This window comes from Sceloporus occidentalis, unplaced genomic scaffold (assembly GCF_023333645.1).
Source record: "Sceloporus occidentalis isolate IW3139 unplaced genomic scaffold, rSceOcc1.0.p SCAF_143, whole genome shotgun sequence".
NCBI lineage: Eukaryota > Metazoa > Chordata > Lepidosauria > Squamata > Phrynosomatidae > Sceloporus > Sceloporus occidentalis.
The window spans coordinates 1,889,685-1,961,773 of NW_028317123.1; the positions used below are offsets into that span (position 1 = coordinate 1,889,685).

A 72,089-nucleotide genomic window follows, 5' to 3' on the forward strand; every position below is an offset into this window, starting at 1 on the left:
ACGCTTGATCAACGTGTGGATCTTTTCTGCTCTTGATTTCTATTTATTTAAACGTAAGACCTATTGATTGTCGAACTAGCGGACCATCGTCCTGTAACCCAGTCTCAAGTCTCAACACCTCTATTGATTGTTGAACTAATGGACTTCCCACCTGTAATCCAGTCTCAACACCTCTGTTGGTCGAACTAATGGATTTCCCACCTATAATCCAGTCTCAACACATCTGTTGGTCGAACTAATGGATTTCCCACCTGTAATCCAGTCTCAACACCTCTGTTGGTCGAACTAATGGATTTCCCACCTATAATCCAGTCTCAACACATCTGTTGGTCGAACTAATGGATTTCCCACCTGTAATCCAGTCTCAACACATCTGTTGATTGTCGAACCAATGCACTTCCCACCTGTAATCCAGTCTCAACACTTCTGTTGACTGTCAAACCAGTGGACCTTCTACCTGTAATCCAGTCTCAACACCTCTGCTTCCCACCTGTAATCCGGTTCCAACACTTCATCAATTTTACAGACCGGCATTTTTATTCCTTGTAGCCAAATGTCCCTAATAAAGCCGAAAATATAAATATTCTCCCTCTTCTGTACCAGTTTGTTATTGCGTGTGATTTTAAATGATTGTCTTTTACAAAAAAAAAAATCATTCTTTAAGTGTCATGATCTTCCTTTACAGATCCGGAATGGAAAAAGTCCTTATCTTACTTTCTACCGACTTGGAATTTCCTATTCACTATGTAACCAAGAAAAATACTTCTCTACACTGCTGTGTTATTAAAAAAAAAAAGGATAAAACTAACATATATATAAATATATATGAGGAAAAGCAGGGCCGGGCCGAGGGGAGTTACGGGGTCACAATAAATGAAATAGACAGTTTGTTTAAACAGAACATTTAAAGTGACTACACTTTCCAAAGCAGTCGGAATATTTTTTTTAACCTTCGTGTCCCTTGCTATAGCACCCCTAATTATATCTATGAAACAAATAGGATAAATCAGACACATTGGAAGGTGAAGATTTTTAATTTTTGCATGAAAATGCATTTTAAAGAGCAATAATACTTAACAAGAAAGTTTTTCACTTTTTGGGGAATTTGCAGAAATGCGATGGAAACCTAGAATTTCCCAGCAGATCAGGCCCTGTCTAGTCACCCATTTCTCCTGCTGTAAAGACCCAAACCTTAATCAGTCGTTGGTCTTGTCTTAGATTTAGGAGCCATATCTCCATTCCATGCATGTTTAATCCCCTCACTGTATTACCCTCTACATTGAATGTATTGGATGTCAGATGTGGGGCTCAGGTCCCAAATCCAAAGACATCCGTTCTTCAGTCTGGAAGGGCTGACTTTCTAGACTAACAATGTGATGAGTTTCAGAGGCAACTAAGTAAGAACTGGGATTGAAAGACATCGAAGTTCTCCACTAGATGTTGGAAAGTCTTGGTTTTTATTGGATTCTGGGACATCGGTGGCAAAGTGGGGACTAAGTCTATAAAAACGAGTAAAAAAACAAACATTGGGTAATCTAGTACCTCCTGGTTTTGAAAGCACCACAGGTCTAGAAGACCACTCCAACTTTACCAACCAGTAGTAATGATTACTATTTGGAGTAAACGATTGTAGACCACTGTCTAGAATGACTTCTCTCCCTCTCTTACTATTAGTACTGCTATGGAATATTATTTATGTGATGTTCACAAAAACATGAGTAAGACAATACTGATGTTCTCGCGAAACCAGTTCACTCCCTTTAAATACACAATGCGGGTGGGTTTTTTGTTTTTTTGTGTGGTTAATCTGTATCGTAAAAAAAATAAATATTATTTCATCTCAAGAAGAGATCTCTGAGGCTCCGAAAGCTTTCAGATCTTTTTTTCTATTTTGGCCCAATTGATGATGTTAACTTCAACTGAAGAACTGAAAAACATCCAACTTGTGCGTTCCTCTGTTTCCAGCAGACAGCATTCCGTTTCGTTTCTGAATTCTTGCAGGCACTTGCCACTCTTCCTTCCAAACGTTTATGAGAAGTGTTTTATGGTTCTCTCTTTGGACCTACTGAACGGCATCCAAGATAAACGTTCAGAAAACCGCCGTAAACCTTAGTCTGTCGGTAAAGTCAAAGATAAAACATTGTGTATCATTTGTTATTAATTTATTTACAGGGCAAAGCAACTGTAACCAAGATGAACACACACGTGTGCCACAACCTTAAGTTAAAGGGACACTCCAGCTATCGCAGGCACTTTAAATCATATGATAGCTGAGAGGTCCCTTCAAATGTTCGTGGTGCCCCCCATTGGAAATGCATTTTGCAGAATCCCCCATAAGCATTTGCCCCTTACTCCACCCCCCCAACTATACCTGTGCGTTAGGCAGGTGCACGTCATCAGTGGTGTCTAAATAGTAAATATACCCCCCATGCATATGCCAGCTAAGTTCTCCTGTTATTTATAGAGCCTCTGATTGGCTGCTTCAATTGTCACGCCATGGATTCTGAAGCTGCAGCTTCTCCCTAACTGCTTTTTGTCACCTTTTAAAATACTTTAATAAGCAATCTTCTTTCATGAGACTGCCAGGGACATTAAACTATGCCTTTCAACTGTCGTAGGTTCTTTAGGATTTTTTTCATTCATTAAAAATAAAATTAGTTACAAAAAATAACATCCTCTTGGTAAAAAGACGAAGACATTATTTCCACAATTTATTTTGTTTAAAATTAACAAAAAAAAAATAATGTAGTACCGTATTTGCTCGATTATAAGACGACCCTGATTATAAGACGACCCCCCAAAATCTGAATATTAACTTAGGAAAAAAGAAAAAGCCTGAATATAAGACGACCCTAAAGGAAAAAAGTTTTACCAGTAAATGTTAATTCATGTAAACTATTTTTTTTAATAAAAGCTATGATTGAGAAAAATATTTTTTTTGTTTTTATTTCTTGTATTTTCCAGCCTGTCCCCCAGTTACGCACATCTGCCCCCAGGCTTGCCACACCAATATGGCACTGTGGCCCATGATATGCCTTTTAACCCTCTATATGCCACTGTGCCCCATGGTATGCCTTTTGACCCCCTATATGCCACTCTGCCTCCAGAAATGCCTTATACCCCTATATCCCATTCTGGCATTTAGGGGGTTAAAATGCATATTATGGGGCAGAGTGGCATATAGGGAGGTATAAGGCATTTCAGGAGGCAGAGTGGCATTAAGGGAGTTAAAAGGCATTGTATAGAGCACTCTGCCTCCAGAAATGCCTTATACCCCTATATGCCACTCTGGCATTTAGGGGGTTAAAAGGCATATTATGGGGCAGAGTGGCATATAGGGAGGTATAAGGCATTTCAGGAGGCAGAGTGCTCTATTAAATGCCCCCTTAACGCCACTCCAGAAATGCCCTATGCCCCCATTTAACTAACACACACACACACACTCTCTCCCCCCCCTCCCCTCTCCCCTCTCCCCTCTCCCCTCTCCTCTCTCCTCTCTCCCCTCTCAGCCCTCTCTTACCGGTGCTTCCAGCCGGGGCAGCGGGTTGACGTCGCCTTCTGCTGCAGCCGGAAGGAGGTGGAGTTGGCAGCGGGGGTTTGTATGCGTCCGTCGCGTATACTTTCCCCGGCTGTCAGAGATCTCTGACAGTCGGGGAAGGTCTACGCGACGGACGCAGACAACCCCCGCTGCTAGCCACACCTCCTTCCGGCTGCAGCGGACGTTGTCTACGCGGATCGCATAGACGTCAACCCGCTGCCCCGGCAATACAGCAGGAAGCACCGGTAAGTGTGTATGATGGGGGGGGGTGAGACAGGAGGATCCAGGTCCCCTGCAGCGGTGCGGGGGATCTGGATCTTAGTCTCCTAATCAGACTCTGTTTGAGGTCTGATTAGAAGACGACCCCGATTAGAAGACGAGGGGTATTTTTCAGAGCATTTGCTCTGAAAAAAACCTCGTCTTATAATCGAGCAAATACGGTAATTTTTTTTTAAAGTACCAGGGGAACCACATTAATGAGAACATAAATACTTTTGATGATTTACCTTTGTCATTATTATTGACAATGAATGAGCCGGCAAAGCTCCCAGCGTCCCTGGATTCCGGCGGTGGCTGGGAGTTTTTGTTATGGGCTCATTGATTGGGGTCTAGCATTTTATGGAAGACTTGGGGCATAAGTATCCTTATGACGGACAACCTTTTGCCATGACGTTTCAGGCCATCAAGATGAAACTTTTGGAGATATCACCCTTTGACGTCAAAGGCCAGGTCATGCCATAAGAGTCTTTCATGGATGATGGAGGCAGATACGTCTCTTGAATGTAGTTTTTGTGAGCTTTAAAAGGAAAATTTGCCTCTACCCGCACTTGCTTTCTGTGCATTCTCTTCCATCTTCATTTTGTCACCATATGGAGCAGCAAAGGTTGTTTTGAAACGTACTGTCTGGGTGCAACTTAACACATTTATTTGCTACGGCCTGTTAAGGTAAATCTAATCCTAATGTGAGGATAGAATAGGTGGACCTAAAGGAATCCTCTGTTATTTGGAGTTGGTGGACCGGTGTAGGTTCAGGTTTGGGATCAGGAGAGGTGTAGAATTTAGAACCGGATGTAACCTTGTCCTCGCCAAAAGTTTTATATACCGTTTTTGTAGGGTTTCTTTTATAAGCCGTGACATTGGAACGTATTCCCAGTCACTAGGCCCGTCTTGCTTATCCTTTTGCCTATTTAGTGAAATTGCTGGGTTCTAGTCATTCAGATTTTAACATCTCCAGGAGACCATGCACGCCGTGTAGGTAAGGTTGTTACAGAGGAGAAGCATACCATGGCTTAAGATCACTGCTTTGTTTCTTCACCCCAACTACTTGGCCCCTGGCAACCTCTAGGTTCTCGTTACTCCAGAACTTCTTGATGACCCATGAGGACACTGGGTTCACCTAGGGTGAAGGTAGCTACTCTTCAATACAGCAGTGAGGAACCACAGTAGGTTTAAGTCTGGTTTCTAGCCTAGCTCAGACACTGGAAACATAAGGGATACTCTATACTACTAGCCCAGGAACGGGGCAGATTAACAACCAAGAAATAAGTACAAACTAAAGACATCGAAGACCACACAAAGGCAACTAAGCCTGACTGAGGCACATTTACTGTATATAGGCCTGGTACCGGTTTTAGTAATATACCGCTAGGGTGGACGCAGGGGAAGAACATGAGCAATCTGGCTTCAAGAAGGATCATAACATAAACCTGAGGACACAACAAATTCTTTAGTGTCAGGGGTAATAACCCAACCAGACCTGAAGACATTAAGTCTTGGGTTTAAAACCTGTGACTTAACACTGGTGGGCTTGGCTGGGACTTCTTGAGCTTGCCCACCTTTTGTATTATATTATAAACACTAAAATACTTGGTTATGTCCCACCTGACTTGCTAAATTAAGAACCATTGCCTTGAGATATAGAATAAGAAAAGTAAAGAAAAATGTATCAGGAAGTCAAAATTCTTATTGAGTTTTGTGCATAGGTCTAATTTTATAATTTATAAATCAGCTGTGGGACCTAAAGTCATCTAGATGTACCGCATGCAACCCAATCCCCTCTTGTCTGGTGGCCTACAGGTAGAGCAGGGGCATTTATACCTTGGTTGACACAGGCACGGGGCATTAACATTGGAGGCATAAGTGAAAATGCTACCTAGATTTATAGGAAGGGTGTAGGACACAGTTCATGTCAACATTAAGTCCAAAAGTCTCAAAAAATTCAAATAAAAAGTTTGTAGGAGGGACAAGGGTCAAAAAAGGATAAGTACTGTTTTCAGCAAGAGAACGTCCATGTTGGCAGAGGCAAAGATCTCCCTACCTCCAAACAAGACCACCATAGATACACTGCTTTTGTACCCCTCCTACAGAGAGGTAACGAGATGGACCCCCAAAATATTTGAAACACAGGACACCAACCTGATAATGAAGCCACTTCTTTTAATTTCCTTTAAAAATAATTAATTCTATAATATTATAAATGGATGATAAAAGTGGAACCGGTGACACAAGGAAATATACAGACATATATTCCGAAACACACATACCTATATATTATATATATTCACAACAAGCATTCTTCCTATTCGTTTTGGTATAAAATCATACTATATTTTACACAGTCATATATACCAAATAGCCGTTATGTACAGAGACACATTTAAATAGCAAAAAAAAACAAAACAATTATAACGACAAACAAAATCTGATGTCTTCAGGTGATCCTGCACCTTCAAGTCACAGCCCACGGGGCGCCCATTACAGGATCAGCTGGTATTAAATATTTGCTGATATTGGATGAGAAGGTATTCTACTATTTGGTTCTGAAAAACCATGTACATTGCAATGTTGGTTCCTTCCGTCTCCGGCCGCAGCAGAGTGGGTCCGAATACAATCGCGACGCTCTGCACTGACATACGATTCGATTCTTTGTGTTCGATAACACTGCAAAAAAAGTAAAGAAAGAAGAAACTTCATAAAAATAACATCGTAGGGCGCACTTTAGGACAGACGTTAACCCTTTGGTGTAGCTAAAGACACATAGGCTTTGGTGTAAGATCCCTTTGATAAAATGTAACACAAAAAGGAATTGTCTTAAAGGTTATGTGACCTTACTCCATAAAAGCAGATCTGCTGAAAGATCAAGACGAACAAACCACCATTGTATCAGAGCCATGCTTTCTTGATGGAGTGGAAGAAGAAGACAACTTGGTGGTATGTGGCAAGGGTGGGTTGGTTGGTTGGTTACTGGTGCTGTCTTACTTTAAGGATACAATGAAGGCTTTTAAAATAGAGGACTTGTTGCTGAACTTGAACTAAGACAGATTGAATACTGTGCAAAGGAATTATACACTGTAAATCTGAGATGACCTTTCCACCTCGGAGTCCAGAGTAGAGTACTGATACGGCATGATTGCTCCGCATTTACCACTTTATAATAGATTCACGGAGACGTGATGCGAGAGTGCCAGCAAGGGAAGCTTATATAATGTTATATTAAAATATCCGTCCTATCGGGAATAAGGAGAGCGACGTATGGCTGAGACACAGGCTCCCCCTACTGGTGCTCTGTAAATATGCAGATAAGGCTAAAAGCATTTTTTTGTTTAGTGCTATATGCGTCATGGGCATGCATACGTTACATGCATACGTTACATGACCGCTCGTGACGTTGGTGAGGAGAAGAAGCCTCTGACTTTTGCGTTCATAATGCATACCGTGTTACCATGGGAGGATGGATCAGAGCCGGGTATTGCTACGACTCCCGCAAATGGGATTTTCAATTCTCTGACCCATTTGGGTGTTTTTTGGAGTCATTGATTTCTTTTTTTTTTTCTATGGACTAGAATGTTACCCTGAACGTTACAGAATCTTTTATTCCTTTCATCCCAGTGACCCCCTACCTGCAGAGATGTCTGAACAGAACTGTCATGGTCTCCAGGTTGGGAGGAGGTAACGTCTGCACGAGTTCTTTCATTCGTTTCATTTTCTGAGTTTGGTCCCCTATTTCTATAATAGATCAGAAAAGAATTTCGCTTAATGTCACACCGAAACAAGAATTAGATACATACTGTGTATATATAATATATAATTCTGAAGAAGACCCAGAGACCCTCAAGGGGTGATTCTACCTTGCCCTACACCACCACCAATGGATTCTGCACACTTTTTTTGGGGTGATAAAAAGGACAGGGTCTTGGGTATCCCTTTTAATACTTATGATCATGAAACATTAGTATCTTAAAGTTCCCAAAACGTCTGCAAAACAAACTATGGAACATGTATGATACAAGACATTTTTAAAACGGGGAATAACCGATGATTCAAAGCATTGAGGTGTTTTCTTTCAGATATTTGATGTTAAGATACAAGCTGTAAATTTATAGAAAGAAACAAATAAGTGAACAAGGAAGACTTTTCATACTTATGGCCTCGATGAACTTGTCAAAGTGACTGTATGGAAACAGAGGTTCTGGAAGCTCCCGGAAAAACAGTTTCAGCGCTCCGGTGATGACATGGACATCTTCCCACCGACCGTCATCCAAACTGAAGTTTTCATCTACATGATGAATGGGTCATTAAAACTCCCCCAGGAAGTAGAAAACCATAATAATAATAATTCTTGGAACCGCTAATTGATCCCTGACCCCAATCATCTCCATTCGTTGCTCGCACATTTTCTCCAAACTCAGACCCTGCTTAGAGACCTCCTAGATGTATGGGTGGCACTTGGTTATTGTCATCAACTTGGCATAGAGATATGGTGGACTTCCAATAAATAAAGACCACCATGTAGGTTTATTAATCAAGCTGAGCACCACCTATGGAAGTAGTAATTTGACTGATTCTAAAAGTATTGGAAGTATCGTTATGATCCTCAAATATTTTTTAAATAGAAACAATGAATCAACTTATTGTGCTAAAACCAAAAAAACATTGAGGTGTCCTCAAGGTCAAATGTGAAATAAAGGTTTTTTTGAGGATTTTCTTTCTCATCTCGGTCAATAAATGAAGATAATTTGGAATGGCAACCTAATTAACTATGTTTCTATATTTTAAGAACTTTAGTTTTTGATGTATAATACTAGTTGTAAGAAGATCATATCTCATTGTGAAGCATAGAGAAGGGCCTTTACATTGAGAGTTCAGCTTAATACAATGTGAATAGTAAGAATAAAAGAAAACTTTACTCACCATGGTCTACTTTGTAGCGTAGCTTCTGTATGACGGCTAAGTTTCCACTTACTCTGTATAACCCGTCAATATCCAGACCTATTTCAGACAAATGGGTTTTACAAAGGAATAGTAGACGGCATCATCCTGAAAAAGATATACTAGCCTATGCTTCCCAGCCCATAGACTCCTGCTTAAACGTGGGGGTCTGCACTACGTATGGCAAGGATTTGTTCCCAGCCCCAAGATTTCACTTTGCTCAACCGTTACCAATGTGATCTATATCGAAATATACATTGCTATGGCTAGTTATCATACTGATTTAGTAGTAAGCCGAATTAATTTCATGTTGGGTTCTTGTGCGATAAGTTGTATCTTCTGGAATGTAGAGTCTCAGACTCCCCAACTGGCTGGAACATTCATTCATCGCATGTCAATGGTTCTCCATGCTGGGTTCCATCTACACCTCGCCTTGGATACAGCATAGAAAATTACCTCTTTTTTCCACTGCTTGGATGGACTTGCTTACAAAATCCGGCACGTTTTTCTTTTCCCTGTCGCAGAGAACATATAGATGGCATCCGAATACTTGATCTAAAGACAAAAACAAAAGGCAAGTATTGCTTTCCGCGTAGGGAGAATGTCAGAGCGCTTGGAGTGCAACCCAAAAAAAAAACTGCTGGCTCCACCTTGGATGGCGGCAGAGGCTACCACTGTCCAGCTGTTACCGACCTTTAATGTAACCTTTGTCCCGTAGCGATTGTAGCGTTGGCCGCCTCTGTAAGAACTTCTTGAGTTTGGCTCGGACGTTGCGGTCACTGTCGGAGCTGGTGCTGCTGCTTGTCTGACCCACTGATTCAAAAAAAGGGAAATACACAAAAATAATGTCATGTTGTAATAGCACAGCGACGTATTCTGAGGACCTATTGCCGCGTATCTTTCGTACCTTGAGATTTCTTGTCCTTCTCATCTTTCATACCCAGCTTCTCATTAGAACCAAATAACCGAGGAGATTCTGCCTCACTGTCCGGGGCATTGTCTGTAGACTAAAGGGGACCATTTGATAAATCAGATGACGCAGCATTTGCTATGAAATGTACAACAATTAAAGTATCGATATACGATCTAAATGCTTTAGACCTATCAGAATTCCAGCAGCAGGAAATTGATGCTCCATGAAAGATACGCACCATGGGTACTTTCTAGGCGTCAATGGAATATCACGTAACCTCTGGGGAACATACATTGTTCGAAGGGGTGATAGAATGTAGAATAGCGCTTACCCGACGAGTATTTTTCCCGATACTGTTACTTATAGACTTGTACCAATCGCTCGTTATGGTTTCTGAATCGTGGTGGATCAAATACTCGCTGCCATCGAGGGTTTTCAGCTAAAGAGAATGGCAAAAAAAGAAAAAAAATCAATAGACTTTCAAAATGAGAATAATGAAAGGTCTATGTCAAATAGATTGGGGGGGGGGGAAACATTATAACAAGGTCAAATAATTCCACCCTAGCAACAAATCGCTTGCTACGGTGATAAAGACCACTTTTAGCTTGTTTTGCCAGGATCATGTTTAATATTTAATGTTCTGAACCAGACAAGAATGGTTAAACCAGCAGCCAATAATTACAGGTAGGGTGGGAGGTGCTGCCGGCCACTTGGCCACCGGGCAATAACCTGGTGGCCACCGGGGAATATATACTGTATAAAACAGCATCATCATTCATATTGTATCGTGTGAACTGTTCAAAAGCATTTAATTATGTGTATAAAACAACCTGCACACACACTCGCATGTACAATATGATGATATCACAATAAGGAACGCTTACTTCCAAGACATGCTTCTTACTGGACTTGTCCTTTGCTGCCCATGAAATTGTTGCTCCGTGTAACTGGACTGTATGTTCTGGAATGGTTAAGACCTGCTTCTTTAAAGAAGAACATTACACCCATTAGGTTATAGAGAACAAATACTTTAGTATTTATGTTAGACCGCTAAGGATACGACCATCAATCATGCGCTTTAACCCCTTAAGGACAATGGGCAGTGCCTAAACCCATTGAAAACAATGCGTTTTGAGCCCGTACATGTACGGGCTTGGTCGTTAAGGAGTTAAAAAGAAATTCAAGTACGCAACCTGTGATTATGTAGCTGCTTTACATTAGATACACTCTTTCTCTGAGTAGTTGCCTAGTTCTGCCTATTTATTAAACGGCCTATAGAGGGCGGTATAATCCCTTTCGCAATTAATCCGATATTTACAAAGACAAACCTAGAACGGTTCTAGTAGAAGGTTCTGGACTGGACACAGGCTGCGTAAGGATTTGTCTAAAACTATATGGATTCCAACTTAGGATCTACTAAGAATTTGACCCAAAGACGCATTTATGTCTTACCTGGATACATAAGACCAATTGTAACACTCATAACACAACCCCCTTTCCCAACCCCCCCTCTCGTCTTCTGTACATGAAAGGCAATGAGCTGCCGTTCTTAGGTGACTTTGAACGCTTGTTCTATAGGTGTACAGTATATGAAGCCTGACCTCCCAAAACATACGTCATCACCACATCCACTGACATATCTACTTAAACCGGTTACACTAGAATGAAGACCAACCCCCCCCCTTTTTATTTGTAACTAGTTGAAAGGTATTTTTAGCCGGTAGTCAGTGGCGTGTCTGTCCATTGAATCACTCATGACTGTTGGGAACTATTCTTTCGTCTTACGTGGCTGAAACAAATTATTCTGTCTGAATAACCTCCAAGGTACCAAGGATTTTTCTAAAAATTTGCTTTAAATTTGGTTGTTGGATGAACCCACGCATAATTAAAGGAAGGAAGACCGCATTCTAGAACAATTTTGTATATTATAAGACTATTCACACACCAATAAATCTTACCAGGCTGTTAGATGACAGATTTTTTGTATCTTTGTAAAATGTTAAAATCCCTCCCTCTAAGACGGTCCACGACGAACTCCAGTTTTTCCGTCTGGAAAATATAAAATAAAATCAATATAGGAGTCACAAGGGGTTAAAAATCTTTTGGATGGGAGTTAGCCCGGCCAAAAAGTTCTACTTATATGCCGACCAAACACACGACTGGTACAGATACACTGTTAAAAAAAATAAATATATAATATATATATATATATATATATTTTTTTTTTTTATTCTTTTTTTTTGTATATATAAACTGGTACAGAAATGAAGAAATAATTCCAGACTTTCCTGGAACGTTGAACCTCTTCCAAAATCTGTGACTTCCAGTGAGTGACACACATATATAAATGGGAGACGATTGCATTTGTGAATTGCAAGAATTAATTGATGATGGGAAAGGTTTTCATTCCAACTTGAATTTGGACAGCCAAATCCACAACACCAAGGGAAAAGGGGGTATCATTAACCCTCTAACACTCAGGGGAGAAAGTTTTCTCCTATACATTCTATAATGATATTCTTCTTACAGTGACTAGTCCAAGAGAGTAGCTTAATAGGTTATTATTTGCTTAAATTTAACCCCTTAAGGACAATGGGCGGTCCCTAAAACCATTGAAAACAATGCATTTTGAGCCCGTACATGTATGGGCTTTGTCATTAAGGGGTTAATAAAGCCATACAGACATAATAGATAGAAAGAACTCGGTTTCATTACTGTATTGTACTTACCGAAACTTTTTCCCGTTCTCAGCTATTTTTGCTTTCTGGAGGACTCCAGCTTTTTCTAGACTTTTGGTCTGCAACAGAAAAGTTGTGATGCTTTGCTATAGTTTACAACCACCCATGATTCATAAAACACTAGAGAAACAACCCTTACATCAGATAAATAATATTCAGGCTAAGTATTTCTAAAGGGGTTATCCATACGAACTATTCTCTTAGTTATCACACTAAGCATGGGCTAAGTTTGACTCTAGATATAGAGCCTCGTGTAGTCAGGGTTGGGATTGTGTATGAATCTTGGAATGGGTGAGGGTTTCGATGTAGAGCTAGGACTGTCTTTTGGTCTTTGGTTCCTTGAACAAGTCCAGAAGGAGGTTCATAAGTATTCGTGTATCTAAAGGGCTATTCAGATGAGATAAGGCTGGATGTTGAAGACCATCAAGTGGTGGAGTCATGACTGGTGGCAATCAGTAGACCATACAAGAACATTCGCGCCCGAGATATCAGAGCATAGCTTCAAGTATATCGTATTCTGAAGCGTTTCATACCCAACTTAAATGAGCCTAACCTGGTCATTCCCAGCATGAAGTAGAAAATTGTTGTCTGAATCACTCCTCTTGTGTTTTGGCACGAAGACCTTTAAACAAAAAAGGAAAACATGTTGAATTATCTGTATAAACAGATCTTTGTTTTAACTTTTGCACCCTAATACACCTTTGCTCCATCGACAGTCTCTGTTCCTTTTATGAAATCCATTATATCATTTTTATTTTTATATAATGCATTTGGAATGTTGAAAAACAACAACAACTGGCCATTTCAGAGGACCTTATCAATATTTGATCAGTTATTTTGGTTAATGTGACCTTAGATATGTCAAATAATTTAAAAATCTCATTTTTAATCACACTTTAATTGTACCTCTGTGTCTTGTGGGAAACTATATGTTGAGAAGTTTGAGGCAAGTCTTGAAAGTGTATTGTTGTCCTGGTCAGGTTCACTTTGACTCCTCTGCAAGCCCGATGGCCCCAACTATGAACAGAAACCGTGGGAAATTTGTTTGAATTTGTGGGTGGAGCACAGATGAGACCTGGGCGGTGCGTGATAAGAATGGGAGGGGTGTGGGTGGAGCTATCATTCTGGAGCCATTCATGTGAGAATTTACCTGAGGTAACTGCCATTGTGAACTGGAGCCATCTGGGGTATAGAAATAGGTTTTTCCATGTTGGTCTTGTGATTGCAACCACTAAAATGACAGACCCGTATATAAATCAGATACGATAAATGAACAACTGTGACAAGCCATTAAAATCGGGTGATCTTAACCCAAATTCAGAATAAAGCATTTTATGGGCAAGGACCAAGCCAACGTCAACCTAATAAGTATTTTGCTATCCAAACCATATTGTAACCTTTATACCTCCGCATATTTTGTACTTTGTCTTCCTTCCCACAACCTGCAGTAATATAGTAACTTTATCTAGTTACTCACAGTGTCATTATTATAGTTATTTGTGTAGACCTTCTTTCCGTCTTTGTTGGTTCGGCAGGACCAGCCTGAGATTTGATCACCAGAAGAAGCTATGTCTGGTGGGATGGAGTCATACAAACTGGGGTAGCCCTGACTGTAGTCCGCTTCTGGGAAGTTATCTATATCTTCTTGGAGGTAGTCAGGGTAGTCAGCTTCTGGAGTTGGCGGCTAAAAGAAAAATAAAACAAATTGTACTTATAGGCAAAAAATGCACATGAGTTGGAGTTTAAAGACTTGTTAAAGGTTCATCTAGTATGTAAGAAACCAAAAGGCATGGCTATGGTCAAGAGTCCCTCATAATGTCAGCGACCCAACCCAGGGTAGCGGAAAGTTTTATAGGACCATGGATACTCACCATGGCTGTCCCTATGCTGGTATTTAAGTGTAACATTGAGGAACTGGGCTCTGAGTTTGTGTCTTGCCTACAACCCTAGTAATCTTAAAGGCACGCTTTGCCTTTATTTTCTTTTTTTGTGTTCAAAGTCTTAAAAACTTCCAGAACCGAACGTTCCTCAAAGGAATACAGGCTCTTACAGGAAAATGCACCATGCGTTGTTTCATGGTTTTTGTCGTGTTGTGGAAACATTATAGTGCTTGTTACATTTTCAATAGACAAATGCCTCTTATCACAAATGGCGTCCATTCAGGAACACACACAACCAAGAGGCAGACATGGTACAGAATGGGTGAACCTCTACACCTCTATCCCCGCGTAGCCATAAATAACCATAACCATACATTTAAGCATATAGCGTACACTTGGAAATAACTGAAGAACCAGGTGAACATACCCTCCTGTCCATTGATCCGTATGAATATGAGAAGACAGATTGCATCCCTTGTATATTTAGTTCTTCCTCAGGAGGGTCCCAGGAAGTTTCTCCAGTCACTGAATTATAGAAGTAGAATTGTTTGCTGGTCTCATCAAAATGTTTCTCCCACTCGTCTGTTGGCAGTGGACTCAGGGACGTCGGAGAGATGGGAGAGTGGATCTGATATTCTGCTTGGTCAAATGGCGGATCCCAAGTAGTCTCACCCGTAACGCTGTTATAATAGAAGGGCTGTCCAGTCCCTTTGTCTGTGTGAGTCTCCCAGTCGTCTAGTGTACTGGTGGAACTGTGCTGCTGAGAAGACAATCTCTCCCTTGCATTATCTTTCTGTAATTCCTCTAGATTTACGTAGACGGGCACAGACTGTTCTTCTGCATTCACGGTCTGCAAAAAAGCAAAAATAAGAATATATTACCAAATATGAGACCGCATACACAATTTTAACAACCACAGGGTACTTTTTTGGTTTTATTAACCATCAAGTGTGGAGAGTACTAAATATCTAGAGCTCTTGAGCAAGACAGTGGCTATACTATGCTTGGCCTCCATACCAGTTAGAGGCATCCACTTTGGAAAGTCCTGTATATAGAATGATTCTGGTCCAAAGTAACAATAAACTGTTCACCATTGCAATCAACAGAATGCTCATACTAATTCGATCATTGTTTCCACTATGAACCAGAACAAATGTCCATATAAAACTCCTATTTAGGTTTAGACATTGAATATATAGAGGACCTCTATAACCCAATGGGGATCCCGTGCTTTGCATCCAATTTACAAATCCAAGTTCTGTCCTTGTGTCCAATTTTTTGGTGTCTTGACGTGATTGAGCATTTGCTACAAAGGAACTTCGGAAGAATGGAAATTCTCCTATGGGGTGATTTCTACCTAAGTAACCTCTGCATGCATTAAAACAAGGCTGCCGAGATGAGACGGCTATAATTGTAGTGGTTGCCAGGGCATCTCTGGCACTTTAAGGCCAGTGACCATCCGATGATGTAAGTGCTGGCTGGATATGCACGAACGCCAGAAGCCGCACACGGAACCACCTGATCAGCCGGGCCACTGGGCCAGATGGCCAGTCCAGGCCTGGTGGTTGCTAGTTATTTTAACCTCTCCAGACAGTACAGAACAGTGTTCTACATTTCAAAACTGTTTTCATTTGCCCTTTTATTGCTAGTTAAACAAGGTTTTGTCTTCCTGGCCTGTGTCCCTACTTTAAGTAATGCTGTCGACTAGTGAACGTTACGGTGAATGCCGGCATATGGTGGAGGGGATAGAACATGATGGGCCCTGGGTGAGGTTGGTAGGTAACATAGTGGGGTTGTATGTAGAGCTGTTTCTCTGAATCATAGGTACACAGAAACGTGTAGATCTACGAACAAGCTGATGCCCTGCAGGTATGTTGAATCATCTGTCGTTCGGTTCACTTTTTGTCATGGTTCACGTGAAAAAGCAGCACGTAATGTTTCTAGTCGACACATTCATCAGCCGCATTCCACCTGCCTGTCAGTAGAAACCGGATGTCTAATAACGGAACTGCAACGTTAACCACGGAAGTATTGCCTGTAAAGAATACATGCAGTCAGGTAGGTGGCAGACTGCTCACTTTTAGGCACCGGCCCCCCAGTACCCAGAGGTGGCCGTACCATACAAGCAGAGAAGCAGCTCCTTAGGGCTCCCAACAGTCAAAAGGGCCCCTTACAATTCAATGGGAAGACAATGATAGAAAAGGGGTTATCGACTCCTAAAAATATGTTTCTATATAGAATTTTTTGTTTAAAAAAAAAAATAAAAGTATGGAGTCCCTTAATTTTAGTTAATTTCATCTACTAATTTGTCTATCTTTGTGGGGCTTTTAAACAGCTTTCTACAGCCTATTCAATATAAATATGTCTTCTTTTACTTATTTATGACTTCAAATTGTTCAATTGATTAAAGCCAAAGTGTGCAAAGAAGCGCATAGTATGCAGATCTCTATAAGAACCCCAAATGACTTTGTCTTTATTTCAGGTGTTGCGTGGCTTTCGGAATAGTTGACGTGGTCAAACTTCCTCAAACTCAGCTTAAAGTAAAAACGTTTGCATACAGATGTTGGGAAAGAGATCTGTTTCAATCCGGTATTGCAGGACTCTTACAACATTGCCAATTTAAAGAAGCTTACGGCGGAGATTAAAATAGACAGGGAAAATAAAGATGGCAGGGGCTCATGGTAGTGGGATTGCTTTACTCAAGTATGGAAGCCCACCTTCGAAGAAGTCTCCATTCTAGGTCCGTGTCCATGGCATGTGGAGCAGGCATACACCTAGGATATCAGTGACCGAGGCACCTTGTGTGCTTTCTTTGGTGTCATATCTTGACACTATTTTTAGAGAGGAAAGGTAATGACCTGGGTCTTATTCTTGAGGTCAACCTGCAATGATTAGTTAGTTTTGGCAGCATTACCCAAACCACTAGACCGGTCAACACCTACTAGATGGGATGTTACCACATCATGGTTCTGTAGGTCTACAAACTTTGTAGAAGGACAGTTTGCCACATACACCTACCAGCCCAGCATCAGATGGTCAACAGAAGACCCCGGCGGGCTTCCAATATCAGAATAAACAATCATTCTGATTATGCAGACTCATGCATCAAAATTTAAGAAGTTCTCAGGTGTGGCTTTTTTAAAAAAAAAATCTGGTTTCTTAAAGAAAACCCATGCAATATTTTCAATGGGGGTTTAATCAATAGAAACTAGACACTCCATGCACAGTTCTGTTCAGTGCCCACTTACCCAGCGCCCTCCATGCTTGTACCTTCACTCATGTAGTGGGGCCATAGAGTGTATGCATGGCTTGTAATGTAAGTTGTTGTCTATCGGTACTCCTACTTCCATTGCTAAAAATACTTTATGTTTAATACTTCTGTGGATTAAGTGTAAGCTCTTAAAAGTTTACATCCTGCTGCGTCGACTTTGCCGAGCCTATCAATGAGCGTATCTCATATGCAAACGCTTGGCGTTATTAGTCTAAGGTTTCGTATCGCTTCTCCATCTGTTTGACACACAAATGAGTAATTAATAAACCCCTACCTTTTCTTTTCTTTTTACACTGGCCTCTCTTCTCCTGAATATGCTAGCCCTTTTTGTAAGGAAATCCACCATTATGCTGGTTTTACAAAAAGCTCAACAAAAATAAGTAATGAAGAACATAGGCGCAAAACTCTCCGACTGTTAGGCATCCGAGGGTTTCACAGCCTTTTCACAAAACACCAGTGAGAAAGTGAGGCAAAAGACCAGAAACGAGAACTTAAAACAGGACGTTTCTGAGCGTTTCATAAATTTCCTGTTGTGGCGTGAAGAGGGAAATGTTACTACAGTGCCGTTAATCACTATTTTCCACTGCCGCCAAGAACCAAAGTTTTTATCTAGAAACAACAGAAAAGTAAAGAAAAACACAAAAAAATATGTCAGTGATAGAGATTAGAGCTCAATAAAAAATAAAAATGAAATAGCTTTTAATATTCATTATGAAAATCTAAATTTGTATCCCTCCCAGTGATGGCGTCAACACCAGTAAGGTATTGATTTTTTTCCCATCCATCATCTATGAAAAGTAACAAGAGGTCAAATTTAGAGACCTTGGTAGACTTCTTCTTCCCTGTTGTAATTTTCTTTCCATTGAGAATGTTCTCAAAACCAGCCTTGAAGAACCCCTGTTGAGACACTATGTAACAAGGTCATTGGCACAGTTACCAAAGTTCTAGCAAGGTCATTGGCACAGTTACCAAAGTTCTAGCAAGGTCATTGGCACAGTTACCAAAGTTCTAGCAAGGTCATTGACACAGTTCCCAAAGTTCTAGCAAGGTCATTGGCACAGTTACCAAAGTTCTTAAAAAATTTCATGTTATAGATAAATGCTCTTTACCCATCATACTCAAGTATTATGGATGGAGCCCAAAAGACTTTGATGGAATAAGGTCGACAATGAGCATAAGATTGAGTGATCAAGGCTGTTGTCTTTCCATAACTCTGTAAAAGAAGAAGCGCCCTAGGGGCATGCCTAGTTGGACTAGCATGAGGAATCTGACCCTGTGTCAACAGCATGATACTGAAACTCTGCCCAGTTCCACATGTGTAGACAAGAGACACAACCAAAGGAGCCTCTAGGCTTAACCTCTAGCATGTCTCATAAGTTCAAGGGTAAACCACTGAGGTTTTGGTGGCACGTGGCTGAAAGTACAAAAAAAAATCTTTCGGAATGTTCACATTAGGTTGCCCAGGAGCATGGAGGAAACTCAACAAAGCCTTCTGCTTAATCTTGTCCTATCATACGGTAAAATGTGGAGAACAAAACAGAGAGAGAGCAAAGAAAGGATCGACTTCAGTGGAAATGCTGCTTAATGGTCTTGATAGCCTACATCCTGAATAACCTACACATCTTTAACATCCACCAAAACCCTGTATCATTTTAGGTTTTTGTCTACCTTATACCCTTACATGAAAAAAATCATAGCTAAATGTCACTATTCTATTCTACATTCCTAGGAAATAATCTCCAGATCTCCCAAGTTAAGACCTTTTTAGTTTGTTGTCCATATAGGCGAAAATAAAAGTGAAAAAAAATGAAGTGTTTATTGTGCTGCCCATGGTCGGGTTTAATTAGCAGAAGTTACATTTGAAACAGACCCCATGAGGGTAGTAAAAATAGCAAATTCTAACTACTAGCCAGACACTAAAAGAGGAAGAACATAGAGGGGTGAAAGAAGGAAGGATGATAAAGCAGATAGAGATGTTACTATTGGTGACCACCATTCTAGATTTCAAACTATCCCCCACCAAGCACTGGACTGTCAAGGTCACCTCTCTCCAGAACCTACATTGCGTTTGGACCACTGCCATCCCTGTATTTTCTGTTCTCCATGGTTTTTCGTTCCTAGATCTTATCCCATGACCCGCTCCATAACCCTACTTTCTCCCTAACGATTCTTCCACCACCTTGACTGACGTTTATCTTTTTTTAATCCAAAATTATTGGGAGAGAGGATTATAGGTCATATAAAGGAAGAGTTCCTTTACTAAAAGGGAGGTATATAATTGGAACAGCGTCCTAGCAGAAGAGGCAGAGCTCGATGCAGTGAATTAATGGGATATGCATCTAGCTCTTAAATCTAAGATGAGACCAAACTAATGTTTGGGCCAAAAAATAGTCTGAATGGGTCTAATCGGCTGCCAAATTCCATGTTTCAATATCTCTTTTTTATTTTTTTAAACAACCTTCCTGCCCTATCTTATCTCCTCCACCCCCGCACCGACACCTGTTCTCCTTACCCACCCATCTCACGTTGCAATTCAACCGAAAAAGCCAGTCTAACTGGTATATCATTCTTTAAAATTAAATACAATACTTTCTAGACTAGCAATGTCAGAAGGGAAACCTAACCGTTCTGAGAAATCATTTAACTAGCACTCCCCTCGAATATTATTATCATCGAGATACACGCAGTCATGTAACAGTTCGGCTGCTTGGGAGATATTCGCTAAGTAGTGGTAAGCGGAAAGGGATACCATTAAAGAGAAGCACATTTTCTCTTTCGTTCCTGTGTATTTCTAAAGGGTATTGCCTAATGTTATCAAATACTCTTCGAATGTAAATGAAGCTCCTTAGAATAACAAAGAGGGGGGGGGGTCGTATAATGTTTTTTTTTCTTTTTGATTGCTGCGTTGGTTTTGGACTTGGTGTCATGTCTCTGTGACAATGTGGAAGCCACGTTGCCTGTATGCGGAACACACAAGTATTTTCATTGATATGTACTAATGAGGTTTATTCAATCAACTATGAGTTTCATCTCACCCTGGAGAAGGACCAACTCTTGGATGTTTCTCCTGCAAGAAAGGTTGACTTTTTGGTTCAATCTTAATGAAATTCTGCATTATGCAGGGTCAGCACGATCAAATTGGGCTTGACCCTTCGTAATGTATTAAAAAAAAAGTTTGTGAGAAACAATGTTTTCCGCTCAGACAACATGCAACTTATGGTTTAGGGATGTGGCACCAGGATCATCGCTTTGACAGTTGCCCACAGTGGTTGCATAGGGTAGAGCTACTTTGTGTCATAAGGAGCCAGTAGCGGTACATGTTCCCTGGCTGGTGGTCTATCAGGATGAAGTTGATTTGCTCCTCCAAGAAAAGAGAGTTAGAGTCATACTCCGACATACTATGTCTTGAAATACCCACTCTAATAACTGAAACTTTAGAGCTATGTTAGGAACCGGAGGAAAGGCTGCTGTCAGGGTTTGTTTGTTCTTCTTTGTTCCCTTTATTAGTAAGGGGCAAGCAGGTGGTCCTACTTTCCGTTATGCTTGTGGAGACCAAGAGTGTGGGGGTGAATGTGAAGGTACGTAGGAGCTCTGTGGGCTCCGGTGTGAGCCTTGCTTGGCCGGGGTCTTAGGGTGGCCCTAAGATATACTGACCAGATGAATAGACAATTGAAACTAGAACCTAACAATGAACGCGTGAAGGATCGGAGATACAGGAAACAAGGTGATGTACAAAGGACCATGAAGAAAAGTGTAGGGGCATAAAAAACACATCGTAAAGGATTATCAAGAACATTCACACTCGCTGTTCCGTCTACTCTGCTGAATATATATCACTTCTACAACTTTTAGTACTTATATCGCAATATGTAATTGTAATATATTGCGATATGCGGCATGCTTAATGGGAAGCCTTTACAAGTATCAAGTCATTTTAAAATGGTTCTAATTTTTAGTATGTGATCTAGCTTCCTATGGTAATTAATAGAATGGCTCAGTCTTAATTACCAAGTTGGACACCCTCGGTAATGAAAGTCTAGGGAGGAACGGACTTCATTAGCATTGCCATAAAGCATCAGCTCAGTGTCACCTCAGAACAGGAAAAGTCACCCAAAATAGTGACAACAATGGTGGCCTCTAGATCTGCGTGTTGGAACTTTTAATGTCATGGCTCTCAAGCTTTAATACAAATCTTTGTATCTTGGCCCCGTATATATCTTCACCTTTATACATAAAGATATTGGGGCGGAAAGACAGCTGAAAAAGTTGTGGGTTCATAATAAGAGCCCTTTAAATAACATGGTTAAACTGTTTGAATTATGCAAACAAAATGAAAACAAATCAATGTAACTGGAGCTGATTGGGTTCTGAACAACCAAATGCGTTCCTATCGTTTCATGGGGTCGGGCACCGCGCCAAGCCTAACAAAGGAATAAATACACCATGGAGGTAACCAAAGGACACGCACCCAATATAAATTAATAGACCCTAGATAAGCAAACAAATGAGGAAGCCACCGGGTTCACACTGGAAGCTCTAGTATAGTGTAATCCCGTGTTAATTGGGGAAATGCTAAGGCTCTGGACGGATTATTGGCCTCGTAGTCCAAATCTGACATATCCGCAGAAGCCCCATGGGAAAGGGCTATTAAAACGTTAACATAATGGTGCCATTCAGGGAAAATCAGTGCTGTATCTTATATCGGGATATAAAGGGTGGTATTGAGTGGTGTGTCAACATTTGATTGTGTATACAGCAATGTTCTCAGTATGGACCTACTTTATGCACCCCATAATGTACTCTGCATTGACCCACATCATGTACCCAACAATGTACTCGGCATGGACCCACTTTATGCACCCCATAATGTACTCTACATTGACCCACATCATGTACCCAACAATGTACTCAGCATGGACCAACTTTATGCACCCCATAATGTACTCAACATTGACTTACATCGTAAACCCAACAATGTACTCCATGGATCCACACCATACATGCCACAATGTGCTCATCATGGAGCCACACCATGTACCCAGCACTGACCCACATCATGTACCCACATAATGTAGTCAGCATGGAACCCATACCATGTACCCAACCCATTTATCTACTAATCCAGCCTGGTCACACTTTTATTTTTGGTGTGCTGAGCCAAGCCTATGTTCTAGCTGATCAACCAAATCTTCCTTCTAATTGATGGCACATAGAAGATGAAAGTACTTTCCTCTCTGCAGATACATAGATTACGTAGACCTCATTCCGGGTTGAAATCTCCTTATAACGTAAGGAACAATGTTTTTGAGTCCTAGGGCCATCTTTGAAACACTCTTTAAACAGATACAGATACACCGTGTCTGTAACATACGCAAGGAGTTGGATCTGGAACATGTAGGTCTAGAGTCGCATTAAACTGACACCTACTCTAAAGATTTCCTGATTTCAGTAATGTAGAGTCGCAGAGACAGAAACCAAGCTCTCCATGCAACGCTCAGTGGTTGAAAACGGGGCATGCAGTCCACCAGTGATCGTGGCATCATCAGAGGAACTGAAATTAGGGTTACTGCATTTAACGGAACTGAAATAATAGTTACTGACGGTGCTGAACACCAAAAAATGGAGATGGAAAAATAACTCAGATTTTATATCAAGATTTAAAAGGTGGTCTTTAATTGCGTACCAAAATATAATTGAATTTATTGAAGTTCTCTTCCCCCCCCCCCGAGCTTTACCAAGGCCATCTGGATCAGAAAATTAACAGGGATGGGGGGGGGATAACTTTCTGGGGAGGAAAGGAATTATCATGAAGATCCTGAGAAAAGGAACTTTAAGATGACTGCTTATTTGGTAGAAAAATATTACTAATTTCAGTGAAGAACATTACATGGGTTTAAATACTGCGCAAAAGAGGAATACCTACTTAAAATAGGGATATAATACTAATTTCAGACATTTTGCTACGTTTACTTCATTCTTTAGCACCTGTTAACAGCATTTATTCCAGCCCGTAGGATACATTGTAACCCAGCTGATTTCAGGTCATCTCCGATAATCTATGAAACTAAGGTTCATTCGTCTGCCATGTTATGGCGCCATTACAACCTCTGATGGGGTAAAGTGTGAAGGCACATATAAATGTCTGATAGGTAGAGGTAGCCAAAATGGGGGGGTCTCCTTGGTGGTTATGGCTGTGATGGATGGGTCCAACAACCCGTGGGATTTTCCTAACTAAGCTGCCATCGTGTGGAACAGTATACACCCCAAATGGTTACTCGCTTACTTTGGCCATGACAAGAAAGGTACGGGCCTTGACTGGCCACCTGGCAAGTGTCCAGTGGGCCTGTGCCAGATGGTGCAGGTTCCTTAACTTGGTTGTCTTTCACGTGGAAGATCTGGTTTGTTAAATTGTGGCCACACTCTTCACGATTGTCAAAGCAACCCTGGCCCTTTAAGGCCAACGGCCGGTATATAACATTAGAGGCTGCCAGCTAGATGTGATTAATTTCTCCCTGCTCGGCCGGTATGTGGTCAGTGTCCCCCGCCTATTAAACATGGCTAATAGTTAATCATTACAGCTAAGACAGACAGACCGTAACAGAACTGGCATGCCGAAAAATAAAAAACATAGAACCTGCCGGCAGATCGGCCCCATTCGGCCCCCGTCATTCTGCCTGTTTCTCCTGCTGTAAAGACTCAAACCTTAATCAGCTGTTGGTCTCGTCTTAGATTCAGGAGCCATATATCTATCCCATGCATGTTTAAATCCCCTCACTGTATTACCCTCTACCACTTCTGCTGGGAAGCTGTTCCATTATCCCTCTCAGTAAAGTAAAACCCTGTTTCTCCTCCTTTGAAATAAACTCCCTTCTTGTACTTTTGTTAAATCCCTTTAGGTATTTATATTTCCATTAGCATTATTCCTATCACAGTTTGCTGGAAAAAGCAATTAGCAGTGGTAGTCGGGTGGCACGAAAACAATGGCAAAACCTCAGTTTGAACAACCTGATCCATCCACGCGTGAAAAAGTATCTACGCCTTCTTCAAGAACCCTGCGCACATACCTGCAACCCCCGCAGAGGAACATTCGATCCGCACCTACACCTTCGCACGGGCGCTTGTATATACCAGGCAGCGTCGTGAGCTTTAGCCTGGAAGGCAGTGAAGGTTTTTGTTGCGTCTCGATCAGATTGTCTCCTCTTAAAGGTTGGTGTAGAGAAGGACAGGTCCCTTGAGTAAAGCCCAGCAGCCTGCTGATCCCCTGTTAAATAATGGAGCCTTGTGCGGTTAAAGGTCTCCGAGCACTTTGGAAATCCCTTGATCCGTGCAGTCAGAAAAGCCCTTGGTAGCAAAAACAACAATTACTCGTGTGTTTGGACGTTCCTTAATGCGTTCTTCATCGGGCTTTGGTGGAGCCAACACACCCACAAGCCAACCCTAGCTCGATAGCTACAGCATTTTACTAGTTAAACAGCAGCTTAACTCCATGCCAAACCATCTTACGAAGCTGGCTGGGTATTTAATTTGTTTATAGCCGAGCCATGAAGTAATGCTGGCATGATTAGAAAACTAGCTCCGAATAACAGGTGCAAAAGAGGCGTGGGTGAACTGCCGGAGGTAGGTAGATATGCCATTGCCTGGGGCAACTTCAAGAATGAGGATCTGCTATTGAGGGATAATGTGCGACCGGCTGCTCGGTGTATCCACGGTGATTTTCCAATCTCTTGTAACAAATCTCCGCTGGAAAACACCAGTGTTAAAGCAGCCCGGTGTTCTACAGATGACCTATCTCTTCCGTGTAGGAAAAATTGTTCCAGCAGATGTATAGATCAAGCACGTGTAAGCTGGCTCAATAGGCACTTAACGTCATTTGCCGACAGGTGCAAAAAAAGTCGTATATTTTGATCTATACTTTCACTAGAAATTAGTCTGGTTATGATTTTAGAATAATAATTCTCAATGCTCTGAAAAGGTGCTATATGGGCTCGAGAATATATAATATGAAGAGTATGCAGCAATACATATAGATATATAACGGGTTATAAGGACGGGATTAGTTATAGGGAGAGTATATAATATATAATATGAGGAATATAACGGGTTATAAGGAAAGGATTAGTTATACGGCCGGAGAGTATATAATATATAATATGAGGAATATACAGGGATATAACGGGTTATAAGGAAAGGATTCGTTATACGGGCCGGAGAGTATGTAATATATAATATGAGGAATATACAGGATATAACGGGTTATAAGGACGGGATTAGTTATACGGCCGGAGAGTATATAATATATAATATGAGGAATATACAGGATATAATGGGTTATAAGGACGTGATTAATGATACGGCCGGAGAGTATATAATATATAATATGAGGAATATAGAGGATATAACGGGTTATAAGGACGGGATTAGTTATACGGCCGGAGAGTATATAATATATAATATGAGGAATATACAGGATATAACGGGTTATAAGGACGGGATTAGTTATACGGCCGGAGAGTATATAATATATAATATGAGGAATATACAGGGATATGCATATTTTATTTGTTGTTCAAATATTTATCTGCATTTAATAATTTTAATATATCGCCCTGCTGAATTAGTAAGGACACATTAGTAAGAGTACAGAACTAGGCAATAATGTATGAAATACAAAAATATGAAGCAAAACATGGATTACAGCTCATCTCTCGCATGTGAAAATTAAAACAGAAACTCAGCTCATTATTTAGGAAGGGTTGTAGATAAGTGGAAAAGCTTCCCAGGAGAAGTGGTAGATGCTATTACAATGAGTTTTTGAAATGTAATTTCTAGTCCTGTTTCCGAGACGGCAATGGAAAATGTATTTTGTACAATAACGCATGATTGAATTACTTCTAATGCGCCTTCGTACCCCTCAAGAGTTAAACACTACACACACCAGATTTTTAACACACCTTGGAAAAAAAAGTCTAATTGGCTTCTCCAGTAACAGTAAAGCTGAATTTATGATACTTAATGTAAAGCGAACGGAGCTGTCATTCTGTACCCGTCATAAACGACACCTATAAAAAACACATAATCCAGCTCTTCGCTGGTTACTAAAACACAGCCCCGCGGGGTGGCTTTTTATATAAGGGAACAGATCACGCAAAATGAACATACCTGGAAACACTCCGAATTCAAACCAAGTCTCAGGACCAAGGGGCAAATCCTCAGCGTAACGGGGTAAAAGAACCGCTTATCGGGGTAAAAGGACATCCGGTTTGGCTGAATGGGCAGATTGTTAGGGGCATATAATCTAGAGATGACCTTCCATTATATATCCCGATTTGGAAAGATTTCTAACCCGTCCTGACGTATCTAACATTAGTAGATATGACATGAGCATCTAAGACGAGACCAACGACTGATCAAGGTTTGAGTCTTTACAGCAGGAGAAACGGGAAGACTAGATGGACAGATGGGTCCAAACCACTGGAACGGCCAAGCTGAGATATTAAAGATTTCCCAGGTATGAACAAGATGTCTTCCAAGACAGTAACAGGCAGGACGTTCAAACGCCAGTTCTTTCATTAACAATGTAAGGCTCTCTCCGAGCAACCAGCACAGACCCAAGGTGCCACCAACTGGAGATACCCTCCCAGAACATGGTGTAACACACCAAAACCCACCGAAAATGTCACGGGGCGCCCCTACCTTATTCCCTTCCAGAGAGATCCCGGACGAGGTGCCCCTTCTTGTTACTTTAAGTGTTCCGTGGAGACGGGAAATCTGAGCGGTGAAGGTGATCAGACCTTCCTTGGGATAGGATCTCAGTGTCTCCGCTTTACACTCATAATACGGTATCAGGTGACGAGGGACTCTATTTGCGTAGGGAGGGGTCAGGTGGTGTTGTTTGCCTTTAACACTTTCTTTTCTAAGAAAATGCCTTATGGGCACGACACCTTGCCTTTGTCTCTGTGTCTTATTCCCACACAGGAAAGAAACTACAAAAAGAGAGAAGGGGTTAACGCTTGGCCATTGTTTTGGATTCCGTCGGATAATTGTATCTGTTGGATGATGTTCGATTCTAAGATATATATTAAGGGTTTGATTAGTAAGCTATTCTCGTGTATAAGCCAAGGTGGTGGTGGGGGGGATATGATGTCATACTTGGCATTTGGCACATTAATAAATAGAACAACCTGATGCAACAGTGGGGAGAGCGGTTTGACTAGCAGGGTCTAAGGTCGTTGGGCAGGTGGTGATCTTCAAAGTACAAGAGACCGTAACCTAAAACTAGAGGGTCAGAGGCTTAGGTGGAATGTTGGGAAGATTTAGTTTACTGAGATGGGGGGTAGATAAGTGGAACAGCCTCCCAGCAGAAGTGAGTGCATTTAAGACAAGACCTTGGACTGATTAAGGTTTGAGTCTTTACAGCAGGAAAAACTGGCCAAATGGGTCCAATCTGGTGTCAAATTCTATGTTTCTAGGAGACGGATTATGTACCATATAATGTCATATATAAGGAGGCAGTTTATATATATCATATGGTATATAATCCTGAGAGGAGACAGCCTCCCTTTATGTACCACACGAAAGAGACAGTCCAAGGACAATATTGTGTCTAAGAAAGAGCCCAGCTATCTGATGACCTCTGTGTCCAATGCAGGGTCAACCAAGATAGACCTGCAGAAGAGAGAGAGGTGCGATGGAATGTTCGCTCCCAAAAGTTTAGGATCCATTGTAATTTGCCAAATTTCTGGGACTTGACTGGATGGACCCGGTTGATCTGACTGGATGGACACAGTTGATCTGACTGACGTGTCACAATGGGGTTTATTCACTAAAGAGAGAGTTTACAGGAGACTTATAGTTTCAACTTCACTACTCATTATGAAGGGTCAACACTGGCAGGTACCTCCAGCGAGAACGGGCCCGGTATAATGTATAATTCCATGTGAAGAAATTTCTCCGATTGTGCTATACATTAAACGGGGCCGACTGAGATATTTCCACAGCAGAAGCTCACTGGAGTTGGATCTTCATAACATAATAAATAAACCCCTCTTTGCTTGACGCGTTGTGGACGTTTAACGATTCAGGATCGGAAATGAAAAGGCCAATAGCTGTGATATTTTGCAGGCATTTAATGATTAGTGAACGTTAAGAACCAGAACTGATTGTATGTTCTGGAAGCAGGTGGTCTGTATCTACTGCTACTTCCCGGTTTCCGTGACGACCACACTTTGCGAAAGAAAGATTTAATTTTCGGACGGAACACGGTGTCTGAAATCTGCGTTCAGCAGACAATGGGTTTTATAGAATTCCTCACATGCTGACTTTGGGCTGGGACGCCGTACACTTTCCGTACGTTTAAAGTATTTTCTAGCATAACAAATGAAAACCACACCTGTACATGGCTGGAGCGTGAATCACTGCGCTCGGCACACAGAGGTATCCTGGCCGCCTACCGAACCCGAAGCGACAGAGAGATAATCTGCAGCCGGGAACGCACCGGAGCATAGAAAACACGGCCTATTGTTTCTTAGGTTAGGAGCCGGGGCAAAGACCGCGCATGCACGGATAATGCTGGGAATCACGGAGCGGGCATGAAATCCACACCCGGGAACTCAGTGCTTGACACAAAGTCTCAGGGTGAAGGGGCAGATTCTGCAGGTTACACAGTCTGACTCCTTCCTATTCTCCCCCCCCCCGCTGCGATCATGTATAAGACTCCCAGTTGGTACTTTTGCCCCCCCCCCAGTCTGTTGTGGCTGATATCCCTGCTTGAATGCAGGTGACTCAATTAAGTGTATCTTTAAATAATGACAAGTCAAGGTTTCCATGGCAACCGTTGTTATTAGAGTCCCCTTTTGAGGGTCGCTGCATAGAATCTTTACGATAGGCTACTAAAGGGTTAATACTTTGAGTCTCCGGGGCAAATCCCAGCTAAGATGATGTCTTAAGTATTCTGTGACCTTAAAGTTAGGAAGTGTTTCCACCAAGGAACAGATTCCCGCGCTGCTCGGGTTTAGCCCCCCGACTCCACTTTGGTTTAGGAAGCCGTTCCGAGCCGGGCAAACTGGTTTTAAGAAGCCATTCCCAGTCAGACAATTTGGTTTAAAAAGTGCATTTAATCTGTTAATAACTTGGCTTTAGGAGGCATTTCTCATTTAGAGAATACGCAGATATTGTGTAAAGCCCGTTCATGATAATTAAAAAAGCTAAGGTGGGTGGAACAGCCTCCCAGCAGAAGTGGTAGAGGGTAATACAGCGAGGGGATTTAAACATTCATAGGATAGACATACGGCTCCTGAATCTAAGACGAGATCAACAAATGAATAAGGTCTAAGTCTGCATCAGGAGGCATATAAACTTTTGCCTCATTCATACTTTTGACGGGAAACCTTAATTGTCATGTGACACAAATGCACAAACTGATAGGCTGTTGCCATAGAAACCAGAAAAAAAGCCTGTTAAGAGTTTCTGTTGTTTCTATATGATTAGTAAGAATGAAATGCCGTATCTGCTAAGGTTGATTTCTGTAAGATCCCCGCAAAAAGTGAAATTCATGTTTTTGTCGATCAGGGCTGAACACCGTGGCCCCGTATTCTAGCCCTATTTTAGTACTGCTTTCGATAAATTAAAAGGTAAATTCAAAGGGGGCAAAATAGTAGAACAAGAGGCCATAATCTAACACTAGAGGGTCAGAGGCCTAGATGTAATGTATGGAGGTTTTACTTTACTGGGAGAGTGGTAGATAAGTGGAACAGTCTCTCAGCAGAAGTGGTAGAGGGTAATACAGTGAGGGGATTTAAACATGCATGGGATAGATATATGGCTCCTGAATCTACGACGAGACCAACGACTGATTTGAGTCTTTACAGCAAGAGAAACGAGCCAATAGCGGGTCGCATCAGTCTGATCCGCCGGCAGATTCTGTATTTCTATGAATAGATTGTGGTGAAAGGGCGCCACCTCATGGAAGCTGTGGAAACTGCAAATGTGCCATTTTTTTTAAAATGAAAAGATTTATAAATAATAAAAAGCTACTAAGAGATTTTTCAAAACAAAAGCCGTTTATTGTTACCCCCCAGATCAGGTGATAAACATTAAAGGTGCTTTTATACTTTAATGTTATTCTTTCCTAAGAAGGTTTAATCACTCAAAACAGTACTGGAACTCCAATGAGCTTTTCCGTTTCTACGGCAACAACCTATAAGTGCCTGCTTTTGTATCACGTGATAATTAAGTGTTCCCAGCCTAAAATATAAGTGAGAAGGGTTTGGGCATCCAGCAGGGCTTTGGATGCTGCTTATAATGCTGTATTTAGTTATGAGTAAGTGGAACGAAGCCTTTAAACGTCTCATGGCGCCATTTGCACCGTATCCTGTATTTGTTGGAGAATTTCAGGAACCGTCTCCACGTCGCTTTTTTTTTTCTTCTTCAGGAAAATGACAGACGTTGACAGCTGCTGGAAGCGAGACAATAAGTCCCAAAGAGGAAGGAAACACCGGGTTTTCTCTGCAAAAACAGCTGTATGGCCTCTGAATCCCTGATTTTTCCTTCCCAGCGACCCCAGCGTGTATTTATATAAGAAACAAAAATCCCTTTTTTAACATAACATAGAGTGGCCTCTGGGAAAATCAAAACCCCCGGGGCACATGAGAGTATCATAAATCTTACTTTAGGAAGACAAGTCCCTATTTGGGCTCCAAATCCTTGTGCCTCTTTTTACTCCCCTGATGCCCCTCTTTTTTAGTAGCTCAGAATGTTTGCTGGGCATACCGGGGAACTCTCCGGGTCTCCAGGTCACCACAGACAAAGTCCGGGTCGCGGGAGTGCTCACCCACTTTCCCTCAACCGTTTCTCTTCATTAGAGGCTAGTCCCACGTGCCGCATCAGCGGGGCGCCCACCGATGTTAGCGGGATTGCCCACCGACGTTAGCAGGGCCACCTACTTTTAAAAAGGGGTAGCTGGAGCCTGAATGTTCCCGGGTATGGGTAGGAAGGCATCACAGGGTTCTACACGCCTAAAGGAAATGCCTTTATAAATGAAACTGTATAAATAAAACACATCGTTCTCATTTTAAATGCCTACCAAGAAGTCACAAAGTGACATAAAAAGTCCTCCTGAAACTCATCCACCGGACATGCTCCTGGCCCTCTTTAGCCGCTTAAAATGTTTAGAGGTACGCTGTAGACGTGTGCAAATGGACCAGAAATGATTGAGATGTTTTTTCCCTTTCGGTTCGGGCGGAAATCTCAGGGCATTTTACATTTGGAAACAAAACACTCTCTCATGCTCTCTTACACTCATTCTCTCACACTCTCATTCTCTCACAGTCTCATTCATGTTCTTTTACACTCTAACTCTCTCACACTTTTTCATCTGGGCCACTTTCGTGTCCCTGCAAGAGAAGAAGCAGCTTCTGAAAGCTTTACATGAATATATATTGTATAGTCGCATAAAAAGTACTGCCAATTGTCCTGATCTGGTGGAGACAGTCCTGACGGTGGAAATGTGGATAGCTAAAACGTAACTCCTTACGTCCTTAGACAAAAGGCACTCCTGTAGTATGTCGTCCACACCAAGTGCTGTAATCGCCAATTAGACAATAAATTTGTCATAATGGGAAGATAATATATAGTTTCATTAGGCCGCATTCCGCACTCCTGATAAGTGCCATAAGAATTCTCCATGTGCACGGATCTGTTATCCGGAAGCCGAGTTTCATGATGTAATTTATTCCTGGTATTTACAAGGTCGGTAAACTGGTCTTTACGCAACTTTGTAACGTCATAAATATCATTATGGATTGGGGTTAATAAATAGTGAAATGAGTAAGCGTGTTGATATGTTTGGTGCGATGGAGGAAGGAAGAGAGTTGGACTAGCGGCCTAGAAATGATATATTCACTTTTTCTCCGTAATAGTACCTCGGAACCAAAATCTTATTTTTCGAAACAAAAACCATATAATGAGATGGAAAAATCCAGAGGCACCACAAGAACATGCTACTATAGATGTATCAGTAAACAGTTCCCTGACAGGAAGTCATGTAAGGTTTGGCAGGAAGTGAAGAGCCCAAGTCAGTAATTCTATGAAGTATCTGAAAATCTGTTCCCTGGATGCTGAAGAAAGTAATTGTAGCTTTTGACTTGGATTCTTAACTTTTTGCCAAATCTAATATTGACTTTCCATTGGTGGTTTCACTTTACTGTACTGAACATGTGGCTCTCTTTGAGCAGGAAGTTGTGTAAGGTTTGGCAGGAAGTAAAGAGTCCGAGTAAAAATCTGTTCCCCTGTTTGAAATAGAATTAATGTCTTTTAACAATATTTAAAAAAGCTACAACATGTTGTGCAGGGACAATAGGACGATGACTTTGTGGGTTAATTTGTAAACATTTATCTTTATAAAAAAAAAAATAGATTGAAATTCACATTTACAGTACCTGGACTGGAGATGAGGCCGGCTCAAGTCCTGCCTTCTCTGCGTGACGCAGTACATTCCTTTTAGGAGGCAGAGGAGGATCTGGCGGTAATTCGTAGATGATATTTTGTAGGTCATTTAAGGATTGTGTGGGTCTGATGGTTGGTTGAAGGTCTGGAGGCAACGCAAAGCTAATGCGCTTTTTAGAGTCTAGAATCTTCTTGGAATTATGGAATGTTCTCAGTGGGACGTGGGCACGGCTCGGATCGCCTCGCTCCTCTATATGCTGTACGTCTTTTGCAGGTTTTTCGTACCCTCCTGAGATGCTTAAAAAAGACGATGAGCCAGAGAGCGCTGTGTTCTTCTGCTGTACGCCTGACGATGTGTAACTGGTATTGGTTCGATAATCACAGGTGGATAGAAGTGGGTTGCTGGTACTGATCCGCTGAAGGGTACCTGCTGACAATGGGTTACTGGGACCCGGACTTCGCTTGGTACAAGCCGCCAGAGTGTTAATGGGACTAACTGTCCGAATGCTGCTTGCAGACAGAGTGTTATTGGGACTGTTGCTCTGCATGCTGCCTGCAGATAGGTTATTAATGCTACTGACCCTTTGAGTCCCGCCAGGTGATAGGGCGTTACTGGGACTGATCCCCTGCATGCTGCCACGCGACAGCGTGTTACTGGGACTATGGCTGGTACCGACCTGCCGTTCGCTCTGTATCCTTAGGCTGTCTTCAACGCCCGCCTGCTGTGCTCTTATTGCTGGAAGGACATTATTATTTACAACCCCCTGTCCATCCGTCAAGGGCTTAGCACTGCTAATGTGCTGCTCGGGTGGTACAAAGGCGTAGCTGTATTGTGTGCTGGGAACGGGATTTATCACATCCTCAGAGCTGGGCCTGTAAGTCTGACATCCGTTGGAACCCAACGACTGAGAGGACAAAACTTTGACATATTTTGCCGGGATGTAAAAAGGCTTTGCCTTGATATCTTGACACACGTGCCACCAGTGTTCGTTCGTTCTTTTGAGAAGGATGTACCTCTCGTTGGGTTTTATACGGATGAGTCTTCCTTCCTTGGTGGTGTATTCAAATTCATATTCCACCAGGACAAACTCCTTCTCCAGTGATCTCATGGACTGCATCCTTGCCTTCTTTTCTTTCCAGTCTGGAGGTTTAAAAAGAGAAGACACGATAAGGATTGTAAAAATATACAAAAAATATATAAAAAATATATAAAAATGAAAACGAGTTGACAATTTAACTCAAGATATCGTACATAGAAGACCTAGATGCTCTTGACGTGAAGAGACGTGTATACATATTTGGCATATTTTAAGTTCAGGAGGGGAGGGTTAATGGCACAGAACATGCTTCTTAATCGCATATAATTCAGACATCAGGGAATATATTAATTTCGATCTAATAAAGAATGCTAAAATACTCTGAAACGCTGTGTTATGAAAACAAATATTTCGAGACAAACTCCAATTAGCTATTTCTGGATCTCGGAGAACAGGGCACACTGGATATAGGAGTAGATTTTGCAATCGTAGGACCTGGAGCGGGATGAGTCAGATGAAAGAAAGAAAAAAGCAGGAGACACCCACAAGTCAACTGGAATGAGGAGGAATTCATGGGAGGCAGGAGATAAGAGAAGGTCTGGTGCGCTCAACACAGAAGCTGAGATTCTTTGAGTACAGATGTTGGTGATACCATTTAGAGGACCAATTATCATGGAGTAAAATAAGATCACATTTTCGCTTTCAACCTCTAGGATGTCCCTTTCTCTGAAGAAGGAACCCCTGGGGTCTTTTAATGGACCATCATGCAAAGTCACTCACCCTTTCAACAGTGTCATACATTGTATATCTACTGTATATCTACTGTTCATTGTATATCTACTCTATATGCCTAGTCCAAAGAAGTTTGTGACACTATACATATATAAGAAAACATCTAATAAAAAAGTAACAATGGGGTTTATTCTTTACAGGAGAGCTGCCAGAAGATCTTGCAGGGGAATTGGAGTTTCAACAGTTATGAAGGTCCATCCTTGGTGAGCTTCTGCTGCAGGAAGAACTTGGCTGGCCCTATATAATGTGTAGTTAAATAAGTAAGATTTCTTCAAAGTCTCCTTACACGTTGCATGAAATAGGCCCAGCTCAGCCCTTCTACCTGGAGGAACCTGCCAGGGTTGGGCCGTCATTATAAATAATGAGGTGAAGGAGTTGAAACCACAACTCTCCTGACAACTCTGCCTTTCGTGAATAAACCTCTAGGTATGGTTAATGTACCTGGAATTATATAAAATGAGGCATCCATTTAAAGTGCTTTAAGTGGACATGCCCCATGCCCAAATCCAAACTTTTATGGTCCATACGACTTGGTAAACGAATGCATTGGAATTAAAAGAATTAGATAACTATGATTAATTCACCAGAAATGTTCTTGATCAGAAGTGAGAGGCCGTGTTATCGTCTAGATCCTAAGAAGTAGTTGACTCCTAATATGTTCTTCCTTTCCTTTGGGTAAAGCTGACTGGCTCTTGGAAGGAGGAAAGCGGGGTTCAACTTAAATAAATTAAGAAGTCTAAGTGGTACCTTAAATACCATTACTTTTAAATAAAAAATGAATAACTCCGCCACCGAAAAACTGAAAAATGGACCAGAAATGGCGGGACAGATGAAAAAAATGCACATTAAATCATATCTTTTTTTTTCGGTCTCTGTCAAGTCCCTTGACCTTCCTGTTTTCCCCCCACTGTTTAAAAGAGTCAAAACAAGTCTGCGAAGCGTAGATCCAACACAGGAAAAGCAAGGTTCCTGTGTGTCATTACCAACGCATTGTGTGTGCGAGGTTCTGACACACCGCAGATAACAATTGCTTTAGAAGCTGCAAACCAAAGATAAACCTTTATCGCCGAAGCTCTTCTCGTCTTTAGATTTCTTTTATCCAAAGAATGTTACGGTTACAGTTACCAATCAAAAAGAACGGGGTTGTTTTCCATGGTCCATTTCATGTTTTTTTTTTAAAGCAATATAATAATTGCCGTACAACGTGGCATTAAACAAACAACGAAATGGGTACAAGGGCGTGGTGGGAAATCTTCAAGAATCAGACTGTAACAGCTTGAATAATTCAGCATTCGGAGTTATGTTGGTGAATTGACCAGATATTTGAGGTCTTGTCTTCAAATTGTTGGTTACCTCCAAATTTAAGCTCAATGGGGCCTTGACCCATCTTGTAGTCATCCCAATGGGGCTTTGACCCACCTTGTAGTCATCCCAATGGGGCCTTGACACATCTTGTAGTCATCCCAATGGGGCCTTGACCCATCTTGTAGTCATCCCAATGGGGCCTTGACCCATCTTGTAGTCATCCCAATGGGGCCTTGACCCACCTTGTAGTCATCCCAATGGGGCCTTGACCCATCTTGTAGTCATCCCAATGGGGCCTTGACCCATCTTGTAGACATTCCAATGGGGCCGTGACCCATCTTGTAGTCATCCCAATGGGTCCTTGACCCATCTTGACCTTTATGCACCGATTAAAAATATGCAAAGGGTCGACAGCTAAACCACCTTATGTTTCGCCTCCTTAATTTGTGGGGAGCAGATATTTGGGGCACCCCAGTTTTCCATTCTTAGAGTTTTTAGAAAAAAACTATGCTCGTTGGTTTCAAGATTATTCCCCAAATTCCATAAATTATTTGCAATACGATAAAATTGTTAAAATATCATCTGCAAATAATTCTGAAATAATTCAGAATGCTACCAGCTGCCATTATTTTACAACTTTTAAAAAAAAATTACAATATACAAAATAACACTGATTAATAAAAAAAAAAATTTGTTTCCATTTTTATATCGAAACGATGTAAGTGGTGGGAAATTATGATACAACACAAACATTTACAATATAAAATTTAACTTACAAAAAAAATAATAAATATGTTTTTAATCGTTTGCCTGCAAGTGGAGATTTAGTTGTCTACCGACGCTCGAAAGGTTACATCTGAATGACGTAGTGAGTTGGTCTTTTCCAAGGTTTTAAGCTTAATTAAAAAAAACTGGCAGTTTGAGACTAACCATATTTAGAGATATATGTAGAATGTGGGCTGAAAACTTGCATTTTTGGGTTTCTGTACCATACACACACATGCACACATACATACACATATACATATATATATCATACCTGTCAAGCCCGGTGTGTAACGCAACGATCAAGATAAAAATACTAAGCTAAAATGACGAGTCTTACCTGCTTATCTTCACAGGACTGATTTCTTATCGCGTCTCACATTCTGTCTTTAAAAATAAAGAGAAATTGGAAATTTGTTGTCTTGCGGAGAGGCGTAATCCCCAGGTTTATTAATGGTGCCAGGCTGGAATGGTGGGCACGCAGCATGAGGACAGGCGCAGGTCTTTGTGCCGAGGGCAGCGCCCCGGGTTGGGAGGCTCGCTGATAATCAGATAATCATGGGAGCGAGTGAAAGAAGCGGGGCGAGTGATCGGTATGGGAGCTCGGTGGAGCAGAGGCAATGCCAAGTGTGGCTTGGATCCTGAGTACTAGGGAGAGGCAGGTCTGAGGAGGCTGGAGGCCGGGCTACGGCTGGTCTCGACTTGCCTATTTGTCTCGCTTAAAATTTCCTGCTCAACAATTTCGAGCAGAAATCTCGGTACTGAGATTCACTCACTTCCTCAGACACAGGATCTGAAGCCGCCACTATATATATATATATATATAGATAAATATATATAACAATATTTAATAAATATAGAGAATGTATATAAATAAATAGATAAATATAAAAATAAATAGATAAAAATATATAAATAAATATATAAATCCTGTATATACCACCCGATGACCTTCAAACCACTCGGAATAATCACGTAACATAGAATCAACTTTTAGAAGATACGGTTCTTGTTTTTTTTTTCAAGAGAGGAAAAAACACCTGTCTGATGCTGGAGTGGATTTCAATTGGAAATATAGAATTTACCAGCAGATCGGCCCCCATTCGACCCCCGTCTAGTTGCCTGCTTCTCCTGCTGTAAAGACTCAAACCTTAATCAGTCGTTGGTCTCGTCTTAGATTCAGGAGTCGTATGTCTATCCCATGCATGTTTAACTCCCTTCATTGCATTAGCCTCTACCACTTCTGCTGGGAGGCTGTTCCACTTATCTACCACCCTCTCAGTAAAGTAAAACTTCCTTCCATTCCATTTAAGCCAACGTTCCTCTCATTTTAGATTATGTTCTCTTCTTCTAACATTTTTCCTCCTTTTAAATCTGTATTTTTCGTAACAATTCCAGATGATTGGCATACCTGAGAACTTTCTAAATTAGCTGACTCTTGAAATATTAACCCTTTAATATGCATTGGGAAGACTCTACGTACTTATTCACCAAATGTGCTGAATGGCCCTAGCACCGGTCATCATGGAAGCCTTCACTTGGCATTATTTAAAGATACATTGAATTGAGTCACCTGCATTCAAGCAGGGATATCAACCATAACATACTGGAAGCAAAAGAACCGTCTGCTTGTTCACATTAATCAGGTGATCATACCTGTCCACGGCCACAATTCACTGCGTGTTATTAAACACACGCACATTATTCACGGGGAGACGTGTGGTCACCTCGTATGAATGAACACATTGTTCGGCCAGCACAGCGTGTTATTGATCTGTATACAATGTCAGGTGAGTTAAATTCCCGATTATAATGACCGCTGATATGTTTATACTGACCTTGGGTCTAAAATATATACTCTACAGAGTCTTCCATTGTAATTCATCTGGGGTTCACTTGTCTGTGCCTTCTTTGCCCCCCCTTCCAACATACACTCTGGCACACATATATGAACACACTAACAAACATGTACACATTAATTCTAGCACACTTTCCATTTCATGCACTTACACATCCATGCTCTCACACACACACACACACACACACACACATTACACATCCATGCTCACACACACGTACGCCTACACATCCATGCTCACACGCACGTACACCTACACATCCATGCTCACACGCACGTACACCTACACATCCATGCTCACACGCACGTACACCTACACATCCATGCTCACACGCACGTACGCCTACACATCCATGCTCACACACATACACCTACACATCCATGCTCACACACACATACACCTACACATCCATGCTCACACATACACCTACACATCCATGCTCACACAAACATACACCTACACATCCATGCTCACACACACATACACCTACACATCCATGCTCACACGCACGTATATGCCTACACATCCATGCTCACACGAACGTACGCCTACACATCCATGCTCACACGCACACACACACACATTACACATCCATGCACACACACACATTACACATCCATGCTCACACACACACAAAATTATGCATCCATGCACACACAAAAACACGCACACACAAAATGACACATCCATGCACACACACAATTTCACATTCATGCTCACATACATACGTATATACAAACACATTTGCACATATACATACATCTCACCCCCACTTACCTCTCACCGCTTGTGCAGCTTGCTGTCCGGCTGCTCACACACGGTGGTGCGGTCCAGGCCCGAAGGGCCCTTTTCTAAACTATTTTGAACGGGTACGAGGAGACAGGAAGAAGGGGTCGCAGGGTCGCACCGGGCCCCCTAGAGGCACGGGCCCCATCGCAGATGGGACCCCTGTAGTTACGCCAGTGCCCATGGTAAAATTTTAATTGGTAGATACTACAGAATTATTCCTCCCCATTAAGTTATACATTTTTTATTATTAAGTTACTGGTTGCTGTTGATTGGCTCGGGCAACCTTTCTAAGGGTGGAGGAGGCGATAGGAAGCATTAGATGGTTTCTACCCGCTTATGCTAAAGGAAATGTTTTTGTAGGGCTTTTTTTAACAGCTCATTAATGCAAACCGACCCCCCCCTCCCCCTATATGAAATGCTTTAGTTTTACTTCTCTGTTCCCGTTATTGTACAGAAATGTGTGTTTGGTGGTTGCAGAAAGTGATCGATCTCCCTAGAAACAAGACTTTGGGTATATATAGATATATTTGTGGGCGGACGCAGATGCGGTCGCTGGTATTTGGCATAAAGCTGGCGTTACGAAGTTGAATTGTCTTAAACATTTAGATGGATAAAATGTTTCTATTTTATTTTCTGATTTTCTCAAAAATATACCGTAAATAATCTGATTAATGCATTTTTTTTTTTATAGAAATGTGTTTTAATGATTATGCAAAAATTTAGCAAAATAGCTAATTAATTGTTAATTTATTGAAACTACCTACAGCTTGTGCACATTAAAGTCGATATTTAAGAAGCTAAGATTGGTATTCGTTTCTTTTTTTCTACTCATAACAGTGATTTTTTCCCCCCAGTAGAAGACCGATGTTTACTTTGTGGCTTCACGTTTCAGAGAAGTAGGAAGCAACACCCAAAATGTAAAGAAAGCCGCTAAAAACCCCAAATTTTTTATACCGTATTTGCTCGATTATAAGACGAGGTTTTTTTCAGAGCAAATGCTCTGAAAAATACCCCTCGTCTTCTAATCGGGGTCGAGAGTGTGTGTGTGTGTGTGTATTAGTTAAATGGGGGCATAGGGCATTTCTGGAGTGGCGTTAAGGGGGCATTTAATAGAGCACTCTGCCTCCTGAAATGCCTTATACCTCCCTATATGCCACTCTGCCCCATAATATGCCTTTTAACCCCCTAAATGCCAGAGTGGCATATAGGGGTATAAGGCATTTCTGGAGGCAGAGTGCTCTATACAATGCCTTTTAACTCCCTTAATGCCACTCTGCCTCCTGAAATGCCTTATACCTCCCTATATGCCACTCTGCCCCATAATATGCATTTTAACCCCCTAAATGCCAGAATGGGATATAGGGGTATAAGGCATTTCTGGAGGCAGAGTGGCATATAGGGGGTCAAAAGGCATACCATGGGGCACAGTGGCATATAGAGGGTTAAAAGGCATATCATGGGCCACAGTGCCATATTGGTGTGGCAAGCCTGGGGGCAGATGTGCGTAACTGGGGGACAGGCTGGAAAATACAAGAAATAAAAACAAAAAAAATATTTTTCTCAATCATAGCTTTTATTAAAAAAAATAGTTTACATGAATTAACATTTACTGGTAAAACTTTTTTCCTTTAGGGTCGTCTTATATTCAGGCTTTTTCTTTTTTCCTAAGTTAATATTCAGATTTTGGGGGGTCGTCTTATAATCAGGGTCGTCTTATAATCGAGCAAATACGGTAATTGTTTTTAAAAAATATATACAATGTAAAGAAATGATTGGGCTTGCGCGCCTATTGAAGATGTACTGAAATATGTCTACGGGGTCTCAATAGGTCCGGCTTGGGAAGAGAGAGGGGAGATGTAATAGAAACATTTAAATACATAAAGGAATTTAACAGAGTACAGGAGGGAAGTTTATGTCAAAGGGGGAGAAACGTTACAAGAGGCCAGAAACTAAAACTAGAAGGTTTTAGATGGAATGGAATGAATAGAAGGCTTAGATGGAATGTCAGGAAGATTTCCTTACTTTACCGAGAGTGTGGTAGTTAAGTGAAACAGCCTCCCAGCAGAAGTGGTAGAGGCTAATACAGTAGGACCATAATCTAAAACTAGCGGGTCGGAGGCGTAGATGGAATGTCAGGAAGATTTACTTTGAAGGCTGTTCTTCTTAATACCTGTTTACTGAGAGGGTGGTAGATAAGACGGGAGGGAGTGGGTCACATAACGTCCGTGATCTCTCACTCCAGGTGGATTTGCAGGTAAACCGGGCAAAATCTGACCCCCAGTCCAAACTGACAGCAATTCAGATGGGTTAAAGACCGTTGTTGTATGTCGCTACATCCCCCGCAAAAATAATACAAGGCCGACAACCGTAAAAACTTCAAAATCGTATTTATTACAAGAATAATTTAGAAACAAAACAAATAAAAACAAGCGATTTTGAGATGACCTTCATGTTAACAAAATGTTTTTGATTACATGATCACAATGCAGTTTGGCACACGGTTTAACATTTTAAATACATTAAATGATTTATTTAATTGTAGAATTTTAAAGCTCCGGGTCATGTAACAGATGGTTCCTTAGCTTGATCGGGAAGTGTCTTCAGATCAGAGATTTGTAAGGTGTTTGTTGAACAGGAGACGCTTTCTTGTGTACAATGTCGCCCCCGACCCCCCCAGGCCACCCCCCGTCTGATCTCTGCCAACCTAGACCTTGATCGACTCAAGGACAAACAACAAAGAAGTTGTTTTTATCCCCTTAGCGAATCTCCAACAACTTCCAAGGGTTTAACATCAAGTTTTTCTCACCACATTAACCCCTTAAGGACAATAGGCGGTCCCTAAACCCATTGAAAACAAAGCATTTTGAGCCCGTACATGTACGGGCTTTGTCATTAAGGGGTTAAAGCACAGTGGGGGCCACAATGTAAGGCCACGGTTAAAGGAGTAACCACTTTAATAATGTAGAGCCCACCTTCCCCCAAAAGAAAGAACAGAGCCCTTGAGTTGTATATCCTTAATATCTTAGTAACTTTGTCCCTCCTCTATTCCTATATTTTATTTCTATACAGTATATACAGTCATTTAATCATCTAACTACTATACATTTTGCGGCCATAAAAAGATGGCGGACCAAAGCAACTCTCCTCTATTTACCTTGGAGACCGGAGGATGAATTTATGAAAGGCACAAAGTCAGTTTTAGGGATAGCAGCTGTGACGGTTCTCTATATATTCCCAGTGAGATAACCTACAAAAATACAGATTTTGGAGATTTGAATTTTTTTTTCCAATGTATTGAAAAATGTATTATTATTATTATTAAAGAATTGGGGACAGGAGGGGAAAAAAGCCTCAAATGCCTTCAAAATGCATTTAACTTAATAACTTTAAACAGCCATCTACAAGCAAGGGGTTAAAAAATCCTTGGCAACGACTTGATTTATTTTAAAGGAAGACTGTAAAGAGTTTTTTTTTTTTGCACACTTTTTAGAAGACACACTAAAAAGAACATTATGACTTAATGTAGTAGTGTCATATGCGTGAGACCCCGTAGTGAAGCTAGTTACATAATGCAAACATTCCAGGGGGTCTTCCGTGTGGCACAGAAGGTGACTTTAAATAGCCAAATGCTTTTCTCACACACCTAAAGACCCCGACAGAAGGGGACTATGTGGACAACTTGTTTAATAGGGTCAAGAACAAGATGCGGTGACATAAAATCTTGTAAGTAGGTTCTTAGACCACCAAGCATTATGGGAAAGAACCCCAGACCCAGCACGGGAATACCCAAGTACAGGGAAAAAAAAAAACAGAACAATGTAAGTTTGCACTCCGATGCCATGTATGTACAAAAGAATTACCACGCCAATGGTTAAAAGACAATTATGGAGACACGTCAGATCTCTACCATAATATACGACCTTTAATTTAAAGTAGAGTTTCAGAATGTGGCTCCTTCATTCATTCGCCGTAGAACCGTTAATCCGTCAAATGAATGGCCAGAAACTGTGTAAGTGCAAATGTTTATATGTGCAAATTCTGGGTGGAAGAGCAGGAGAAGGAGACATAACAGGCCAGGTGTCGGCAGCTGCCGGACGCGCTGCGGGAAACGGCTTCCTGTTCTTTGCTCAGAACAATAACCGGCTTCCTTGCAGCTTTCTGTCTGACTCACATCTTCATGCCCTGAACCTGGTACTTCTTCCTCCTTACACAGCGAGGGCACGGGTTCCTCTGCGTTTTGCAGGGTCTGTGGAAGACTGCTTTGCAGTCGCCGCATCTAGTTGTGAGAAGATAACGGTACAAGCAATGAACCCATCTGCTATGGAAACCTTTTAAATATATTTGATGGGAAGTAGATGACAGAGGTCCACCAATCATTCATGGCTTTCTCTCAGGGCTGGTACATTAACCATTTAAATTACACACAGAGCAGGTTTCACCGGTTAGCACCCATGAGGATAGGAGCCGAGGCACAGGGAGTTGATGTTGTATGTGAACCATGAATACTTGAACCCATGAACATGTGTCTGATGGCTTAAGTTCCTCAGTGAACCTTCTCCATGTGCATGTGATGGCCTGACCCATAAGTGGAGAATCTAATTCACAGATCGTGCAATTACCAGTCTCACCTGATGGTAGTTTCAAACTGGAAGGGGTAAATTATCTCATTGCGGTTACAGATCAGGCAGATGAATCCTCTCTGCCTGCAGAGCTCGCATGCGTAGACGTGGTGACTTGCGAACTCCAAGACCGACTGGAGGATGGGCTCGAACGCGCCGTCCGCGATCTGCAAGGTACAGAGATTTCTGCCGTCAGCGAATAAGTAGAAAATACCAAGTTATTGTAAATGAAATTATCAAGTCATTGTAAATATTATTTAGATCAAACGGGCCAGGCGTGCTATACCTGCTTTAGGTCCCGCAGGCTGTAAGTGTGGGCACAATCCAGAAGATAGGTCCGTTGGTCTAAGCTAAAAAAACAACAAAACACAATATAAAAAAAAAAGAATGAAATTGAATGGTGAGAACTGTGGAATAAAATCATAGGGCTATACCCAAATAAATCATAAAACACCAGGGAGCCCGGCAGATGGCAGAGAGATAGTTGGACACTCAGTTCATTAAACAGGCACTAGGTGGTACTCGAGTACAGTTTCATTTGTGAAAACACAACGCATGCGAAGAAATTGGGGAAATGCGTGGGGGGTGGTCAGCTGACTCCTCAGCACACTACCCAACTCAGAAAGGAAACACTTCAGCCGTTCTCCAACCATCTCATCTATAGGTAAATATATATGCAAAATGTACCTCCACACAATGGGGGGGGGGGGGATTTAGACATACATGAGATAGGCATATGGCTCCTGAATCTAAGACAAAACCAACGACTGATTAAGATTTGAGTCTTTACAGCGAGAGATTATTTTAATCAGCACTGTCCGCATCAGTTCACAACGGCCCAAACTGTGGGAATTTTTGGGGGATTAATCTAATCCGTGTGCAACAAAATCATTATCAATAGGTAACCCACCTCTTGTTCAACTCCTGTAGGGCTCCGCTGCGGCACGTTACGAGATACTCCCCCAGCAACCGGAGTCTCTCTCGGCTGTGGCTAATCTCATACATAGTCTGCGTGTGTTGATACAGACGCTGGTTCAAATACTGCACGTTCATTAAGGGCTCGTTTTGCACCATATTCAAGAAGTTCAAAGCTGGTTTCGACACCTAGTGGAAGGATGAGGGATTTTCGTCACACAGCAGGCAGGGAAGCGCTCCACAATGCATAGCACAACATGAACACGAGGCCACGAAGCAGCCGGAAAGCATTAGATATGACAAGTACGTACCGCTCTCTCCGTTATATCCCAGTTGTGCATCATTCTAGAGGGGATGACCGAACCTTGATCTTGGTGGCACCATTCACAGTAATAAAGCCCAGAGAAACCACAGAGCTTCGCTTTCCCAAACTGGAATCCGATCTGTTTGTGGCAACCTGCGAGGAAAAGAGAATGTGAAAAGAAAGCATCAATGGCGATGCACTCATTCACGGTCTGCGCTCTGGAATAACCATTCATACCTGACGCGTATTAGTTCCGCAGAACATTCATGGGTTTTAGTAACTAAACCGTTAAGTTTCCATCCCAAAAACTAACAATGCATTATCAAAACACCCCCACAATCAAAACAAGTCGGGGGCAGATTCCCCTTTTCATGCCTACTATAGCCGTCTAAGTAGATTACCCGTTTTCGTGGTAGTTGAGCTGTAGCAATTACCGTGTTCCTCCCTGCTTAAGAGGTTTTGTGTCATTAACAACTTGTTATCCGTCTTCTCTCCGAAAGTAAAAAATTTAATCACTTGAGCCAAATATAATTAGTGTAAAAGTTTCCCTTTAATTATTAAATGCCTTAAGACTGAATGCACACTTCAATGTAGGTTTACTAACCTGCACACTTGAAGTTCTGAGAGTCCAGGCCCATCTCGGTGGGAATGTGGAGCAGGTACTTGAAGAGGGGATGTTCCCGGATATGGGATTTTATCTCGATTTTTCCATCTCCGGGTACAAAGGCCGAGTCCTCTTCTGACTCGAGGTACGCAGCGCGGACAAGCTCCCTCCAAGCCTTGGCCTCTAATGAGCTCTCTGCCTGTAGCTGTATGGAACCTTTCGAGGTTACCAATCGGAAACAAGAAGGGCTTCCCAAATTGGCATCTGGTAAGATGTCTCGGACCATCTCGATGCTGTAAGAGCTGTATAAAACTTTCTCAGGGTTCTTGGGTAAATAGCACCGCAGGACTCTATCCGATAAGGAGAAAATACACTGGGTCCAGCGTTTATGGATTTTCATGTAGAGTATGGACTCTTTCAGAGCGTCTGGTTCTGCTTCAAACGGAGAAACCCAACTGAAGTCCTGAGCAGACCGCGTGCTCCCACCAAGAGAAGGCGTTTTGTTTTCCAGATCGCTGGGGGACTCGGGGTACTGTAAAACCTCCCAAGCCTCTTCTTTCTGAGGGCGGAATTTCTCTACAGCCTCCTGCAGTCTTTCCACCCAATCCTGGGCTTCACCTTCCGAAGGAGCCCGTAAATACAGCTTTTTAGCAGGAAAGTGCAGCTCAAAGCGCCCATCGCTGTACGCGGGACCCACAGACTCGCACCGAAACAGCGAACAGTTCTCAAGGCAGATTTGCTCTTCTCCTTTGAGGAACAGACGGAATTCGTATGGCGTCAGCTCGCAATAAAAGCTCTTGTACAATCCCAAGGCATTTCTTCGTTCGAGACAACCCAGCATCAAGAGACCCCGGAAAGGGTTTGAAAGGCCTGAATTAAAAACACCACGTCACATATATATATATATTAATCTGAATCTGGAAAGCATTCCCAGCCACCCATATGAATTCCCCGTAATCGTTACCTATTTGCCGCCTGCGGACGACATTGAAGGATTTACTGATCTGGTCGGAAAACTGGGTAGAGTCGCCGATTAATTGGTTCAGGGGCTGGGAAGGGAGAAAACTTCCTTTCTGCATCTGATCGGTAGGGATAACAGGTTCTGGTCTCTGGAAATCATCTTCGGAGATCCAGCTTCTGCTTTTCTGAAGACACAAAAGAGAAAACGGATGAATCTAGAACTTCAGCAGATACTTATTGCGTTAAGTCCTTGCTCTTATACTCAGGGTAGGTTTATCTGCCATCAAATTCTGTGATGCTTTGATTTTATTTTACACTTGTCTCCTGGGTGCTTATACCCTTCACACTATACCCCTCTACCCCTTCTGCTTGCATCACACATTAACACTCGGTCTATTCATAAGAACGCATTTAGGAATCCTTAAAAATGAAAGTTTCCTCAATGCAAAAAAACAAACTATTACATTTTTAAATATATCGGTAAAATGTTTTCACAACTAGACCAAACTAGCAATCTTCTGTACCAGGCATAGCATATAGTCATCACATGTAAAATAAAACTATTTGCGAGCACAAAGTACAGATGAAATCGTACCTTAAAGCAAACTTGTATTTTTATTTATTTATGTAGGGTTCACAAGGGGAAAAAAAGGCAATCCAAAGCTTACTTCCGCTTTGATGTGTCGCTTTAAATGCTAATGATAAAGGCTCGTATTGCGAGGACCTTAATAAACCAATGACTTACACTACACCAGGTACTCACTGTGAGTTCAGCAACAGGACAAGGCTCACATTTAAGCAGAACGCTTTTTTCCGGGTTGCTAGATCTGCTGTCCCCGACACGTTCCTCGACTGCTTCGGTTTGGGGAACGGTAGCATGTGTCTTCCCCGCTGATGTGTCACATGAGTAATTCTGATTACTGCTATCGTGGCTTGGAGGCTCTGCGCTCGTCGGCTCGTTTTCCGATTGTGGTTTTAATAAAACAGCTGACTGGAGAGTTTCAGGTTCCGACAACTGTCTTTCGCGTTTCAAGCCCTGCGTCTTGAAGTCTTCAGCCTCAGGTCCGGTCTCTTTCTCGGACAGCTCGTCCGGGAGATCATCGGTGGGAGTTGCGTTAGATACTAGAGGGAGACTGGGTTCCGCATCCCTGAGAAAAAAGAGGAAACATTAGGTCTGTGCATTTAACTTTACAGGGAACAGGGTGTGTGGGTAGTCACCCCAATATTTTAATGTTCTGCAGCAAAGAAGCCTATGAAACATCTACATTTTCACCTTTTAAAGATATAGCCTATTAGCACAACCTCAAGGCACAGACAGGACCTCTGTGGGGCATATAAAATATCTGTATTCATTTTTATTCAAGGCGAGCAGTTGTGTTAGCAGTGCTGTCAGGTTTACAAGACAGGTGTCATGTTGGCACTTTTTGAGTAGACCGTTAGCCATTGGATATTATCTGAAAGGAAACAATTGATCGGGACAAGCACAAAAAATAGAATACCACCATAACAACAATTAAACTACAAAACAGACAGAAGGACTCACTCAGCGTTAGACTTTTCTGACTCTTCCGGCTCTGTGGAATCTACTTCGCAGGAGGAGATATCGGGGCTCCCTAGTATAACAGGGGCCCTGGCATGTGGCTGTTCGTCTGAGCCAAGGCTGGAGGAGAGCTGAGATGATGAACTGTTGGTTTCTAGACTCATGGATGACGACTCTATGATCCCTTTGCCCTCCTGCAGCACGGAGCTGTTGGTGTCATCAGAGCTGGAGGACTGAGAGACAGAGTCCAATGATTTCCGCCGGAGAGGTGCATGAGGAGACAGTATTGACCGCTCCGTGTCCTCGGCCCACAGTCCCGATAACGAAAGCGGCGTGGCTGTCCATACATTTAGAATGGAGGATTTGTAGGACAGATTGAACGTCAAGGAAGACAGCCCTTGTAGGTAACTAAGGACCACATCACAGTCTTCAGCATCTAGAAGCAATGCACATGGCTGGTAGTATTCCAGCAGCCAAGACTTTTCTCTTTGTAACGAAATGAAATAGCATTCCATGAGACAGTCATTCAGAGCGAGACGTAGCCAAGAGCGGCATCGGCCCACATCGGTGTTAATGAAACTCACGCTCTCCAGTTCAGTGATCACGTTGCTGCAAAAGACAAGAAGCATTAGGAATGGAAACAATACGGGGACATCTAGTATTTTAACCTAGGGAGGCTGCAAGGGGTTGTTGCTATAATTATGCAGTTATTTGGGGTGAAGTGCTAAACGGAACTATCTGCCTGTAAAACTCAACTTGTTGCTATAGTAACTGTTCCATCAGGGAATCTATTAACAAAAACTTTAAATTTTCACTATTGCAATTCTTTTTATTTTGCAGAAATGATACTCCACCACAGCAGAATCATGCAGCTCACCGGTGAGTGATGGCCTTCAGCAGAGGCCAGTAGGCCGGCTGGGGTAGTGGCACGTGGCGGCCCCTGCTTCTTCCTTTCCTTCTGTCAGCTTCTGTTTTAATAAATTTGGGTTTCAGGCCGTGAACGAACACGGCTTCCAAAGCCACGCAGAGGCCGTTTGCATCGTTGTCTTCGCTGGTGACCACATCGTCCGTGGTGACGTATCGGACCTGAAGCTCTCTGAGACAACTGGATAACTTCTTCGTGATCCTCTGACAAAAAGCACACGCTGATTACCATTTATTTCATAGAAAAGCAGTTTGCACAATGTCTAATATTGTCGCTTAAAGACTAGAAGGCTGGCGGCATTTTCTGTCTGTGTAGCACAGGCAGCATTAGGCATTGTGATGAGAAAGCAAATCACGAGATGCAAGGAGGCGGAAGGGGACGATCCGGGAAACAACTAATGAGCAGAAAATACCCTGTTCTCTTTTACGACAGAACAATGGAGAGGATTACATTGCAGTCCCTGTACTAGTTAACAATGGATTCCTGCCTGGCGGTTCTAATGGATCCCGCCTGGTTCAGAATGAATGCCATAACGCCAGCCTCCTGTATGCAGGTTTGACAGGTCTGTCATGTTTACTCATCTCTGTTTTCACGATGGGATGATGTTTGCAGAAGAGATAAAATCCCTGACTTTACTTTATAAAGGACCAACCCCACCGTGATTCTCCAACGAGTTAAGCCTTTATAACGAATACACTTCAGACTGTCATCTCATAATTTAGTTATACATTATACAGGGTCGTGTCAGTCTTTCTGGCAGGTGAGCGCTTCTGGGTTGGCCCTTTATAAACACACCAACGTATTATCATCCTTTTTTAATTGTTTTGGTTTATGTGTTTAGGACTCTTACCATAAAACGTACCCACAAGCACCTCGCTGTTTTAAAGCTTAGAGCTGATGCAGACCGCAGGTTTAGAAATCCTTAAGTCTTAGACAAGGCTAAGGGTTGAATAGCCTCCCGGCAGCAGTGGTAGAGGGTAATACAGAGAGGGGGGTTAAACATGCATGGGGTAGGCGTACGGCTCCTGAATCTAAGACGAGACCAACGACTGATTAAGGTTTGAGTCTTTACTTTACTTACCAGCTTCACGTCTCTGGACTCCTGAACGTTCTCGGGAGCAGGAGATGAATACATTTCAGCGCCCTTCAGAATAGCACAAAGATCACATGACAACTGGGGAAAAAAATATGCAAATGTTAGTCAGTGTATGATGCCAGCTTTCCAAACGTTACACATTTTCATTGCAGAAACAGGGAACTTGAGTTTGTGCGGAGCAGCGAGGACTGCGATTCTGCGAGTGAAGGAAGTGAGCTTCTTCAGTGGGGGCAGCGACGAGATATGAAGGTTCTGGGAATGTGTTAGAGGTCACATAAGGAGTGGGAAGAGGTTTCGGGACAGTAGGGTTACATAGCAGCCACTGAATCCACAAATAGGGCAAAGGTAGGAAACTAAAACTAAAAAAAAAGGATCCTCTGAAGCATGTGACTTCTGCTCTCGTCTCGGGACACGCCGCTAAAAACACAAAGTTCAGGACGTGGAAACCGGCCAAAAGTCCAAAAATGAATGCGATCACATTAGCTGCAAAGGCATCGTTACGCTGCGTGACACAAGCCGGCCGGTGATAGAGCTTTACGTACAATGACACTACCATTCAAAAGTATGGGGTCACTGAGCTGCTTTCGTGGAAAACAAGGACATTTCTGGCTGTAACCTAATTACAAAAGGGTTTTCTAACCATCAATTAAGCCTTTTATACTTGGATCAGCAAACACAACGTGCCATTGGAGCACAGGAGTGATGGGAGTGATAAAGGGCCATTGGAGCACAGGAGTAATGGGAGTGATAAAGGGCCATTGGAACACAGGAGTGATGGGAGTGATAAAGGGCCATTGGAGCACAGGAGTGATGGGAGTGATAAAGGGTCTCTGTACGCCTATGAAGATATTCCATTAAAAATCAGCCGTTTCCAGTTACAATAGTCATTTACGACCGTCTGGGTCTGCTTATGTAACTTTGCATTCACAATAAATCGCTGCTTTGCTAGATTCTAGAGAATTTTGTTTTGACAGCCGAATTCAGTGGCACTTCAGATGTAAATCAGGAACCCGTCGAGCGTGGTGCTTGTTTGCTGAAGCCCCGATATAATTCTTCCCAACTAAGTGAACTGAGTTTATTTAACGTCTTTTGTGATTTATTTTGCACCCTTACAGATTAATTTCAAGTTGGAACATCGACGCGCATGGATCACTGGGGTTTTAATGTCGACGTCTTGTTTGTGCGCTACGCCTTTGGAATACCCCCCAACCCGCTCGATGTAACATGCAAACAGCACTAGCACGACGGGAAAAGCTGGAGTTTATTGGCGTTCCTCGTCTCGATGGGATTCATTTTGTCTTAAGACTGGACAGTATAGAGAACGATCTCAGCCATATACTGGGGATCACATTAAAGCATTCAGCCTTCTATACATTAAAGTTATTCGGGGCAAACCCGCGCATGCTTCAGCAGTGGCAGAAAAGGCAGTGAACCGGATGAGCAACATGCCGGCTATTTGCTTACTTTAGGCAGAATTCCCAACATACTTTTATGTCCTTTATAAAGTGCGGGTAGCCGGAGTGCCAAATAACCACACAGTAGCATATAAGCTGTGCATAAATACCCAGCGCTGTATAAATAATAATAACAATGATATATAACATACATGTCAGTGTCCCAAGATGTTTATACTTTACATATTTTGTAAGAGGGGGAAAAAAAAGAGGGGAAGGGGAGCTAAGGGGAAAAGGAGGTGAAAGTACCCCCCACCCCAATGGGGAGAAAAAGAAAAGATACCCCAGTGTCTGAAGGGAAGATAACACAATGCGTGAGGAAGGGGCAGCAAAGGAGAAGATACCCCAATGCCTGAGGGGAAGGAAAAGATACCCCAATGCCTGAGGAGGGGGGAAGGAAAAAATACCCCAAAACCTGAGGAGGGGGGAAGGAAAAGATACCCCAATGCCTGAGGAGGGGGGAAGGAAAAGATACCCCAATGCCTGAGGGGAAGGAAAAGATACCCCAATGCCTGAGGAGGGGGGAAGGAAAAGATACCCCAATGCCTGAGGAGGGGGGGGGATAACCAAATGCAAGGAGCCCCTATGCATAAGGATGTGGGGGTAAAAGCGGGAAAGATCTCACCTCCGAACGATCCTCAGCAGCTCCAGCAACATAGAAATAACAAACCCAGCTTCCGCCTTCCCGGTCAGCTTCCGGTCACGTGTCCCGGCTTCCGATGACGCGAGCGGGCAGGGCCATGCCCGGCACGTGAACTGTCCACACGCAGATAGCCAGATAGGCGCTGCTTCAGTGTCTGCCCCTGCACCTTACAGCACCGAGTACACAGTCACACCGCTGTTACTAGTGCTAATAGTTTACTGTACGCAAAACTCGTTCCTGTCACTGCCGATAATGTACCGTGCAGCACCGAATGTTTACACCTACAAGTCTATGCCACTGGTGGCAAAGTGGTGTACAGCGCAGAGTACATAATACATAGTACATGGTGCACAGATACAGCGTAATACAGTTGAGATGCACAGCACTGAGTATGCATAATGTAACACAATGTAATTTTGTTATTCCTGATTGGTTCAGACAGGCTTCGTAAGGATGAAGTTAACATTAACCCCTTACTGACCAGGCTGTTTTATTCTTTTTCTACCCTTAGTGACAATGGCTGTTATATATTGTTTTTTATTTCTTCTAATACCATTATTGTGATCATATCATCTAATTTCCTGTAAAATATGGTGAAAAATTGGGGGGTAAAAAGCTTTTTCTCAGCGTTTTGCTATTTCAAAACAATTTTTTTTCCAAATCTGGTCGTTTTGCCACCATGTCCTATTTGGGACATCTTTGAAGCCGGCCAACCCAATTTACCCCATTAAACCATTTATTTTTGAAAACTAGGCGCCCCACAAGGTATTTCTAATGCTGATATTTTAACTCTTTCCATGCACAAATTCCACCACCAGCCTTTGTCAAAGTTTGTGGTTGTCATTTTTTTGTGTGTGGTTTTTACTATATTACTATATCACTATAACATATATATCATATCATATATGTTAAGAAACACCCTAACATATACAGTGATACCCCCCATGCATGGGTTTGTCGGGTTGTTTTTGGGCTAAAAGGCCAAATTTGGGAGATTTTTTTTTTTACATCTGGTAAATCTGAGACTATGCCCTATTCTTTGAACCCGGCCAATTCAGTTTACCCCATTAAACCATTCATGTTTTTAAACTTGGCACCCAATGGGCATTTTAATTGCTCATTTTTTAACTCATTCAATGCCAGGTTTTTTTGGGGGGGGGAATAAACTGATAATTTTAGCACTTGCTCATAAAAATAAACTTTCTGTTTAAAAAAAATATATTTTTGCACTTTTTTTCTTGTTGGAACTGGATGGCTCCCCTGACTGTGACATCACTGCACACATATGTGTACTAATTAAATTATAAAGCTGGGCTCCACTGAGTACCTGTATTCAACCTGCAGGGGAGAGCCAACAAGTCTCAAGAGGATCTGGAGAGACTCTCTTGAGAACATATCTATTTTTTAAAGGGTGCTGTCTCGCAAGAGGGTGGTAGATAAGTGGAACAACCTCCCAGCAGAAGTGGTAGAGGTTAATACGATGAGGGTATTAAACATGCATACGGCTCCTGAATCTAAGACGAGACCAACGACTGATTAAGGTTTGAGTCTTTCCAGCAGGAGAAAGAGACAGACTAGACAGGGGCCGGATGGGGCCGATCTGCCAGCAGACTCTTTGTTTCTATGTTTGGATCTATCAGGTTGTTTTGATTACTAAACAAATTTTCCTGGAAAATTAAGGTGGTGAAGCCCGCAGGTATAAGAATTACTAAGAGTAAAGGTGGCGCCCAGCAGGCTTGGCATACATTTTTTAAAGAAAAGGTGTTCCAGAACCCGTTTTCAAAGAACCTCTGACTTATCAGGACTTACAAACGTCTCAGACGAAAGTGAATCAGATTCTAGTCATCTTTATTGATTCATAAAATTAAAAAGTGATTCAATCAACGGTACAGCTGGGCGAGTAAACAAATAAACAGACCCATTCAGACCATCAAAAAAATCTGATTCACCTTTGTAAGTCCTGATAAGTCAGAGGTTCTTTGAAAACGGGTTCTGGAACACATTTTCTTTAAAAAATGTATGCCAAGCCCGCTGGGCGCCACCTTCACTCTTAGTAATTCTTATACCTGCGGGCTTCACCACCTTAATTTTCCAGGAAAATGTGTTTAGTAATCAAAACGACCTCATAAACATCCAAACTTAGAAACACTGAGTGTGCGCTGGGGGGTTATCGCTGTATACAGCACTGGGGGTTGCCAGTGGTGTACCAGGGGGCACAGATAGACCACCATAGTCAACCTAGCCCAGAACAGCATAAAAAAGCATTTACATAGTTAATTAAGTGAAAAAAAGACAAGGTCCATCAAGTTAAGCCATCCCGCGACCCATCTTAGTTGACCGAAAAGGAGGCAAAAGCAAGACTGCCCTTACGCTTGTTTCACACTCTTTGCAATTTTGACTCCACCTGCTGGCAGCGTCGGGAATTGCGGAACGACCCGAGGAACGATGGAAGTCCTCCACGAAGCAGACCCAATACAAGCTGCTGGAGACAACAGAAAACATCACCAGCAGCTGGTCAAGCTGGCTGGTCGGAATGCCCAGGGTCTGAGGGACACAGGGGCCACCCTGACTCTGGTACAGCCTCACAGGATACAGGACTTGGACAAATTGGTCGTATCGAATCCTGCCTTCTGGAAGTATGAGTCATGAAGGGTCTGCCAGCTGAGGTCCTACTCAGCAATGACTTGGGGCGTCTTACTTCCAAGTTCTCCACAACACCTCCTGAGACTGCATGTCCTGTCACCCTCAGGCTCCATGCCTGGACCGCTGACCAGTGTTCCCTCTAAGCTGTGCTGGGGCGGATATTGTGCGCACAAAATTTTAGCTCTGTGAAAATTTTTGCACAAGAGACATTTTCTGCGCACGACAACTAAGAAAAATTAGATGGAACATTGCCGCTGACCCTTCTTACTCCGAGCAACCTAAGGGAAACTAAATGTCTCCACCCCAATTTTGGTAACCCCCCCCCAAGAGTTTGAAACTGAGCTCAAGGGGCGATTCTACCTTAGCTATTTACCGTAGTCAGGCAGAGATGCAACCCGGGGGGATTAGACAAAGAGCGATTTGAGTGGGCAGAGGGATTACTGTATAGGGGGCTGCCCAAGTTACTAAAATACAGCTTGTAGTCCCTAAGAAATATTGGGCTGAGCTACTAAAGCTCCGTCACGAGATCCCCTTAACCGTGCACCTTGGCACAGGCTGACCCAGGCATTCTTTTGGCCGGGAATCAACCGCAACATGCAACCATATTACAGAACATGTTATGCTTGCCAGAGAGTGGGAAAAAAAGAGGAGACTACTCTAAGGCCGAGTCGAAGTCACTGCCCATTGCAAGAGAACCATTTTATAAACTAGCAGTCGACATGGTCGCCCCCTAAGCAAGCCCAGTCCCTCAGACAAGAAGTATATTTTAAATGTAGTGGATTATGCCACCAGGTACCCCGAAGCAGTGGCCATGTCCGGCATACACGCCAAGACAGTGGCAGATGTCCTGTTCGGGGTCTTCTCCCGGGTATGATTTCCTCGTTCATTTTCGGGGCAACATTCGCAATCATTCGCTGTCTCTCTAAATGTTCCCGTACCTTCTCTGCTGACCACTTCCGCTTCTGCTGACCACTTCTTCTGCATCTACTTCATCGTCTATCATCTCCCTTCTCTTCTTAATCCGGTATCTTCTTCCGAGTCATTGATAAATGAAACCGATAAAATAATCGGCAGGACAGAACTTTAAGATCTTTGTCCAGCTGAAAATAACTTTCATTCTCTTTACCATTGAAGAGAATATTGAATCTCATAGGATATTTTCATTATTAAATAAAAAAAGATTCCAGATACATTATTCCGGACAGTTCTCACTAAAAGACGGTGATTTACATGGACCTGCGTGTTTTCGTGTGACCGCCTCTCATTTTCATTTTCCAATTTCAGGTTATTAGGTGTTTTTCAAGTCATTTCGGTCATTTTGGTGCCTTTTCCGTCTCTCATTGGTTTAATCCCTGAATCAAATTACTAAAAATGGTCATTCCCCTTTAATGTTATCAAGATTATATGTTTGTAATGAAAAAAAAACCACGCAAATTCATCAGGATCGATGTTTGAAAATAACTAATTTTATTAATATATAAGAAAAAGAAATAAAAACGGTATTTGAGTGTATCAACAACTTCTTCTGGCTCAATGTCCTTTTTAATTCACTTTTTCGCTCCTACATTAGGGGATGCATTTATCAATATATTAGCAACTGGCTGTCAGACCATAAGATGTTAGTTTAGGGGGTTTTACATTACTGGAAGTGTGGTCGATACGGGGAACGGTTTCCCAGCAGAGGTGGTAGAGGCTATTACAGCAAAGGGATGGGATAGGCATATGGCTCTGGAATCTAAAACGGGACCAAAGACTGATTAAGGCAGACTAGATGGAGCGAATGGGGCCGATCTGCCTGTAGATTAAATGTTTCTATGTACAGCGCTATGGAATCTGATGGCGCTATATAAATCAATAAGTAACAGTGAACAGTAAAATAGTAAAACAGTAAACTTACCTGTTGACCAGGCACAAAAAACAAGCTGTTAACATGTAGAAGCTTTACATTCAGTTGATTAATATATATAGTTGGACCCCGTTATAAAGAAATAGATTTAGTCCGACAAATAATAGACTGCAAGCTCTTGTGGCTATAGTTAGCCAATAAAGAGCCAACGTAATAAGAACTCTGTGGGAAACTGCTAAAAGTACTTTTTATCTTTTATTAATACGTCGCCAACAATTCCTGCAGCGCTTCGGACAAAAAAAAAGGGTCGGACAAAATTAGAACCGTCCGATTAAGATGAACCCATACATTAGGTTAAGAGGGACCGTCTCGTGAGCTTACAATCTAGAGGGGATGGGGTGACAGCTTTTTACAAGACAAACTGAAACAATGTATCCATGTGTAGTTCTAATAAACAATTGCATTCTACATACACTATATATACAGTATTTATATATATATATATATATGTATACATATCTGATATCCAAAGATGCCAAGGTTTTCCATGCAAAACCTCTTATTTAGCCCGTGTTTTGGAGCGAGAAAAGACGTTTTCAGTCTCAGATCTGAAATCAGAAAGTGAAAGTGGGGAAATCCGACAGAAGGAAAAAAGAAAGAGGAGGAGCTGAAAGGCATACTTGGATTTTCATTATATCATAGCAGACTATCTATATAAAAGGCACAATGGATGGACTAAAAGTTATAACTTACTACAAGCACCATGGCAGGTGAGTGACCCTTTTCTGCTAATAATATATGTATAATTAGCCAAATTCAAATCATTCTTACTATTTACTATATTTTCTTTTATGTTTTTAGCTATTTCTTGTTGGAATAATATCATATAATGTAATATATATATATTACATTATATATATATTACATTATATGATATTGTAATATATATATATTTATTTATATTTATTTTTGTTATTTTTTTTTTCAAATAATTGTTATATTAAAGTGTTGATACTTTTTAATATATGCACTATATTATTATATTATGACCGTAGATATTATTAAATATTTTTTTGCTCAAAATATTTGAATTACAAAAGTACATTTCTTTTCAAATAATTGTTATATTAAAGTGTTGATACTTTTTAATATATGCACTATATTATTATATTATGACCGTAGATATTATTAAATATTTTTTTGCTCAAAATATTTGAATTACAAAATTACATTTCCTTTCAAATAATTGTTATATTCATTTTTTTTGATCCTTTTTTAAATAAATGCTCTGCATGGTTACATTTTATTATTATTTTTTTAAATTAGGAAAGTTGTTCATAGAAAAATAACTTTTTTTTTGTAAAAATATTAGAATACATTCATAATACATTTTTAGGGCAGTATTAGAAAGAGTGTGTGTGTTAATATTGCAATTTTCCAAAATACACAAACTTGGAATACCACTTTATTTTTTTATTTTTTTTTATAATTTCTCGATGGCTTTTCAAGTAAAATGTCTGAAATGTACTGATATAAGAACAGCTTTTTTTCTCCTTAACTAATGGTAATTGGAAAAAATAAAATATAAATAAATATATCGGAACGTCATTCTTCAAAAGTGTTTCCTGATCACTTCATGAATTGTAGGTTTCTAGAAAGACTCCAGCCATTGCTACTTTTGTGACAGTTTCCACAAAATATAATAAGTCTTGAATTAAAACTTACATTTATGAATAAACTGTAAATTATAATGCATTTATCCCATAGCTCATTTTTTATGTCCTTAAAATGTATTTGAGAAACTAACGCTCAGTTTCATCGTTCTGTCTTTTGTAGCAACTCTGACCAAAGCGCTGACAGCGACGCTCGCGTGCCTCTATATCCTGGCGCTGTCGTGTCCGACGAGCCTTTCTCTGGAGTGCCACAGTCTTTACCCGATGCAGCGCTTGATGAACAAGGAGACCCTTAAGCTCCTGGCGCAGATGGTAACTATTGCTACAAGACTTTGGGGATCTGACCATAAATGGGGGCAAAACCAGTTATTGAAGCCGAGCAATGCTCCGGTCTACATTCACATTATAACGATGCAGGGTAGGAAATGTTAAGAGATCTCAATATGTCCGGCTGGGGGGGGGGAGAAGGGAGAGAGGGGATAGGAGAGAGACATTTAAATACACAAAGGGATTTAACAAAGTACAGGAGAGAAGCTATAATGTAAATGTAGAGGGTGAGAGGCTTAGATGGAACGGAAGGAAGTTTTCTTTTATTGGGAGCGTGGTAAATAAGTGGAACAGCCTCCCAGCAGAAATTGTTAAAGCAGGAAAAACAAGTAGACTCTACAGGCCAGATGGTTCTTATCTGTCGTCGTCTGGTGAGCGGATTAGACAAGGAGGTCCTAATTTACAACTAGGGCTGGTCATTCAGTTTTGGGGACTCAATGGCTTGTAGAGTTAAGTAGCCTACTTGGCCACCGACGTCCCATTGGCTCTATGCTGAGAGCCGCAAAGGCAAGACTCTGATGCCCATCAACTGTAACCTGTGTCAGATAGTCCATAAAAGCTACTGGGTTCTTGATCTAGTCTGAGGAAGCCACATCTTCTTCATGATAATAGAACAGTGCCTTCTTTCCTCAGGTTAAAGCCTCTCATTCACACTGTCCTCAAAAACATCTGGACTTCCAGTCGCCTTTTGAGAAAAATACGTCTATGGTAAATATATTGTATAAAATATAAAAAAAAATTCTAAATCTTATATAAATATATTCTAAGAAAAAAATATTGAAATTATTTTTTAAAAATAATAATTGACGTGAATAAAGAATTATTTCCAGGAAGGATCTTGGCCTTTCGATAGTACCGGGAATTATGTTTTTAGGGATTTTTTCAAACATGGAAAAGCATCTGTGTGTGTGTATTACATGTGTTAATAACCTTGTACTCTTTTTATTAAGGTGGCAGAGAGTACCTTACGCAGAATAATCTTTCTCACCAAGAATATCATGAAGGACCACTTGGCCAATGTCGCCACCGACAAGAATACTAAATATGACACAGAAAAGCTACAGATACTGCTCTCGGAGATGCTGAGACTGTGGACTGATTGTGTAAGTGAAGACAGGTCAGGGAATCATGGGGACAGAGGAGAAGACTATAGGTACAGACTCAGAACGAGGGGTTCTGCTGGGGTATAAATAAGCTTGAGGTCAGCGCAGCAGGAATGGTCTCTTAGTTGGGAATTCTGTAGCCAAACTCATCAGAACCCTGGTTGGGTGGATGGATGTTCATATACTTTTTTTCTGTTTTAGCTCTACAATACGGCAACCTCGAACGAATCAAAAAAAATACCCAGCCAACCAATCAAAATCATCGAGATAAAGACGTACTTCCGCAAAATGAAGGCATACCTAAAGACAGAGGTAAGGGAAGAACGCGTCGCTTAAGTTTTACTTTAAAGGCTCAAACCTTAATCAGTCGTTGGTCTCGTCTTAGATTCAGGAGCCGTATGTCTATCCCATGCATGTTTAATACCCTCACTGTATTACCCTCTACCACGTCTACTGGGAAGCTGTTGCACTTATCTACCACCCTCTCAGTAAAGTAAAACTTCCTTACATTACGTGTAAACCTCTGACCCTCTAGTTATAGATTATGTGATAGAATGAGTCAGGATGATTGACAGCCGATGCCCTCTCTTTGTCTTCCATTCACACACTTGAGCTTCCTGTGCATTCATTGAACCTTCTTTCCCATCTTCTAGGATTATAGTCCTTGCGCTTGGGCTGCCGTTACATCCGAGGTCCAAAAAGTCATAAGATTTGTGACCAGGAACACGGACATTCTGAGTAAAGAAACACAAACCAACTGACCGAAGAACCCCAAGAAGCGCTCGGAACCCCAACGAGAAGATCTTTTTTCAGCAGAACACTAGGAGCTTTCTATCATGGCTCATTGGCTTTGTTTTAAAAGACTGCATGCTACCTCAACCTCTATGACCAGAACAAGCCTCTACTCACTGCTTGTGGTGGCCAACGTGAACCTTTTGAGCAGCTAACCCAGAACGTTCCTCACCATAAAGGTTCCAGGATGCTAAATGTGTTATATGTTATTACTGATACGCAATGTGTTAGTTTAAGGGTATGACTCTGACCTCTGGCTTTGTTGAAGAAGCCAAGGATATTGTCACAATACAATTGTGAGAAAGCTCCATGTATTTAAGAAGTTGCAGGCAACTTTCTCTTATTAACTGCAGCTTCTGCTTCGGTGACCCCACAGAAGGGAACTTATTTAGATCTTAATTAAATTCTGTGCTGATCAGCTGAGACCTTCGCTGATCTATACCCTACCAGCCGTCATTCTGAAAGCAGAAGAAGACAGAATAAATAGGATTTTTCTGATAGAAAAAGTAACTACGGTTTCAAGGATTGCAAAATTATTTGCAAATTTGAAATTAAATTATGGTTAGCAATTCTAATTCTAGAACATTTAGTTTTAAAATGTTTGGGGGTTTTTGTGTTTTGTTTTTTTTTCTTATTAGAAAAAAATTTCATTTTAATCCAGATCCTGGCTATATTTAGTCTGGGAGATGGACATTGATACTTTTTTTTGTATCGTTTATTGTTACAATTTATGAATTATTTATTATGTGGAGTTTTATTTGTTTTATTTATTTATGTATAAAATATTTGAATTCTTACATGATATGACCAAATGCAAGTGTGTCTTTCTCCATTAAACTTTCTTAATCCAGATTTTATATGTTTTATACGTAAGAAGTGTCTGGACTAATCCTCCATTGATACTTTATTTTCCTGCCTTATTTATATGTATTTATTTATGTGAAATGATGGCTTTTTTGAAAATAAAAACCTGTTTTCCTTATGCTGAAGTTGATTCCAGCGTGTTCATACGACAATATGTAGAATTATAAAAGCTTAGAAGACCTCAGAGGTGCCTTCTTCAAATACCATTCGTTATTGTGATCCAAGTGGCTTACATACTGCCCATAGAGGCTGCTTTCTATGATGACCCAAGAAGACGGAGACCTGCTTATGGACAATCTTGTAAGTTTTAGCTTGGGGCATGGCCAGTCGGGCTGAAAAATAGGTCTTAGATGGTACTGAGATGGTGGTAGGTAAGTGGAACAGCCTCCGGGCAGAAGGTGTAGAGGCTAATACAGTAAAAGAATGGGATAGGCATATGGCTCCTGAATCTAAGACAAGACAAACGACTGATTAAGGTTTGAGTCTTTACAGCAGGAGAAACGTGCGGACTAGACGGGGCCAAAATCTATGTTTCTATGCTGCAAATTTCTGAAAAAAATGCCATTATAAGGCAAAACCAATCATTTTATGGTTTGTCGTGTATAGAAAATAAGTTAGGAATGCAAAAAGAGTTCTGAGAAATACACAATTATTATCTGGCGGGTGAACAGTAGAGTGTGAGGGACAAACAAGTGGGTCTAGACTTGTCTGGGAACAGATTCTTCATTACCTGATATCACCTTTTGACTGGTGCCAACTTCTTGTGAATCAGTAATGATGATGGTGACTGGTAAAGCGCCATTCATTGTATTCTTGGAAAATCCAGGACAGAGGAGTTTCACCTGACTTTGTATCATGTCGTTTTCTAGTGCATCACCAACGCTCGGCCCGGGGCAGGAACACAGTCCCTACGATGAGACATTTTTGGAGTTTGCTCCTCAGGGAGGATTGTTTTTAACAAGGTGACACCAGGTTAAAAGTCTGGAAGGTATCCCAGTCTTGCCATGAGTAGGGGCAAATTCTGGCCATAGACTGCTAAGTAGGAGCCCCATAGTAGCGCTTCAGCAACACCTAATGTGAACAGAAGTAGAAGGACAGAAGATGGGATGGGCACCTTCAGTACGGTACTTTGGGGTGAAGAAGTGAATTCACATGATGTCATGTTTTACTTTACTGACAGGGTGCTAGTTAAGTGGAACAGCCAACCAGCAGAAGTTATGGCGTAATGCGTGGGGTAGGCATACGGCTCCTGAATCTAAGATGAGACCAACGACTGATTAAGGTTTGAGTCTTTACAGCAGGAGATAACGGACGGACTAGACGGGGGGCTGAATATGGCCTGAGCTACACAGAAGCACAATACTTTCCTATGGCGCTGACTCTCGGACACCTGCATTTTAACCAGATCACAAAAATTAAACTTTATTTTTTCCATTAGTGAATAATATACCTTTGTGTGCCTGATCAGTAGTTACGTTCTCTGATTTTTTAAATGACCTAATTACATTGTAATTAATGTTCATTCCTATTGGCAATTTTACATAAAGATTTAACTATTATTATTATATTAAATTATAACTATACATTATATTATATATATATATATATATATATATTTGACATTTATTGCACTACACACAATTTATTCTGTTGTAACCCCTTGTTAATAGTTATGGAAATATGACACACAGCAAGACAAGAGAAAGTGATGTCATAAACCAACCGGATATTGAAACAGAAAGTGAAACTTGCATCGATTTTCATGATGTCAGTAAATAATGTTAGGGATTGGGTGCGAAGTGAGCTTTTGGATAACTTAACCTCTTGATTGCCAGGCAGTGGTATTGTCATAATGTTGTGTAAAACAATTCTGCACGCAAAAGAGCTATATGTCTGCATGTGATAATTTCATGAGGATAGTGAGGTTTTTAGTTATTTTTAAAAGTACTATTTGCATTGGGAAGAAACAAATAAATGCAAAGGGACCTCCTAGTTATCATATTTTTTAAAGTACATATGATGGCTGGAGTGTCCCTTTAAATTTATTTACAACCATCTATATGTTAATTAATTTGACATTAAATGGCGCTTATTGATACTTGACAAACCAACATACTTCCCCATACTTTTTCTTTTTAAAAATCCTATGTGTATATATATATATATATATATATATATATATTATTTATTGTTTTATATAGCGCCATCAAATTCTGTAGCACTGTACAATGGGTGTATATATATATCTTTAATATATATATTATTCATCTTTATTAAGGAGCAACATCTTCCCCAGTGCAGTACAATTCAAATATATGTGCAATGAAATATTTATTTCAATTATTTCAATATTTAATGCCTATCATTTTTTTATATTTATAACTATTTAAATATTTCATTTAAATATATATATATATATATATATATATATAAACAAATACGTAACAAACAAAAAAAACATTTAGATACAAGTGTGTTTGCTATCCAGGCTTATGGCGTTTTCATACAATGAAATAATGGTGGGCTTTAAACATTTTTGTATGTAACGAGGAAACTGTGTTTTTGAGACAGAAGTGCAGCTTTTGGTTTATTTATTTATTGTTAGTCTCTTTGGGGGGATTTTTTTTGCTTTAATAGTAGCAAGGTTAAGCTTGACATAGTTTGTTGTGCATTTCTGACATGGAGCCACCAGGGGGCAGTCTTCTGCGAGCGCTTATATCAGATGTGTAAATCTATATGCTATATTATTATTATTATTTATTGTTTTATATAGCACCATCAAATTCGGTAGCGCTGTACAATGGGTGGACAGGGCATAACAATCAGTATGTAACATAACAACTTGACTTACAGAGACAACAGGTGAGGAGGGCCCGGCTCAAAGAGCTTACAATCTAGAGGATGCAGACATTCTAAAATCTAAACACTTTGTGATGTGACATCAGTGCCTCATTTGGTCAGACCTTGACATCAATGACAGCCACTGTTCTGAATGGTGCTGTTTACCGAGGAATGCCTATCAAAGTGTTTTTATGTGGGGGTTTTTTTAAAGAGATCAAAAAAAAAAAAAAATATTAAAAAATAATAATAATAATAATTGCCCTAGAGCTCCATCCCACCTGATTGATCGTGGTTCAGTGATTCTCACCACTGTGTTTAACTGAGCACATCTCCTACAACGAAGACAGCCAAAGGGGCAAATGCATAATCCCCCCCATACATTTCCAAGGGGGACTCTCCCCCATTTGCAAGTGACCCCTCAGCTTTGATATCAATTAACATACACATAATGGCTGGAGTGTTCCTTTATTCTATCTTATACAGTATATTATTATATTTGAAACAGATTATTAATTGCCATATTTTTATTTTTTTTTACTTTTAATGTTTGTTTTTGATCCCCCCCCAAAAAAAATAAAACTGGATAAAAGGCACCTCTTGAATCCAATAATGCGTGACGATTTTGTTAAAGAGAATGCAAATAGACAGCGTGCTGGGGAAATATTGTGTGGTCACACGAGACTCTCTCTTGGTGAAGGAAGAAGTAGCGGCGGGTGAAGTGGTGATGTAAGGGTAGGAAAAGTAAAAGCAGAAAGTGACATAAAGAAGCTCGAAGGGAATCCCCAGCTGGCAGGTTTCCACATTCCAAACCAAAGAAAGATTCATTGTATCGGTGGATGATGAGGGGCTTTTAACTATTGAAGCTCTTATGGTGTTCATTGCAACTGAATTGCAGTGCATGATGTCACCAGCTGTCACGTCCCCGGGACCCAGTGGCGTCGCTACAGGGGGGCAAGGGGGGGCAATTGCCCCCCCTTGGTTATTCCTTGCCCCCCCTGTTGCCCCGCCACCTAATTTGAAACCACCCAGGACAGTCCTTGACTGCTAACGACGGCATGGTGCCGTCGCTAGCAGTCCCAGTCAGGTGCTAACGACGGCACCATGCCGTCACTAGCACTATCTTACCTTGATGGAGGTCTGTGGACCTCCATCACCACCTACCCCGGCGATCTGCCCCTCACACTGAAGGGCATCACCGGGGCCACCCGATCTGCGCAACTTTATTAACAACTGACAATTGTCAGTTAAAGAGGTATGGGGGCATGCTGCTTAGATGCCTGTATCTCAGGCATCTAAGCAGTTACATACCCCCAACATATACCATTGGAAAGGTAATCGCCTCACCTCAACGGTATATAGATTGTAAAAAAAGAATAAAAAATATTAAGTTAAAAAAAATAAAAATGTAAATGATTTGGGGGTCTCTTAAGGCAGATAAAAAAAGATCAAAATTGCCTAGAGACCCCCAAATTAAATTATTTAAACATAAAGTAGTTTAACTTTAAAAAAAAAAAAGTTTAAGTATTCTAGCTAAATGATCACTGTGGTAGCCAATGTTACCACAGCGATCATATAGCTATAAAAAGTCACATTCCCTTTTTAAAAATGACCAATACAAATTTTTAATCCTATGATCCCTTTGATCATGGGGTTAAATTTAGCCAACGGTAGAGGGAGGCAATTTTTGAAATCCTGATGAACTGCAAATATTATTAAAATCAGCCATTTAGCCTGTGCGGTACGTGAGTAACCATCTCATCCCGGCAGCGCCTTGCATTACTGCTCACGTAGGAAGTTAAATTATGGCACAAAAAGTACACATTTGCAAAAACGACATCCCTTGGCGCATCAAATGAGGGGCTGCATGTGTTTCTAGTACAAACCTGGAGTGCGCAAGACACAAATGAACATGTCGCTATAGTTAGAAAAAACATATTTTCAAGCCAAAGCGACATATTCCATCATTATTTGTGCACTCAACTTTTGTCCTAGAAATACATGTAGCCCCTCATTTGAAGCTCCAAGGGGTATAGTTTCTTAAAATGGATGAATTGTCTGAATGAGGGAGAGCATGAGTTAATGTGATTGTGTGTATCATAGATGTATAATTGTGGAAGGGCAAAGATGGCACTAGCAGGATGTTTGAGCCTTGGGGAACAGGATGGCACAGGCAGGGTGTATATGGGACAAAGATGGCAAATCTTATGTGTGTTATCTGGGTGCTGGCCAGGTTCTATGTGGGCAGCGTGGTTGGGGTGCGCAACCTGTGATCTATGCCTGTAATTTAGGGGTTTTAAATATACCTTTAATGCCGTGTTTTTATGTGAATTCCAATTGATCTGTACCTGCAAAGCTGGGTTTGTGTGTTCTTCTGTAGATCCACATCTGCTATGCTATGTTTCCATACATTATTTATGTATACCTGCAAATACAGGGTTTGTATGTCTTGTTCAGTTGATTAATACCTGCAATGCTGTTTCCATGTATTGATTTGCTCTATACCTGCAATGCTACATTTCATATATTATTATTGTATACCTGCAAATACAGGATTTGTATGTCTGATTATGTTTATTTGATATATACCTTCAGTGCTGAGATCACAAGTGAATTTCAATTGATCTATACATGCAAAGATGGGTTTGTGTGTTAATGTGTTGATCTATACCTGCTATCGGCAGCAGGGTCTAATATTTATATATATATTTATATATATATATATATATATATCGGCAGCAGGGACTAATATTAGGCCCTGAAATCATTTAGTGGAAAAGTTAAGGTATTGTGTTGTTTAAAGGATTTCAAGGATTAGTCGTACTAAATTGTGGCTTCAGGCTTCCCATGTTGAATGATCAAGTATTGTATTGTCCAATAACAAAAGTATCATTCCATAGCACATTACTTTTGGCAATATATATATATGTGTGTGTGTGTGTTTTTTTCAGTGGTATGATTTAATGGTGGAAATTATTAATGCCCCCCCAGTTTGACTGTGGTATCTTGTGTGCCCCCCTATATATTGTTTCTAGAGTCGCCACTGCCGGGACCCACTGCCGGTGATGGTCCTTACTCGGTGATTCATGTCTGATCAGCTTCCGCGGTGAGCGCTTTTTCGGTGATGCCTGACTTGACACCAACCATCTGGCCCACCGTTTAAAGGGACAGTTTAATGTCACTGACAACCCCACTAAAGAAGAATGCATAATAAGGTTCTCTGTAATTAACACTAACCCTCCATGCATATTTCAATTCCCTTACTGTATTAGCCTGATGTTTATCAGTTTCTTTTTAATGGATTCTGAAGATATTGTTTAATCATAGAACTGCGTAATAATGTAATAAAACCTTCTAATATTAGTTGAACACACAAATCCCCATACATTAATACATTAAATCATAGTCAAATATTAATGCTGTTGAAATCAAATGAAATTTAGTTTGCAGAATGAAGTTTAGTTTAACAGTTAAGAGAAGTAGTAACATCATTAAACCGAATCTTTGGATTTCTTCTTTCTAACAAATCTTCAATTCGACTGAAAACTTCCCCCTGCTGGACAAAGACAAGCAAAACGTAAAGTGAAAATAATTCGGAAGATCCCATGTATGAACTGATTTTCCTTTTTGAACATCCTAATTTACTCTCACTGTATATAAATGTACATTCAGGGAGATGGAGTTCAGTACAGAGCTAGAGAACAGCACAACCAGAACTCAACCCAAAGCTCCAAGGTAAGACTGCTCGTCCAGCTCCACTTCATGCTTTCTTTATTTATTAAGTGTCCTCTTTTGTTTCTAATGTGATTTTGTCTTTATCCTAGTGACAATGTATCACACAGCTCCATGGAGAGTTCTTTTCTTGCTAAGTCTTATCTCCGTCATCTATTGCCAAAGCTGCAAATGGCTCCGACCTCAACAAGAGTATCTGAACAAGATGATCCTTCAGAACTTCAAAATGATGGTGAGTTCCATAGAGGGTCCTCTCCTCTCTCCTCCATTCATTTTGCCTTCAGTAGTTATTTACACAATTACTGCATAACCTTTTGAGCAAAAATTATTTGAGCTCCAAATCTCTGTCCACCTGCCCAAGAGATACTCCATGGAAGTGGAAGCCAGAATTTTATTTTCTGAATATTAAACTTGCATTATCATAACATAATAGCACAGAACATGGAATTACTACTCGATTATCTGATGATAATGGATTATTTGTATCTTCAACCGTCAATGAACTAAATGTATTGTTTTGTAGCATCATGTTGAAGCATCTCCTGATGAGTGCATGAACAGCTCCCCAACCCTTCCTAATACTGATTCTCTCTTCAACATATCACAGGTAAGTTAGCAATCGTTTCCCACCTAATGGTCCAACAAAAAGTTGAATTTCAAAATACCTTTCAATAGTAGGGCTTTTTGTCTAGAGCCTGCAACAGATCAGATATTAAGGATAATACTTCTTCCAATAAATTACTTTAATATCTAGTTTAGCGTTTAGTGGTCCTCAAGACATGGCCTTTCTGAAATCTCCTGCCTCCGTTACCCAACAAACATGTCCAACAGATCGACATGATAGCAAAATCGCAATGAAAGAGAGGAGTTTGAAGATCAAAATACATTTCTAGAGTAGGGATTTTTGTCTAGAGATAACAACAGTCCTGATGTTGAGGTTACTTCTTCTTATATTCTAATAGATGACTTTAAAGTCTAGTTTAAAGTTAGGAGGACCTTAAAACATGACCTTTCTGTGTAATTTGAAGATGTATTGAAAAGTCTTCATAGGCTCATAACATAGATATAAATCACACAACTATTTAACCCCAAACAAGGACCCTCTGTAGGATTGTAACACATTTGACATTTTGTAGGTTGAAGAGGCAGCCATTGCTGTGCATGAATTCACCAACCGAACCATCTGGTTCTATAGAAAACAACACGAGAGACTCCGTTGCCAGGAGGACATCTGGCAGAGACTGCAAGATCTTCTCTATTATCTAAGAAGCCAGGTGGCAGACTGTGTAAGTATAAAGTAGAAAAAAAACGAGGACCCCATATCCACTTTAATGTGTTTAATATGTTACTAATATGTCAATCCATGCTTTCAGATTCCAATGACAGCAGAAAATTCCACCTTCAAACGGCAAATATCAGAATGTTTTTCCCTATTAGACAAGATTGTCGATGAGCAGGTAATGAAACCCGCAACAAGTGTGTTCCAAAATTACACAATATTCTTCACGCTGGTCACATGTTTAATATGTTTTTCTATTTTTTTTATGTGTTTCAGGATAATTCATGTACTCGCAATTTTGTTCAGTTTAACATCAAACGGAATCTACAACTGGCTATGCAGCTTTCATCCCGTATGAGAAGAAGACATCTCCTGAATGAAAGTCATGTAGTCTCATAAGTGGATCTATCTGGATATTTTGGGATTGTTCCGTCTGTCTAGCGGAAGGAACCAAAACTTAAAAAAAGACTTAATGCTGCAAATGCTATCAACTGTGAAAACGGAACTAGAAAAAATAAGAAATCAAGATTTACGCCATATAATGTATTTTGCTGTTGCCATATTTATTTATATTTTTATAATTATTTAACTGTGTATTTATTAAAAAAAATTGAAAATATTTATTTTTTTGAATAAAAATTTTAAAAACACTGAAATTCTAGTTTATGATTTTTTGTGATTTAGGGGAATATGACAAATCATGATTGGGATAAATTAAATTCTGGTCATTCTCTTTAGTTTAAGATTATACAAAATTAGAAAAATAATCAGATATCCTGGTCCATCAAAGTAAAAGCAAAAACACAACGCGGGTCACGCATCTAAAAACAGAACAAACTTCAGAGTAACTAACAGAATATTCTTACTGATTGCTCAAAATTTAGGAAATAGTACATTGGGGCTTCTCGTAGATTGAAGCCCACGTGGCTCAGAATGGGCCTTAGTGGGCCGTTGACTGTGTGCCGAGCAGGGATAGGCCTTGGCGGCATTTTTTGAATTTGGGGGAGGGGTTAATGGTGGGCTATTTAGGTGTTTGGCGGCATTGGAGCAGTCACCTACCACTCACTGTTTGTCCCACCCTCCCTCCCTTTTCCTTTGTGTGTTGTGTTTTATGGATGTGTGTTTGTTGTCACGGTCGTGCGTAAGCTTACCAGGTATCTAGGGGGTTAATGCTGATGGGAGAGCATTGGTGTTGGGAGGTTTCCTGGTAGGTGGAGCTGGGAACCTCAGGTCTGGGTTTGGGCATCTCGGTATGTCCTTCCCTGTGTGGTTCCTGGATAACCTGGTAAGCTTGGGATGGTTTACATTAAATGGTTAAGGTTTAATTATGTTAATTTATGTTATTTATTGGTCATTGTCCTGTTAACGCACCTATTTTTGGTTTTAGGTCTGCGTGGCAATGTCCTGCATTTAAATAAAATCGGCTGTGGCATTTTACACCCAAAAATCTATGGTTGTTGCGTCTTTATTGGGGGGTTGTGTGTTCCAGCAGGGCCTAGCACGGGAGTCGAGGCTGCTACAGTCAATGGTTCATTGCTCAGTGGTTGTCACTTTGTATCAGGTGGGGATATTTCCCCTACTAGTAGATGCTACTTAGATCTACTCACTTACGAGAAGAAGACATCCTCTGATTACATCCCATCAGTCTCAGCCCCTGTATTAAAATATTGATGTAAAGCCTATTTTTATATAAGATCTATTTGGCTTACAAGAGAAAAAAACTAAATCCTACAATGGAGGTTTAATGCGTTTGAAGTTTATCAATTTATTTATTTGTGTATTGAAAAAGTAAACAAAAAAAGCAAGAATTCAGCCCATTCCCAGGAAATACCATTAAAAATACAAACCTATTTAAGGCATAAATATTGGGAATCCAATCACGGTATATGGCCATATATTGTATATTTTATTTTTAAAAAAAAGTATTTCTGTAAAATAGTTGTGTATTTTTTGATTTATAAAACTTTGATATGAGTCACACGTGCATATATATATCAATGTCAACTGAAATCAAAATATTCCCTTATTTCATATGTAAAAAGTCTGTAGGAGAAGAGGCATAATTCTCCATGTTGACTCCGTAGCAATCTAATAAGATTTTGTATTTAATTTGTTTAATGGCTTTGTAAGTTGAAGAGGAGTAGAATGCGGTGTAATTAATAACATCTTGGAAAAAGTTTCATGACTTCGAATAAGTAGTTTGTTTGTAGAGCGTCAGGAATAACTAAAGCCAAATTAATGATGAGGTCTGTTGGGTCTGGATATGGAAGAATTAACAGGGAACCACGACTTTCTATCAGATTAGAGATCACTCTGAGCAGAAGAAAAAGACTGGAAGGTGGAATTTGGGTAAAGTTAAAGAAAATGAGGGGTGAGTTAGAACCTAGGAAGTAGGG

The 72,089-nt window shown here is 41.0% G+C and overlaps 2 protein-coding genes across 2 annotated transcripts; both read right to left on the reverse strand.

Annotated features, from left to right (window-relative positions):
• Positions 1 to 6,300: 6,300 nt before the first annotated feature.
• LOC149280962 (rho GTPase-activating protein 27-like) lies at positions 6,301 to 34,107 on the reverse strand. The gene is made up of 15 exons (XM_089499922.1): positions 32,983 to 34,107; positions 14,705 to 15,127; positions 13,875 to 14,081; positions 12,951 to 13,019; positions 12,389 to 12,456; positions 11,618 to 11,708; positions 10,544 to 10,642; positions 9,996 to 10,098; positions 9,654 to 9,746; positions 9,440 to 9,559; positions 9,203 to 9,301; positions 8,729 to 8,806; positions 7,959 to 8,093; positions 7,438 to 7,543; positions 6,301 to 6,478 (listed from the first exon to the last, which is right to left on the reverse strand). Exons 1-15 carry the CDS (start codon positions 34,105 to 34,107, stop codon positions 6,301 to 6,303), a joined length of 2,994 nt encoding a protein of 997 aa, XP_089356048.1.
• An 8,627-nt stretch (positions 34,108 to 42,734) lies between these two features.
• Positions 42,735 to 52,941, reverse strand: LOC149280963 (pleckstrin homology domain-containing family M member 1-like). Its single transcript, XM_089499923.1, has 13 exons — positions 52,855 to 52,941; positions 50,485 to 50,577; positions 49,356 to 49,606; positions 48,482 to 49,087; positions 47,702 to 48,086; positions 46,943 to 47,123; positions 45,979 to 46,848; positions 45,382 to 45,527; positions 45,066 to 45,259; positions 44,442 to 44,505; positions 44,165 to 44,322; positions 43,708 to 43,812; positions 42,735 to 42,783 (listed from the first exon to the last, which is right to left on the reverse strand). Exons 1-13 carry the CDS (start codon positions 52,939 to 52,941, stop codon positions 42,735 to 42,737), a joined length of 3,189 nt encoding a protein of 1,062 aa, XP_089356049.1.
• Between the last annotated feature and the right edge of the window lie 19,148 nt (positions 52,942 to 72,089).

What these genes read in the sequence shown, in the direction of transcription:
- LOC149280963 (XM_089499923.1), bottom strand. Translation starts at nt 52,941, where the DNA reads ATGTACTATGTATTATGTACTCTGCGCTGTACACCACTTTGCCACCAG. An exon ending in TCAGAACTTCAAGTGTGCAG is followed by an intron (nt 45,528 to 45,978) that starts GTTAGTAAACCT and finishes TTTTCCTCGCAG; the next exon opens with GTTGCCACAAACAGATCGGA. An exon ending in CTACAGGAGTTGAACAAGAG is followed by an intron (nt 44,506 to 45,065) that starts GTGGGTTACCTA and finishes TTGTTTTTTTAG; the next exon opens with CTTAGACCAACGGACCTATC.
- LOC149280962 (XM_089499922.1), bottom strand. Translation starts at nt 34,107, where the DNA reads ATGCAGTCCATGAGATCACTGGAGAAGGAGTTTGTCCTGGTGGAATAT. An exon ending in CAAGTTCATCGAGGCCATAA is followed by an intron (nt 7,544 to 7,958) that starts GTATGAAAAGTC and finishes GATCTATTATAG; the next exon opens with AAATAGGGGACCAAACTCAG. An exon ending in CTGTTCAGACATCTCTGCAG is followed by an intron (nt 6,479 to 7,437) that starts GTAGGGGGTCAC and finishes CTTTTTTTGCAG; the next exon opens with TGTTATCGAACACAAAGAAT.